This window comes from Gymnoscopelus microlampas (assembly GCF_963454915.1).
Source record: "Gymnoscopelus microlampas genome assembly, chromosome: 15".
NCBI lineage: Eukaryota > Metazoa > Chordata > Actinopteri > Myctophiformes > Myctophidae > Gymnoscopelus > Gymnoscopelus microlampas.
The window spans coordinates 35,492,652-35,554,913 of record NC_139952.1 but is presented as its reverse complement, the minus strand read 5'-3'; the positions used below and the strand labels follow the sequence as shown (position 1 = coordinate 35,554,913).

Below are 62,262 nucleotides of genomic sequence, written 5' to 3'. Positions count from 1 at the left end.
TACTGAGCCGTGCTGAGTAGGTACTGTGCGTCGACTTGATACCAGTTCCGGGTGTTACACTGTCAGTTAAATTAACCCCAACAGTATCCATATTGAGGGGGAACATTATAGCCAAAAATAGCAGTAGGCTATTTATGGCTATTTTTTGGCTGTAGACAGGAAAAAGCGGTCCAAGTACAGAGCCAACTCAGGGCCAGTTTACTAAAAGTCTAGAAGGTTTGGTGGTTAACACTCGGGATCTTCCTGTGTAGCGGCGTAGGAGGATGACATTAAAGTATGCAGGCGAAAGGAGGTGGGGATGGCAGCAGAGAGGGCAGAGGTGTGTGTGTGTGTGTGTGTGTGTGTGTGTGTGTGTGTGTGTGTGTGTGTGTGTGTGTGTGTGTGTGTGTGTGTGTGTGTGTGTGTGTGTGTGTGTGTGTGTGTGTGCGTGTGCGTGCTGTTGACACTGTTGTGCCACTCAGCCACGGGTGTGCAACAGTGTGACAGTGGCATGAAATACATCATCCTGCTGGCTGGCCTTCACTTCCCACACGCTGCCACTCAACAAAGATGAGGAGGCAACCGAAGATGGAGGAGAGAGCACGACAGAGAGAAACACAGACGGAGAGGAGAAAGAGAGACCAGGAGAGATCAGACAGAAAGACAGACAGAGAGAGAGAGAATAGAGAGACCAAAGTGCCCAATGTGGAAGGAATTTGTAGGTAAGTGGAAGGAAATAAAGAAAGCAAGGTGAGAGAGATAGAATGAAAGAAAAACAAAGATTGCTAACAATCAGCACTCACTTTCGTTTACAGGTTACTTCCCTTCCTACCCTTCAATTCACCTCTAACCCCTCTCCTCCGAATCAATCACTCCCTAACCCTCAACACACACTCACCCAAACACACACACACACACACACACACACACACACACACACACACACACACACACACAGTTCTTGGGGGAATGCAAGTTCTGAAGAGTGTAAATTATGTTCAAGTGTGTGTGTGTGTGTGTGTGTGTGTGTGTGTGTGTGTGTGTGTGTGTGTGTGTGTGTGTGTGTGTGTGTGTGTGTGTGTGTGTGTTTGTGGGGAGGGGGGGGGGGGTTAATATAATGCCAATAAACACTTGTTGGTTCGCAATGTCCTCTGGCTCTTGCTATAATTAATCCCTCTCACCCTCAGCCACCCCACCACAACCCCTGGCCTGCACTGTGATTTAAAAGCACCTGTTGATCGCCTTCGCACACAGTCTAGTCGTGAACATATAACGTGCTTGGTTGGATGGCTGGATGCCGGCGGCTCTCTTAGCTGTTATTGCAGTTGCACTAGTGCACATTTACCGGTAAACAGGATACCTCGGCAGCAACGAGTCTCCTCGGCAACGACGTGACGCGCCAACCGGAGCCGAGCGACAAAGTGGGCGTTCCGTTCCTCTCCTCTCCTCGGCCGGGCGAGTTGGCGTGGGCGGCCCCGTGTGGCAGAGAGGAGAGAGAGAAACACGACACCCCGACACAGAGCGAGAGGAAGAGGGGGGGCCAATGGGGGGGTTGGTACTTGGTTGAGAATACGAAGAGAGAGTGGAAAAAGAAAAGTCTGTGCCGGAGAGAGAAGTGGTGGGAGAGGAAAGAAGAGAATCAGTGTTTTCTCCATTTTGGGTTGATGATACTTTTCTTTTCTGCGGTGCGCTATTGTTGTGACTATCGGTGATGAAGGATGAGGTGGTGGAAGAGAAGAGTCGACCATCATGCAACATTGTTGTAACAAACGGCTTGAAATAGTAGATCTGTGTTCAGTTGCAGCGGCGGTGCATTCCCCCACTCTCTCTCTCTCTCTCTCTCTCCTCTGATAGTCGGCACGACTCTCTCTCTCAGTCTCTCCCACTCTTGAGTCTACCTCTCTCGCTCAAAGTTAGAGCTGCGCCATTCAACACATCCTGGCGAGTGGGTTTCTCCCCCCCTGAGGCCAGACAGCAGCGCAACAACTTTTTCCTTCAGCCTCGTCCGTAACAACACTAAAAGCAAAGATATATATATTATATTTTGTTTTGGTTTATTTTTAAGGGCAAAAGTTGTCGCGAGAAACGTCGCGAACGACGCGTATGTACGCAATTAGCGGAACTCTCTCCGTGAGAACGTAACCAGGAGGGGGCAGGGGTGGCTGAACTACTTTAGCATAAAGCTCGCGCTGCTGCTACAACGGCGAGGCTCCGTGTTTAAAGCCGCTCGGGACGCTCACAGCACCGGACTGTAAAGGAGTGGGTGTCAGTCACACTGCTGCTAACCAGCTAACCCAGGCTAGCGCAACAACAAGACCTGCGACCACACAATGAAAACCCCGGGAGATTCGGGTAAGAAACTTTTTTTACAGACAAGTTTTGTTATTTTTATGTACAAACAACTTGAAACAACAGTGTGTAGACTAGCTTCCTAAGCTAACACAGTTAGCCTCGCTAACTAACCCCCCCCTCCTCGTCTCTTGCTCCGCTGCTCCAGAGAAAGTGTGACAAATTATGGCGCTGGAATGGATTCATCTAAAAATCTCTTGTCATTGTTTCAGCAAAACGTGCAAAGTTAGCACCACTTACATCACTTTGTCTCCTTTCAACTGTTGTCTGAACAGCCATGGAGGGTTTTAACGGGCGCTGTACAAACTTTAGTAAAATGTAGAAGCAAGTTAGCAGGAGGAGATAGTTTAGCTCCGTAGATTAGAGAACGGGGACACATTCCACACGGTGGAAACGTTTCTGTGTTTACTATAAGTTCCGTGCGAGTTGTTAGACAATGTAACACTAAAGGCATAAACATGGTTTATATTGTTTCACAGTTAGACGTGACATTGTTACACGGTTGTCAGTCGACAACTTTAGAGATGTGGGTCAACTTTCTAAACTCTAGTTATCATCTTTTAACCTAGAAGCGCACGCAAAATAGGATTCAGTCTATTTACTGGAACGAAGCACTGTGCAGCTCCGTTTGTAGCATTCACATACATCATGTTTTGGTTGGACCTTTTTTATTATTTTTATTTTTTTTACCGCATTTGAAGTTAATCTGCAGACTGCAGCCCATGACTTGATGGCTAGTTTGTCGTGACTTTAGATGCTTAAAACCAGGGCAGGCACCATCTAGCAGTTTAAAAACATTTGAGTGGTCAGCTAGGGACGGCAATGTTCCAACAACCTTGGAACTCGACATTTGAGAGGGGAATACCACGCGACAGCACAACTTGTATACAATTGTATCACAGTTATACACACTATAACCATGCAATGCCTCAAGGTGACCCACTTGGTAGCGAGTCTAACGTTATTAAACTTTTAAGTTTGATTATTGTTTGGTCTATCAAAATCTTTGGTCTATCAAATTGATGTGTATCCTCACAAACTAATATACAGGTAATATGAGTATGTATTGTTTTGGAATATATGTTTACGGTTTTGAAGATTGTGGGGTATGTAACCCCTTGATATTAGGCCTAATACAGCCTGCTACAACAGGACCTGGGTCAACCTGTCTTTGGACCTTAAACCACACATTGTAGGCTATCAGACACAAGGGTGTACATTCAGACATTACATTTGGGGCTAAGTTACATTTTCCAGGTATCTGGTGTGAAAACATTGCTGTGTAGGGTAAAGTTTCTTAAGCTGTGTGTGTGTTCACAGTCAGACCATACAGACTTATAAGGGAGACTGCCAAAGAGTATCAGGATATGTATTTGTGATGTCTGTTTTGATATTTGGTATTGGTTCATTGCATTTGTGTAAACATAACATTTTCCATAATCACCCAGGTCAGCAAAGTGCACTTAATTTGGTTTTAAAAGTAGGCGTTGTTTTTTTTCTTCTTTGTTTCAAGAAACATTTGCTAGTCCCATTTGTTGGGTTTATTTACGATGTTTTGCTTTTGTTTATATACTCAATTGAGAGCTACCTACCCATGGCCCTTTGTTGGAGTTTCTTCTGTTATTATTAATGATTAACATTAAACATAAGGGAGACGTGTTTTTCTCTGCCCCCAACATGTATGCAACAGTGATAATAGCAGTCAGCCCCCCAGTATTTCACATACGTAGCAAAAGTGTAACCTGGGTTGCCAGCATTCTTTTAAGTTCTCTTTAAAATCCATGTGAAGTTGTGACCCCGCTATTAAAACATTAGCCATTATTGCATTATAAATGCCCACAGCATATGGTTATCTTATTGAGAAGAACAACAGACACTGTATTCCTCAGGTGGATAGAGAAACCAATCTTATTTTTAACTTGACACATGTCACAACTCATAGGCAAGCTGTGTGAATGTGGCCTTATTATAGTTATTTTAGTTTGACATTTTAAGGGACCACCTATCCCCATCATAATATCAAGAGAATCTACCTGGAATCCCAAGCCCTTATGACAAGCCACTGTATATGTTTGTTTTTTTTGGTAAATGTTGGCGTTAATTTAACTACGAGAGTGTAAAACCTGACTTGTAAGCACTAAGCATCCATTTGGGTCAATATTCTACATTCTCAACCTTGGCATATATCTAAGGACACACATGGGTTCCCAGTCCCTCGGTTGACATCTGATGGTATATATATCCTACTTGCATAGCTCTATTCAGTGTAGCACCACACAGGTCTTTTGTCCTTCTGTTTCCCGTGGTCATGGCGTCAGCCTATGGCCTGTTATATATGTGGGTCAGCCTCCACTCTCTTCCTACCAGGAAGTCAGCCGTCTGGCCCCACCAGCTCCAATTTTCCACTTGTGTTACTCCTTGTATCAACAACACGCCACATGTGAGACGTCACAGCTGTACATGGACCAGCCAGAGGGCTGAGCCATGCTACAAAGTGTATTTGTATGTATGTGTATATGGATTAAATGGAGCTGTACATGAGCAATTAGATGGTGTTCCGTCTGTAGGGCAGGCCAGGCCTGCCGTTTTGACCATATGTGCTTCGGAGTGTATGCGCGCCACACATGTGTTTCCTCATGTCTGTGTGCGCGTGCGCCCATATGTCCGCCACTGTGCGGCTATACCTGACATTGATGTGGTTGGCCTGTGTTCACAACAAAGTGACTGTTTGACTTTTACCAGCGTAACCAAATTGCCCTTGAGGAAATCCATTTGGTTGCGGGTTGTTGTGTCAGCCCATTGTAATTACAGGAAGAAAAACAAGACATCTTTCATGCAAATCTGCGTAGATGTAATAATAATGCAGGCAAGACTAAAAGGCTCTACCCATGGTAGGGAAAATAGAACTCATTTCAAGGAACAATAGGCATTGTTTGTCCTTGAGAAAAAAAACGGGTTCCCCTGAGACCGACCAATATTCCAGAATTGTAGCGTTGACACCAACAGCATAGGGAGGGAGCATGATTGCACTTCAAGTTGAGGCTGAGATGTTTGTTTCAAAAATTTGGAAGCCACTTAGGTGACGGATGCACAGGAATGTGTGTTTTTTTTGTTCTGACCTTTTCATCCTGATTTCTGGAACCACAGCTGCTGTTTGAGATTTTTGAGGTTGTGTGAAAATAAAAAGTCAAAATGACGTGGACCCTGGGATCCAAAATCGAAGTAACGAATAGCGTGTATCGAATTGGTAACTCGGACTTCATGTGGTCAGCCTGTGACATCAGGCGTCTGACGCATCTCTATGATGTAGAACTCCAAATTTGGGGAAGGTTTCAGACTTGTATGAGCCCCATGAACTTCCATTATAAAATGTAAGTTAAATATGTCAAAACATTTAAAAAGTGAAAAAATGCATGAAGTTGACATGGCAGTGTGTACAAGAAATATACACACTGGAGGGGATACTAGCATGTCAACTTAATTAATTTAATACATACATTGTCCATTTTAGATTTTTGTCACTCTACTCCAACTTAAGTGTGTGTGTGTGTGTGTGTGTGTGTGTGTGTGTGTGTGTGTGTGAGCAGGGGGACAAGACAGAAACTTTATTGTTGTACAGTATGGTTTTAATATTGGAGACCAGTAGGATTAATTGTAATGTACGAGTATACACAATAGGTATGAGCTCTATGCTTTTGTGTCTACAGTCTACACTACGTCTTCTGTACATTCTATACACTGTTCCTTTGGAAAGTCAGAATACACAAAGATGGGACAAAGTGATGCAAAGTTCATAATTAATAATAATATGAAAAAGATCATTTGACATTGCACTAAACAGATGAATAGGAAGAACTAAAGAACCAATCAGACAAATACATTGTCGGATAAAGATGGAACAGAGATTTAGAGTAGAGGAAAGATGAGCAGAGATATTTACCCCAGTACGTTTTGCTGAGTGGTATTCCATTTGATGTATTTATGTTTTAACCTGATTTATAGTTAACTAAAACTAACTAGTCTTTGCAAAGAAAAATAAGACCAACTAAAATCATAGAGAAAATGTCTGTGGTTTCAGTCTCAACATTTCATACATAAAACTAGTATTTTGATTTGACACGACGTCTTTTCCAATTCTTTTTAGCTGTGCCAGTTTTAACTGTGAATATATCTTTTAAAATGACTAGTTTTTATTTGTTATACAATACTTTTCTGAAGCTCATCCCTGACAAATACCTCCTTTATTATGGAAAAAATAAAATAAATGAACTAGTTTGTAGATTGGCACATAAATCAGGCCTAAGTGTGAATGAGGCCATTGCTAGAATAGGCCATTTGTTCTCAGTAACTTTCCTTGGACAAATAAAGTTTTTTAATGGAGAGGGGGTACAGAAAAGGTGGCAATGTTGACCATTTTCTGCTGTCTGCAGACAAAAAAAACTAAATTGAATAACAGGACAACATGACAGAAAAAATATATATAAAAAGTGGTATGCTATTCACAGGTGATTCCTTTCCCTTGCTCATACACTCCTATCCAGCTTATTTATATTGACCCAACCACATTCCTAATACCTGATGGTCCCAGGCTAGGAAAGCAAGGTGTGGAAAAAGTACCGTTGGTCGCTATTGCAGTGACGTCAACAGTTCTCTGGTGTGTCGTCTAGCTTTACGTCAACAGTTCTCTGGTGTGTCGGCTAGCTTTTCTTCTGTCATCAGGACGCTGACCCCACCACCTGAACCAAGACCCCAGCCTCTGTTTTTCATGCTGTCCCTCGATGCTACAGAAGGCCTCTTTTCCTGTGTGTGTGTGTGTGTGTGTGTGTGTGTGTGTGTGTGTGTGTGTGTGTGTGTGAGATGACTATGGTAATCCATGCAGAGCAGTGATAGAGTAGAGAAAACACAGTCAGAGCAGGGCCATGCTGGGCAAAACATAAACCATGGGTGTATTAGAAAGTTCTGTAGGAAATGGTTTATCTTTGCAAGTCCAGTTTAATTAGGTTTATCCAGTGCATAGAGTTTAAAAGTCGGCGAAAAATGGAAAACCCTTTTACGAGTTTGAGAAAGGAAAAACCTCCACGAGCTCATGATATGTTGGGATGTGACAGTTTTTACGGGGGCCCAACTTCCCTTTTACATCCAGTGTTTTCATCTCTCTCGCATTGCTTTTTGTGCTTCCAACCAGATCCCTAAGCTTAAATGTACATAACCCTGGTCTTGTTGCAGATATACAAATGACAGATATGTGTTGCTTGCCAAGAATAGAGACTCATAGTGTAGGGCTGTGTAACACATAAATCAGGGGCTCCCAATCTTTTTTTCTTTATCATATGACCCATGTTGACATTGGGAAATTACTGCAAATGCATAACTTTAAACACAGAGGATTAAGCTAGTCTTTGACATTGTACTGGTTAACTTTGACAGTGTCATTTTAAAAAAAAAAGCTTCCCTCTTTTGCAATTCTAATAAGATGCACTTTTTGGCTGACCACGAGATCCATTCAAGGATTTTGCTTTGGCTCATAGTGCAATGGCAAGGGCGAGGGGGTGTAGTTTATCTGGTACTGGGGGGAGAGGGAGGTGGACATGCCAAATATCTGAACAGCGATAATGATAGTTCAGTCCCAATGCACGCTCTCTTGTGAGGGTATGTGGCTTGTTACAGGTTGGTGTCACATGATGTAAACCCAACTATATAGTGCCATTGTGGTATATCTTTCTGACATACACACAGGATATACAGTTAGGGATTTGGAGAACGGTTCTCCAAATCCATTTGTACTGTATATCCTGTGTTGTGAACATATGTGCAGAGAGTAGACCATACATTAGGCAAGCAAACAATACTTATAGCTTAACATTGTGCAGCCGGTCATTTCGCATCACATGCCTGATATGGAAAAGGTCTGACCTGCAGCCCTGTGGGAGCCTGTGTAGAGTAAAGACTAGGTGTTCCACAGGGATCTGTGTAATTTTAGTTTGAGGAATTCAGTTTTATAGCTCCCAGGGAGAAGTATGGGCTAGGTTTAGACAAAATGCAGGCTTCTTCTTGAGACGTTATTTGTAGCTTTGGAGAACGTTGAAAGGATGTGCTTGTCATCCACAAAATGTCTTTGTTTCACGGCCTGCCTCTGTTGGCTTGAACCTGTGAGAGCTTATGATTGTGTGCATCCGGGATCAATAGAGTTGCAGGATCACTTCTTCTCTGACACACATGCACTCAAGAGTCAGAGCCAGGCTCTGTGGCAGCGGACCCCCAGCACAGCAGATGAACGGACAAGACAGGCCAAGTGGAACCAACGACTCGCCTCACTGAGCTGATAAGGAAGGCTTTTCAGGGGGTAACTGCTATCTTTGTAACACCTGACAGGATGCTGAGGTTCCGGCATAACCCAGCTGCTCCCTTTCGCTTCAACAACCAAGCTAGGTTGTCATTTTATAAAGAATACAGACTAACTTTGTACCGTTACGTTTGGTTTCCCACATAGTTAATGTTTTTTAATTGTGTATATGTCATGTTTAAGGGAGGAAGTGAAAGAAGAGCCATTCAGCTGTAGTCTCATCAAAGACTTGACCATGAGGAAACGTTTATAGTTCATTGGAAAGAGCCTGATTCAATCACCATAGGAGCTCCTCAGAAAGAGTCTGAGAGAGCATGATGCTTGTGCGATATATTGCCAGTTGTACAGTATATTGCCCTATACTTTAGCGTTTTGGTTGGAAAACCTGCATTTAAGTTGCTGTGCCTGTTTTTGGGCATTAACCTAAACTAGGAAGGGTGTGGAGAGAAGCAGAGCTTCCAAGTCAATGATTGACATAAGTGTGGGCCTAGCATTGAATTGCAGCTGCACAGCATAGGAAAGTCTGGCAGAGAGACCTCCTTGCTTTTTGATGTTGGGAGCACTAGTGCCAACTCCAAAAGCTTTAAGTGTTTTAAGTGTCTTTGCTTGTGCCCTTGTGGAGGGCGGAGATAGTGGAAGAGCCCAGGTTTCGGTTGTTTTGACTGGGTGTAGTGATCATCAGAAGGAGAGGGTGCTGACCTCAGCCAAGGCAGCATGTCTGAGTCTGTCTGCTATTTGTAGACACTCTAGAGGGGTTGACTGGGGAGGCAGGTAGGGTGTCAATTTTGGCTGTTATAAAGTCAACCAGTGAGTGGTGGTGAGATGTACAGTAAGTACACTTCCAGTTTTCTTTCTGGCTGTTAAAGAAGCTGAGGCGGTTAACTTCCCCACTGGGTTTTACACAGGAATTGCAGTTTTGGAGGCGTTGTAAAAGTCCCAATAACTTCTCAGGAACCAACACATTTGGAAATGACATTTCCAGTTATTAAGACATTGATGAAGTCACAATCCAGAATTGCATTATTGTTGATGATAATCCTGAATATTTTGTTTGAGTATTATTCATTATTAACCCATTAAGACCTGGAACGCATCTGTGTCACTTTAGATTTCTTTGGCTATTCAAAAATAGCAGATATACAAGCTCATAGCGCGGCACATTTTTTATTTTATTTTTCAAAAAACTGTTAGGATTTAGAAAACATTTTTAAGAATCGCCTCAGGTCTTAAAGGGTTCCTGGAGGTTTTGGGAAAAGCATTTTTCAAATCCGTTGCGATTTCCATCTGTATCGGAACTACATTCCAAGTGAACTTCATTTGAATTCCAAGTTAAATTAAAATGTATTTATTGCAGAAGCTAAAATTGCTTTTATCCAGTTGAAACAAGTTAATGGTTTGGCTCTGCAGTGCTACATTCGGTGCAATGTATCAGAAAAAAAATGTACCTCAAGTGCCCAGAAAACAAACCAACACAGAGTTAAAGGTAGAGGGAAAGGCCAACCTGCAGGTTGCTGTGGTCGTGCTGTCTGGGGCCAGCGTGGAAACTGAGAGACACAGCACAGCCTGGGTTTGTGGTTGTTTGGACTGGGTCTAACCAAGCCAGGGGTTTCCTGTATGTGTACTCTTGCATGGCCTACCTGTTTTTTCTTTTTTTTCTCCCCCTTTTGGTCAGACCACCAAATTGAAAATGTGAAATATCCAAGGCTAAGAAAGGCCTTACAGATGTTTTAAACCTACATGGTCTAGTAGCCTTTTGCTTTGCTTTTAAAGGTTGTGGAAGGATCATAACTCTGACAACCCTAATATCCCCATTAAGAACACATTCCGCTTGGAATATTACCAGCTAAACCCCCATTTAAAAACTAGGCTAACCCCAAGGCTGCATGACTGTGGCTAAAATATTAATCATGCTTAATTTAATCACTGTTATTGATAAAAGTGAAAATATAGGTGTGGAATTGTGAAAAGTGCCACATGCAACTTTATCTTGAGATGACTTCTTCCAACTAGCAGTTTATTAGCCACATATTCATCTGTCAGTCTACCACCACCTGCACATCATCTCATACAGCAGTGAGTTTAAGATATCTAGTGACATTTGTCTATTCTAAATAGTACATTTTATTCTTATCTTTAATGTCAATTCAACTTTAACAAGTTGCGTTTACCGGTTACGTTTTAATTTTTAAATGGCCATCAAAATTCTGGTGGTGTTAATGCATCTCGTGAATCAGTATGTAATCAGCATGTATGTATAAAGACGAAATCCGGGGCCCCTGGAACAAAATATTTTGAGGTGGGGGGTCTGCGGCCAAATACATATAATTTTGGTGGTCCTCGACATAAAAAAGCACCACTGATATAGCAACATACTGTTAGGATTTAGAAAACATTTTTAGATATGTATTTGGCCGCGGACCCCCATCTCAAAATATTTTGTTCCAGCTTGTATATCTGCTATTTTTGAATAGCCAAAGAAATCTAAAGTGAAACGTATGCGTTCCCTGATTGAGTGGGTTAAAAATTCACAGGCTTGATCCCTGTGGCTGCCAGCACACCCACTAGCAAGTAGCAACCCTTACAGCATAGCAATTGAACCGCTACCTGCTCATTCATCCTCTGTGTGTGTGTGAGTGTTGAAGAGTGTTCAATTGTTGAGCAATAGGCCAACAATGTTAAATGCGTAATGTTTTCTCTGTGAGAAGGGGGCACACCTACTCAATATGCCTGTAGCGATTGTCTTGTCTGGATCCCAGAGACGGAAGGAGGTAGACAAAGAATGAGAGACATGGAAGATGGGACAGAACGCAGAGGAGTGGAGACGCAAAGAGGGAGGGAAATGGAATAAGAAATGACATTCAGACGGACGGAGGGAGAGACATTGGAGTAGACACAGAGTGTGAAGGGTGTCTGGGTTTGGCTTGTTTGGTCTGTAGCGCTGTACCAGCCATGGATCCAGTGGGAACCCTGTGGTTAGCTTCCCCCAATCTCCTCTCTCCTCCAATGGTTTGTTACAACTCGCCCTAGGTCTCTGTGGCTGTCTGTATGTGTGTGGTGTGTCTGTGTGACGTGTGTGCGTGTACAGGGGGGAGTGTTTATCTGTCTGAGCGGGACCCGACCGCGTTGTAAGAGAAACCAACTAGTTTGTGTTCGAAAGAGAGGGCAAGTGTGTATGAGTAAATGAGTGGATTTTGTGATCAAGGTTGTGTTTGCTTTCTACTTAAAAATCTAATCATAATGATCCCAGGATCCACATGGCATGGCTCCAAGTGGATCTGGACTTCATGTGGCCTGCCTGTGACATCTATGACTCAAGTCATCTACGACTCAACTCAAATTTGGGCAAGGTTTCAGCCTGATCACAGCCCTATGGAAAACAACTTCTTAGTCTTCTACTATAACATTTTAATTTAATATTTCCAAAAGTATGAAACGTGAAAAAAATGTACTTCTGTGGCCTACTGGCAGTGTGCTTAGGACATTTTGGCACTCATCGGTCCAGAATTTTGCGAGATTGGCGCCAGACAGACAGACAGACAGATAGACCCTCTCATAGACAGCTATTCTCCTGCAGAGCCACACTGTAAAAATGAATGTTTGTGTTAGCAGTGTGTTGTTGGTGAGATTCTGATCCGACGTGTCTCCTTGATCAGGGCTGTTTGAAGGCAGACATGATGAGAACGCAGACAGTCTCTCTCACTCTTTCTATCTATCTCCCCCACACACACACACACACACAAACACACCGAGTCTCCTTTTCTCATAGACTCACCTGCATCTCTCTCTTCCACACAGACAGCAGTTCAGTAGACAGACTCCAAATGGATGCACTCTGTCACACACACACACACACACACACACACACACACACACACACACACACACACACACACACACACACACACACACACACACACACGTAGCGCCTGTCTCTCTTTCACACGGACAGACAGAATGTGCACCCTCTCTCACACGTTTACACGCACACCTCACACAACATTGACAGGTCACAGCAGATTTCTCACCTCTGGACAGATCAAAGCTAGACTGCGGGAAGTGAGCACAGAAGAGGAGTAGTTGGACAGGGGAGGTGGTTTGGGGCCATCAGATGGCACAGGGCATTGGACTGCTCATTTCAGCAGCATGTACATTTTTAGAGGATACCACCAGTGATTTTTGATTGTATGAATCATTCCATCCATTTAACTTCACACTATGACATTTTTCACAATGGTGAATATTTGGAGTGATACTGTTCTGAGTAAGTCAGTATGTCTACTTCAGGGTAGTGAAATGTTTGTCTTGTTTCGCTATTGAAAGTATTGTTTTGTATTTTATTTATTGACCTTCCCTAATTAAATAAATTATGAGCACACATTACTTGTTAATTGACATGTGTAATTGATACACTTATATAGAAACTGCTTACAAAGACTGAGGGGGCACCACATAAACCCTAGTGTTCTTATTCTGGAACATTTCAGTAGAAATGTGTTGTGTTGCGCCGCATTGTGAGTTTGTAGATCTGCAATTTTTCGCAAAGAGATTTGGTATGATGGATAAAAGGAGGGGGCCTATTCTAGACTCCTTGGGGGCTCTTGTCGCCAAAGTATATTGGGTCTAAGTGATTAACACTGTGCACTGCAGTGTAGGTGATATTGTTTTGTTCAAAACAGTTTCTGTTAAAAAGTTAACGCTGTATTCTGATAGTAATCATTGCTATAGTGTTTGTTCAGTAACACGGGTCTCCCCATCTCTCCAGCCCTTTAGTAAACAGAAAATACATATTTAGGTCAAGATACCAATTTTATCGCCCGGACAGAAAACTCAACAAATGTCATTGATCAGCTGATTTAATGGTGTTCCAATTCTGTCAGCATTTTTTTTTGTTTCATCACTTCCAATTCCACTTGTTTATTCCGTTTACAATAAGTCCAAGCCTGATTGGTTTGGACTTATGAAAGAGCTGGAGAGATGGGGAGACCCCCGTTAGTGAACAAACAAGCTAATCAACACTAATTTTAACAAAAAGCATTTTGTTAATTGGAGAGTTTCGCCTCTGTTGCAGGCAGCCTCGCTGTCACATAAGGTCACTGTCACTATATCCCATGCTCTCCTGACCCAGTACACTCACTCACGCCGTCTCTCATCCGATGCTCTCTTAACCCAACCTCAACGTAACACGCTTTCTCTCTCACCCCGATGCTATCTCCACCAGTATGCATACAAGAGCTTTTTTCCACCAGTGACTCTCTTACATCAACATTGTTTTTAGGAAGCGTTTTGTTCACATAACAACAGTTTGTTCACAGAACTAATGTGTCTTATGTAAGCACTGTCATGACGGTACCAGTAAACGCACGCTTTTTCATTCACACACACTAGGCGGGAGAACATTAAAGGTAATCTGACAAGGTAGGGAGAGCTGACATTGACAGTACAACACACCGGCATTCGAAATAGGCGCATACAGTATTCCTCCCACAGGATGCAAAAAAGACAAAAACCAGTGTATTACCCGCTCTACATGCAAGTGAGAAAGGGGTTTTATTCTCCCAAACCCATACCCTTTCTCTTCTATATTTAGTTCCTGTCTTTTTTCTTTTTTGGTTTCTTTTTCTTTTACCTCAACCTTGTTATGAGTGGGTTGATTTGTCAGGCCCTTGCCTGGTCTGATAAATTACTTCACAAGAGAGGCTATAAATTGTTTCACTGATAACAATGGCACCATTTGACCAGGTCAACACCGGAGATGGGCCATAAAGTTAGTCTGGCCTCTCTCACTCCTCTCTTTCTCGCCTCCTCTCCCTCGTGTTTCCAAACTACTCCCCTACTCGAGCTCCCGAGAGTCTCTGCAGTCTTTACAGCCCCAGACTACATCACAGCTGGGGGGATTTAGCGAACTGACCACACACCCACACACAAGCTCACATACCAGGCATGTGATTTTACAGTGATTTGAGGACACATAAGTAATCCATTTCTAATGGGAGATTGTATTCCTGTGTGCTGCATTTCTGATATAACACATAATGTTCGAGTTTGGTTTCTGTTTCTGTCGCTCACTCAATCACTCATCTCCTCCATTCCCCCCCCCCCCCCCCCCCCACACACACACAAACATTATGTGAGAGGCCCTGGAACCCACACGCTCATGTAAATGGCCGATGCCTGCGTTGCATTAACACACACACTCTTGTAATTCCCCCTCTAAAGCTATTGAGGAGCATGCTCATTTTGGGGTTGCCATCTCCCTGCGGTGACGCCAGCGTGCCCCTGTCTTTAATGTTTTTACACAGAGAGAGCGCGAGCCACTCAGTCTAGAGACTAGAGAATCTTACTTTAATGCAATAGACTGGAGGATTAAGAAGCATGGGGGGGCTGCCAATAAGGAAAGACTGACTAAGACGTGACACATGTAGAAAGTCCCCCATTTCACAAGTTTTCAGCATTAGTATGCACAGACGGTGGAGGAAGGCCTGGAACCGTTAATCACTTTGTCATGTTGAAGAAATTACACTTGTTGGCCATTCTTTGGATCCCAGTGGAAAAAGATGTGAAAGTATCCAATAAAATGTAAAAGAAATTAAAAATAAATGACTGTTGATCCTATTGGACAAGGTTCTGTCCCACTGCTTTTTATCAGAGAAGAAGGCACTGGTTCTTTTTTTTACTAACCCTCCAGTATCAGTTGAAATAGAGTCAACTAGGCAAGGCTGAAGAAACCAAATCAGGTTTCTTCAATGAATAGAGCTATCAAGAAGTTAAACGTGGACAGCTCAGCCAATCGCTGGGCAGCGTACTGACATTTGTTCACAGAGGAACGTGGTGAAACCAGATCCAACCAGCCCGCCAGTCAGTAGCTTTTGACATTTCTACAATAACCAACCCAATACAGCATGGTGGTAACACTGGTGGAACCAAATCTCTGCCCCCCCCCCCCACGGCAAAGGGGGAAAAAACCCCAGCAAATGACTCTTGAGAGTTAGCCTTAAGTCTTCCTCAGTGTGTCTTGGCTGAGCTGGTTTCTGTGTAAGGGAACCCAGCTCGGTGTCACACTCCAATTCTTGATCGTTAAGACGAGGTCTCCAAATCCCTGTCAGACACGAGCATCTCATCCACACTGTGGTTGCTAGGCTCTGATCGAGAGACCATCTCCAAGCTGTAAACGCAGCAGCTGTAGTGTTTTTAATGTTTTAAATAAAATATTTAGATTGTCCTCTCGATCTTCGGTTTAGAATTCATTCTCATTCCTACTCATTTTGTTAAAGAGAATCTTGGTTTTAGACATTTAAAAGATGTTCAAAGATTTGTCTAAAGATCAGCTCTTCAAAACATTTTAAGATGTCCGTAAAAAGATAAGCTCTTCTAAAGAATGAATATCCCTCCACATTCTCATTAATTTCAGCAGGTCTTTCTAATTTCCCCTTTCCCGCTATCTCATCTCCTATATCACTAATGGAAGCACAGCTATGCAATGTTTTTCTGGGCAGGACCAGTAGCTAGCTGCAACCAGCGCTAATAGGCATTGGAGACGGTTTGTCTGCGTGGAAAAGATGCTGAGAGGAGGAGAGCCGCCTTAGCGCAGGGCGGCGGAGACGAGGCCAGGGGACCAGATGAAAAGTGATTGGCAGGAATCACTAGACTGACTCACTCCTCTAGGGCCACGGATTTGGAGCAGTGGGCTCCTATTCTGGGCTGTGGTGACATTAGTGTGTGTGTGTGTAGAGAGAGAGCACATGGCTTAATCTAACAGTTGAAGTCACCCAAGTTATTGTCGACAGCCTGGACCCCGTGTGTGTGGTGTGACTGTGCACTTGTGTGCGCGTGTTATTGGAGGAAAATGAAAGTAGTCTGGCAGCCAGACCACAACACAGAAGCCAGATTTAAAAGAAGAAATTTATCATCTCTTTTTCTCTCTCCCTCTGAACTCCCCTCTCCTCCACCATTTCCACCACCACAACTTTGTTTCTCACCCCAGTTCCATAACAGCCTGTCTGTGCCTCTTTATGTCTGACTGGTTGACTCACTATTCAGTATAATCATGTTGTTCATGCATTCTTTATTAGCGTGCAGCCTGTTTCTGGTTAGCTCATTTACTATTCAATACAATTAACACGTTGTCTGTGCATTCTTCAGGCTGCACATCATTTCTGATTCTGAATGTTTCGATTGAACTTCTTTGTGTTTTAACCACTTAAGCCCTATACACGAAAATAGCCTATATACAAGCTCTGCTATAGATCAGCTATTTTTTTATTTATTTAAAATAAATATACGTTTATATATTTTGGAATATTTGGAAATTACATAATTCAAAAATGTCCGCCTCTAATCACATGCCAAAAATGGGAACGCCTTCGTTGAAAGTGGTTAAAGAGGGATTTGTAGACATTAGTGCCATGTCTGTGTGTGTGTGCATGTGCACTAATGCTGTTAATTTAATTTCACATTTTCTCTTGCCGCAATGCATCGCTAATGTTCCAGCTATGTGGGGGCAGGCCGTGGGCTCAGAGAACACAGAGGAAAATACTACTAAGGGTGATAAAGCTGTATTAGCAAAGATATGATCCCACATTCCATGGTGTTAATGAGAGCAGCCTGGCTTATGATTTCACTGCCTTTGCTGATATGGCTCAGCCAGTGGTTGGCTGACTGACTGGCTTCAGTCTGTTGGGCGTCAGCCTCAGTACCTTATTACCTGCAGCAGAATGAACAACAGACAACTTATTATGAAGACCGTGTTGCTGTGCAACAGATCAGCTAGGCTTGGCTAGCTGAATCAATACTGCTTCAACGCACTTCCGAAATGAAACATCCTGCTTGTGCTTTACCTCGACTCACTTTAATGCTCTTCTCTCTCTCCCTTTTTTCCTCTTGTTCCGTCTTTTTCTCGTTATCCCCTTTTTTCCGCATATGACCTCCCATGGCTTGTTCTGCCTTTGTCTTTCACTCTTTCTCACTCTCTCGCATGCACACATGATCCAAGCCAAAGTTCCATGCTGTCTATAGGAAGTAAGCCTGACTTGTTGAGTCAGTCAGTCAGGTAGCCGGCAGCTCATTATAGCTGGATGTTTTACAGGCTTGTCATTTTCTATGGTGGAAGGCATGTTCAGGCCAGTTTCAGAAACACCTCGGTCTGTGTGAGAGCATGTGTGCGCGTGTGCTTGCATAGTTTCTCTCTGGTAATATAGGTCACAATATGCCCTAAACTGACTGGGTTGCATTTTAGGCGTGCTGATGTTTTTGATAATTACTGGTGTCATTTAAGCCATTTTGGTGTTTCTACACAACATAGCCACCAATTTCGTTTGTCCTACCTATTTTCTTGGTTTGAACCTGTTGCATCCTGCCTGTTGCACAATGTCTTGTACTTGTGCTGAACACGTCACAAATCCTGGCAAGGTTTTTTTATATTCTTTATTATAAGGATGCGTTAAATTTGTCCTCCTGGGTTTAGAGGTTTTATATATTAATGGATGTCACTAAACATACTGTATAGGGTTAGAAATGCCATTGTTAAAGAAAAGAAATGGACCCATTCATGACACTGAGGTACTTTTCATAAAATTATCCACCAACAAGCACGCCAATTGAGGACTGACTTAATAACAGTGTTTGGTGCCTGCAGCAGGCAGTGAAGCTCTTCCAGGACCAGGACGAGACGGCTTTGAGTCTGGTCAGAGAGGCTGCTGTCGTGTCACTGATTACACTAGCTTAGCTGTCTCCACGCGTAGGAAACATCTCCCTACCTGTAATATACTGAATAGCGTCACCATTTAAAACCAAGGCTATTATAAGTAAAGGGTTACGAGGTGTGAGGTTCAGACCGTGCTGCCTTGTCCTCAAGACACGGAATCCCTACCTGCTCGCTCCCTTCTTACTTTTTGTATATCTATATCTAGACTAATAAGGTTGTATTTTTATTTGTCCAAAACTGCTCAGTGCAAGTCACAATAAAGACCTGACAACTCTTTTAACCATACAAACCCTATCGTCCCTGTTTTTGTCATAGTTTCCGAACATTGGTTGAAGAGATTTATAATCTCACGTTACATCGCAACACATTGTTTATTTCCTGCCAACAAATAAAGTATTTTTCTAAAATCTAAAACTTGTAGGAAGTGAAGGAGCTTTGAACCGTGTGGGTCTGTAAAGTATTTTGGGGCTTCGGTGCTTGTTGAGGCTTTTGTTTTTTTGCCCCTACCTTCATTACACTGAAACGCTGGCCGACATGGGCCTGTAAAAGGATCCATCATGTCCGCTGCCAGACTTCCACAATGAATGTAATTTGTCTTGATCAACAAACATACACTTTTGTTTTACCTCAGTGCTTCACCGAGGTTAGTCTAGTTCATCTGGGGGTTTAAACTTACAGGAGCTTCCAACAAGTCACACATCATCTCTTTCTCCCTTCTTTTTTTCCTCCCTCTCAATTTAAACGGTTCTTTTCCTCTCCCCCTTCCTCTCTCTGCTTCTGCTCGCCCTCCCTTCGCTCTCAACCTCTCTTCTTTCCCTCCCTCCTTTCTCCCACCATCAGTCTTATGTTGGAGATAGGGATCATGAGGCGGCTGAGGTCAGGCTTCACATGGTGCACCTGTAGCCATCTCTCTTCTGCTCCTTTGATCTCCACTGGAGTGTTTTTCTTGTTCTTCTTCTTCACTGCTTTATCCTTCGCTCTCCTCTCTTCTGCTGTGGTTCCCCTCTTCCCTGTGTGTGTGTGTGTGTGTGTGTGTGTGTGTGTGTGTGTGTGTGTGTGTGTGTGTTTGCGCGTGTGTGTCTGCTCCCTGGCTGTGAGCCATCGTGGCGTCGTCCTCTTTAAAACTGCTGTCTTTTAACCGTCATTATGAGATCAACGGAGAGGCATTTAAAACAATAGTTAACAACTCTGCTGTCTGGACTCCATGGGATGAAGTAACAATTGCGTTTGCCATCATTAAATTCACAATGGCTTAATTTGGCTTTATTTCACTTATTTGGAGACATTATCGTTTTTGTTTATTGGGCTTCCCCCAACACAATGGGAACCATTCTTCATTCAATTACGGGCACATTTATTATTATCAGACAAGTGTTGTGTCGATTTCTACTTTATTCTCTATATCTCCATTTCTGCTATTCCAAAAATGCAGTGTATGCACATGTCAGAAACAAGTGCCCCAGATGCTTGGCCCAGGGCAATATAGAGAAAATATACCTGCACCCTTAGAAGTATTTTTTTTGCCACATCTCCATTACCATGTAATGTAATGTGGAAACACCGCTATAAGGGAACAATTGCCTAGTGGACGGTTATATTTTCTATTTTTTGCTCTCACTGACTCTTCTGTCACCAATAGAAGTGTTTTGTTGTTTTTCTTTTTCTGTGTGGACACACCAATCCAGTTAATTCCCATCGGCGGTTCCCCCTTTTCCTGTACCAAGTCTCCATTATTTCCTGCCTTTTGTTTTCCCGATCTCTACTTGTGATAATAGCAGAGTACAGCCGTCACAAATATTACACATTTTATCCATTAAGTCAACACAATATCCAGAATTGCCCAGACTCTGCCTGCAAATTTGCTTGGCAGAGTTTCTTCACATGAATGCTGTGTTGCAGTGTTGATTTCGTCGATTAAAACTATGACGAAAAATGTCTGTCGACTACCTTTTTTCACTTACGAAAACGAAATAAAAACTAAGCTAAGATGACTAAAACCATGACTAAATATAATGACAATTTCGTCAAACTAGACTAAAATGTTTGGGAGGGACTAGTGGAGAAGAACTAAAGTAGAACTAAAACCAAGTCATCATGGATGCGTGGGGTGTCACAGACCCAAAATAGTTAATCTGCGATGTGTTGTGAGCATGTAGATCGGCTATTTTCATGAAAATCGTTTTGATGCCATCACGGCCCGCCCAAAAATGGATTTTAGAAGTAAAACATTTCAGGTGACTAAACTATGACTAAAACTAAGCACAATTTTATTCAAAATCAACACTGCTGTGTTGCATTGTTGCACTTGCATTTGGGCTCTTGTTCAGTGTGACTGAGGGAGCAAGGAGCAGTTGACAACTGCTTCAGTTTGTTGTCCAACTAAAATGTTAGACAGGAGGATGGATACATTGTGGGCACGGGCACTTGTAACTTTTTCCGACGGTGTCTCTGGTGTATCTACCCACCATGCAACCTCACCGCCTTTTAGCCTGGTGAGGTACATTTCGCACCCTCTCTCTCTCTCTCTCCCCTCCGCACCATTAGGCCCACAGACAGACACCGGTCGACCTTTTCCATCCACTAAATATAGACCAACAAAGAATTGGAGGAAGGGAGGGAAAAATAAAGGGGGAGGAAATAATGGAGAGAACATAGCGTGAAAAACTCAAATTGGGGAAGAGAGAAATGATTTTGGGGGGGAGGTTAAGTAGGGGCGACAGGTTTGTGTTTAGTCTAAGTGACCGTAGGCAGCAGAGACAATGGCCCCCTGTTACGATAGCTATCGGTTGTTTAACGACGGCGTTCTAAAGCAACGTGACGTCAGAACGGGGGGCCACTAATAAAAGCAAGCCTGTAGAAAGGAGTTGAAAATAGCCTCGGCCGTGTCCGGTCACCGCTTCTACTACAACCTGTGTTTCTTTTGGAAGGAGAATACAGGTGGCTCAGGGTTGCTCTGCAGGCTAATGGTAAATGAGTTTTCTGGCCTGTAATGGTCTGTGAATGGGACAGAGCAAGACAGGAAATGGTGTGTTTTCCCCCAGCTAACGTGTCAATCAGAGTGGACTATTCTTCCAGTCTGGTGTAGAAATGGGCAAATGGCTTCATCGTGGCCTCCGGGGGTCATTTGTCTTGCTGAGTTTTTCCTCTGACTCGTGTAAGTCCAAGATCAGGTCACTAGCAGCCGTCATTGACATGCTGCCATCTTGGTGATTGGTAGATGTAGAGTCAATGGGGTTGGAAAACAAGGCGGTGCATAGAAAAATGCAGATTTTTTTCATTTGTTTTTACAGCGTGGCCCCAAGGAGGCAAGCTGTCTAGAAGAGGGTGTGTTGGCTAATCTTGCAAACCACTGGACTGAGCAGTGCCACATTTCTTGTGCACGCTCCCAGTAGGCGAAGGAAGTAAATCTTGGATGGACCATTTGCTGCATATCACTACCCTACTCTCTTGGTAGGGTAGTGATATGCTCTACACAAAAGAACATTCTTGAATATTTTTCACATACTTTGTGTGTGTGTGTGTGTATATATTATTTTATTTATTTTTTAAATACTGGAAGTCAATGGATCTACTGCTTCCTTCAGTCACAGGAAACCATTACAGCTGCTACAAGTTGAACATCCATTTCGGCTTCCACCGCACTTTTCCCGTTCATCGTTTTCTACGCCTTCACTTTCTCAGTTCAAACTGAATGACCCTTGTCCCCCTGTTTGCCAGCGTAAATGAATGCGGTCACGATTATCAAGTTAGCCTGGTATTTTCCTCAAGCTGCTTTCATGTTCTTTTAGTCTGTCATAAGGGCACAGTGAAGGAGGGGTGGCGGTATGATCTTATGATGAAGCCACCATCCAGCCTTTCACACATGGACAGACACTAAGGCCTTGTGTTCTCCGACAAGCCTTTTTCTTTTTTAGCAGTCGGCACCAAACAGATGGCTGTGGGAAGCAACAGTCATAGCTCCCTCTTGTTGCTATGAGAACTAGCGATAACCTGTATGAAGCTCGACGATGCTCCTCTTTAGCCTAAAAGTAGATTTTTTTTTTCTCGGATAGATTTCCCCCCAACAGATTCAGGAAGACATAATGGAACATAAACGATACACAGATCCAGTGACGGGCAGGATCTAACACATTAAAGCCTGTTGGCTTTTCCAGATTTAGCATATAATACGACATAAACAATATACAGATACTGAGACAAGGCATGATATAACACATTAAAGCCCGCTGGCTGTATTTATTTAATGTGCATCCTAATTTATTATATATGTGTTAAAAACTAACATCATTAGATTAGGCTCAACAAGCCTATGTGGCCACTGCCTCTAACCCAACTATTTTATTTTTTAATTCAGTTTTTCAATTAACATTTCTTCAGTTTTGATATATTTTTCCAAACAAAATCAAAACGAGTTACATAGAATGTATAAATTGGGAGAGATAAAAAGTGTGTACATAAAAGGTATCTAACCCAACTATTATCCATTTCTCTGAGAGAAAGACTTAAGTGTTATTCTTTTGAGATTACTAAGATTACTAAGTCTACTTTACTTCCCAATAGACCCACTGTTGGACATGATGGGAGAATTGTATCCAATATTTTTGCAAATCATCTCATCTCACGTTGATGAAAAGTCGGCTATAGAAGTCATTCCTGTCAAAATGTGAATATATTTAACTTTGTTGCACATGGGCTGGCCCTGCTGATTGCAGAGGGATGCAGCAAGCTGTCACTGCTACAGGGAACATGCAACAGCACGTCCTCTTCACTGTAAACAAGAAGGACATGGATCCAGCTCTGTGGAGAGAGAGAGAGGTCTCTGGTGGGACACGAACAGCCTAATATGCCGCAAACATTCAGGGCCAGAAAATAAAAAAGAAACGCATTCTCCCAACTTTCTGTGACCGATCATATTTGTCGTGACTCAGACATTTATTCTTAGTGCTAAAAGCTTTCGTTGCTAGGAGACGCAGTGTGTCAAGAGAGAGAGAGAGAGAGCGGGAGCGAGAGAGGGACAGAAAGAAAGAAAGAAAGAAAAGGGAAGAAAGAGATGGTGGCATTGTGAAGGGGAGAAAGACGGAATCTGAAAGCTGAATGACAAACAAACGGGGTACGAGTCCGCAGGGACATGCAGTGCACACATTACGTGCACGTGCGCACACGTACACAGTGGGCATGGTTACTATTCCTGTGTTCTTTGTCTACAGTATGTGCTTTGTGCTACCCACGCATGAACCCACTTACCTCCTCACAAACCTATGTTGTGTTTTTGTACTTCACGTGCGCGTGCGTGCGCACATGTACATACATGTTAACTTGCCCACTCTAAAGTAGTACACCACTTTTGTGTATTTTCGCGGTTTTTCATCCGTAGTCATGAGTGTGTCTGTCTGTTCTCGTGTGTGGATTTGTAAATATCTCACGAATGCCTGTTTGTGTGCGCCTGGTTACATGTGGGTGTGTGTGTACTGTGTTGCACTGAGACCAGACTCTGGTCTCGAGGCCTAACCATCCCCTGCGATAACGGCCTTATTGTCTTCTGTATGAATCATATGCTAGAGCCTTATTAGTAATCTGCCTTCAAATAGCTATTATCAGCTACCCCACACAGCCCGCTGCTGTTTCTGCTCTGGCCCGTTCCCTCACACTCACAATACAAGTAGTTCAGATAGCAGCATGCGGTGTATTACTCACTGGCAGGACTCTATTGAGATATCCACTAATTGAAATACAGATACCAAAGGGGAGTGGATGGCCCTTAGAAGCATTAGTTATGCGTAACGTAAACATTCAACTATGATTTTTTTTTTCCTTTTTTTTTTTATCAAAGCAAAGCTCAGATATTGATTCACGTAATGTTATTGCAAATATGGTTTTGTTTCGTGAAAAGACATTGATTTGAAAGTGAAATAACAAGCTGCCTCCAGTTGTCACTGTAGGGGGGTAAAGTACCAAAATACTTACTAAAAAATAACAAATATAATATAAAGCAATATAAAAACATTTAATTGATGTATTAATAGGTCAAAATTCGTATTGTCAGACAGTTGGTGGTTAAACGGTACATTTTTAACTAGTCATCTCTAGCTCATCCCTATTATGGTGTAACCGTACTTTTGTTACCGGTTCATCGTTGCCGGGATTGGCAATCAGTCCTCACCTTGTTGTGTACCAAGTAGACCCAAAAAAGACGTGTTTAAATAACTAAACTATATGAGCTAGTGATGCGCAGGTTGACCCGTAACCCGCGGGTCAACCCACAGCGCGGGTGGGTCGAGTCAGAATTTCAGAGGCAATTATGCGGGCTGCGGGTGAGCGGGTTAGCCGCTCTCACACGCAAAAAAAATAAAATATCACATGCTCTTGTTTTGTCTTTATTCCTAATAAGAATAAGAATAATAACAATAAAACAGTTTGAATACACTTGGGGATTATTTCTAACCATGATTTTACAGAATTATAGGTACGACCCGCGGGGCTCAACCCGGGTCGCGGGGCGGGTTGAGCCATAGATTTATATCGCGGTCGCGGGGCGGGTTGAGACGGGCTGGGTTCCGGGGCGGGGCGGGTCATCACTAATATGAGCATTAGGTAACCTTTTTCCCTCAAAGTGGATATGTGTTTTGAAATGAAACCTTTTAATTTCATTCTCTGTAATCGCAGTTTGTAATCAAATCCCCAGAACAGCTGGGAAAGTCATGGCGCTGTCATCGCTAGGCCCTTGAGCAAGGCAATATGTGCTGCACAGTTGCTCAGTGGTCAGCCATGCCCGCATGTCTTTTACAACTGGAAGGAATCAGATACTCACCTGCCAGTTGTTTGGCCTTGTTTCAACAGCTGTTTAATTTTATAAACTAAAGCAATACATTTGCTTTATTATAATGTCGGTGCAACTTCTTCGAGTGCCCTACACAGCCCAGCCTTTTATGTACAAATGTGCTGAACTTGGACTTTTAACACAAAACAAGTTGGACTAGTTTACTGTTTTTACTTCAACACGGGACCATTGCTACATAGAAGCTTGATGGTCACACAGCAGAAACAGCCCCAATTACTTGCTTGCTTGTTGCTGGAATGCTGCCAGTTTGGACCCCCAGATAGCAAGAAAAAATCTGGCTGGGGAAATTAATAAGCAACACTTACCCCTCTCTCAATACAGACTGTTGCAGTGCCCTTGAGCAAGGCACTTAACTCCCAACGGCTCCAGTGCAGCTCATTGGCCAACATTATAAGACTGTGGTTGCACTGGGCAGCTCCCAGGGGTCAATGGTGGGTAGCAGGGCGTTGCTGAAAAATAATTTGTGCTGAGCAAACCTACCCTGAATAAGTTATGTTTCAAGAAATAACTGTCATTTGTATCCATAAACTGATACATGGCTGCGCTGAGCTTTGTTTTTTTTCTGTCAGGTTGGGTGTTTTTTTCCATGCTGGGATCTGGCCGGCATAAAATGTCAGCCATGTATTAATGTCACTGCAGGTTAGGTCACTGGTCGCACACACCGACAACGCCACACCACTTTGACAATATGAGTCCTTGACCATGTGAGATATGACCACAATACCACCCTGTAAAACGCCAGTGTTTTGCAGTGCCTTTTTTAAACCAAAGCTAGAGTTTTTGTACAGCTGCTGGAAATCCTTGCGGATGCCTAAATTAGAATTCAAGTCATCTGTGGAATACACTTGATGTAGGGCAAGCGATTATTCAAATCAATGTGACACAGATGATTCAAAAATAATTTTCTGAGATCATAGGCAATCTCTATAGGATAGCACTACAGCTTCTCAATTGGAGGGTACTTGACTGAAAAAGTGCAAGGTGCTGTAGAAATTCGGATGCACCTCGATATGCCTGAATGTGAATTTTTAGTATCTCTCCAAACCCTGCCAGGTCAATAGTCACAACTACTGCAGTCAGTGTTGTAGTATTAAAGCCTTCAACACATCGCCCTATCATTGTTAACAGTTCACTGTGGCTGTCATATAGATATGGCTGTTCTTTGTTTCACTGTGGGAAACTGATTGTAAGCGCTGGTATTTAGGCTAGTCTATATATTGTGCGTCTTTATTATAATGCACACATAAACACACACATAAACACACACACACACACTTTCTGTATTGTTGCAGCATGCCCATATGTTTCCCACCCTCAGCATTCTCAGCCTCACTGCCAAAGCACATCTGGTCCTAATGAGTGAGTGAGTGTGTGTGTGTGTGTGTGTGTGTGTGTGTGTGTGTACGTGCGCGCATTTTCAGCCTCGTGTTGAAATGGTGTTGAGTCTTTTACTGCAAGCCACAGCTTTACAACACACTTTTTACTGTGGGCTTGTGTGTGTGTTTGCGTGCGTGTGCATATTTGTGTATGGTTGATGCGTGTGTATGTGTGTTGGGTGCATAACCATTGTGTTTATACGTAGGTTGTGTGTATATTAGGGCTGAACGATTTTGGGAAAAAATCTAATTGCGATTTTTCTGACCGATATTGCGATTGCGATTTGATTGCGATTTTTTTTATAAAAAAAAAAAAAAAAAAACTTAAACATTTTTTTAAATTCAAGCTTCAGTTTAGTATTCACTGTGTACGTTTAAAAAGTAATTGGAAGTAATGGAACATTACCAAATGGCATACCATTTATTTACTGTTCTAGATTCTAATAAATAAGGATGAGAACTAAAAGATATGAATTGCTTCATTGCTTCCAACATGTATCTTCCAAGTACTTTTTTTCCCATGTATATATTCAAACATTTAGCTGGAATAGAAATAGCTTATTTTTGTAAACAACCCAACATTGAACTTGTGCTTCTCTTCTCAAGAAGAGAAGCTTTTTCTGAAATGAAGTTAAATAAATAAAAATAAAAATAAAATTAAACAAATAATTACCATTTTGTGTAAACAATTCACAGCAGTGAAATAAGTAGGTCTTTCACTTATGGCTCCAGAAGCATATTTACTGATATCCAGTATTTAGCTTATGTAGATTAACATTCAACTAAAATGTAACACTTTTTTGTCTCACAAGCCAAAGTCCTCTCCTACTGTACATTGTATTACTACCACTCCTTGGAAGTGAAAAACTCAGAATACATAACGCAGTGGTGGAAAGTAACTAAGTACATTTACTTAAGTACTGTACTTAAGTACAATTTTGAGGTATTTGTACTTCACTTGAGTATTTCTAATTTCCAATACTTTAACTCCTACTCCACTACATCTCAGAGGCAAATATTGTACTTTTACTCCACTACAATTATTTGAGAACTTTAGTGACTAGTTACTTTGCAGATATAAATTATAATATTATAAAACCTACATTAACCACTTTAGCCCTATTTTATACATAGGTAATTTGAAAATAGCCGATCTACAAGCTCACAACTCGCCGCGATGCGACGCGTTGTGAGCTTGTAGATCTGCTATTTTCAAACATAAGTACTTTTGGTACTTTAAGTACATTTTGATACCAATACTTTTGTAGGCCTACTTTTATTCAAGTCAATTTTGAATTTGGTATTTTTACTTGTAACAGAGTACTTCTACATTGCAGTATTGATACTTTTATTTAAGTACAACATTTGAGTACTTTTTCCACCACTGTACATAAGTGACAAAGATACAGTTCATAGTCGCTTCTTTTGTTTTGGGCTTGTTTTCATAGACAGGGTTGCTTATTTCTCTCACAAAACCTGGCAACACTGACCAGGAAGTGCTTCGCATAGTATTGTTTACATTGGATCACAGCATCCAACAGAAATAGTTTAACAATGATGGGAAAAATATAAGTTACACTTACAGAAACAAACATAGATAGGAGCAACACTACTACTACACTACTTGTGTCGCACCGAAAATAATGTTTTACCGCTACGCGCGGCACACTTTAAATACTCGCAGCCGATGGCGAGGGACCTAACTCTATGAGAGGGACAGAGCGAGAGAGAGAGAGAGAGAGGGGGGGCGCTGCCCTCTCGCTCCCTGTAGAGAGAGAGAGGCAGCCACTCTGGATAGAAGGAGACAAGTCCCGCGGGTGCTCTGGGATTAATATTAATATTAAAAGTATGTATTATGATAAAATAAAAAATAAAAAAATCGCGGCCTTTGCGATTAGCTAATCGCGTGGTTTCAAATCGCGATTTCGGTTTGAAAACGATTAATCGTTCAGCCTTAGTGTATATTGTGCAGAAACTCACCTAAATGCAGTCAGGTTCTCACACTAAACAAAGAACATAATTCCTATATAAACTTGTCGTGCGGGGGTATGTGTGTGTTGTGGCTGTACATAGGCTATGTTCCCTACTGTGTGAATGTTTATATCATTTCTGTGTGTCTTTTGTATGCGGAGTAAGTGTGTGGACTTGCAGCAGTCATAAAAGCTCAGCTTATATTTTGTCTTGAGGAGTTTCAAGGCCTGTTGAGCTATCTGCTTTATTTGCGTTGATTCTCCAGCTTTGATAACGATAGCCGAGCTTTGATTTGACTGCAGAGCTCTGAGAACACTTTTAGCCCTGTATGCTCACACTATCTTCTCCCCGATCCCCCACTCACAGCCTTACCCCTCTCCCACAACCTCTCCTCCAGTCTCTGCTTTCTCGCCCAACTCTAACCCCCCTCTCTCATCCCTCCACTGTGTTTGCCTCCAAATCACTGTTCCTCCTGTGGTAACATTAACGTCACCTGGACAATATTAATACATTTATAAAGGCATTCCAAAATGTCCTGATTGATCCACTTTGCACATCTTCTGTTCCCTATCCACCTATCCCACCTGACAACCACCACCGTTTGTCTCTCTCTTCCTTCTCCCCCCAGGGTTCGCCTTCCCAGATTGGGCCTATAAGCCAGAGTCGAGCCCCGGCTCGAGGCAGATCCAGCTGTGGCACTTCATCCTGGAGTTGTTGCGAAAGGAGGAGTACCACGATGTAATCGCCTGGCAGGGTGACTACGGCGAGTTCGTCATCAAGGACCCGGATGAGGTGGCCCGTCTGTGGGGCGCCAGGAAGTGCAAACCCCAGATGAACTACGACAAGCTCAGCCGCGCGCTAAGGTGAGCCTCGGTGATCTTCACTGTGTCTAGATTTCCCAAACAGTGGGTCGTGGACCAATTCTTATGGGTCGCACAACATTTTTTTAACAACATTTAAAAAATATATTATTTCAAAAGATTTCCAAAAAAATTGAATCTGTTATACATAAATTAATTGAAGAAGTCAAAGAAAATTCCTTAAATAAAAAAACTATAATTTAAGAAGTAGTGACAATATCGGATCTACAAGCTAGATCTTCTATTTTCAATAGTTTGGGTCTCGAGGAGACATCAAATTATCTTTTGGGTCTCGAGCTAAAAAGTTTGGGAACCACTGGTCTAGATCAGTGATTCTCAGCCTTTTAAATTTTAAACCTGGGACCACGGCCTACTGTACACTGTAAAATCCTTAGTGTTAATTAGGCTTGTGCCTGATTTGCATGGTTGGACTTTATACTGTCTTTAGTGACCATCATATTCTGCGACCACTTGGGGTCGTTCTTCTAAAATAAAAGCAATGACACTTGATACTTCTTTAATTCTGTTTTTTTAATTTTCTTTCATTATTCAATGTTTGCCACCTCTTTTGTCGTCTTCAAATCCATAATGCATGGCTGCTTTTGTAACCAAATAATAATGTTCATCATGTTGTCATATTGCCTATCACTAATGCAATTAAAAATGGATTTTGCGTTGGTGGTTAAATGGTGGTTAAATGACATCACTCGTTCTTCTAGGCGAGAATGAAGGAGAGCAGAGAGTTGGGAAGAAAGATGGAAAGATTATTTTTTTATTCCATTCTTGTAGCTCCACAATCCACTTGCCTGGGAGCGTCAACTGAAGTGCGATTGCCTCCATTACAGCTCACATTTCACTCCCCTCTTTTGATCCCTCCATACCTGTCGCCTGTTCGGCTGTCTTCAATCAGTTTGAGCCTGTGTCATCTTCCTTAGTCGACGGTCTCAACTCAAACCTGCATCTTTGGGGCATTTATTCGACGTGTAACAATTAGATGAGTCACAGTGAGCTCAGCTGTCTCCCAACGTGAGGGAGGAATGAGAGACCGGAGCGGTTCTTAGGAAATGACAATGACGGACTGACAACGAGTGATGAACAGGTGCTTTCAGGGTAGCATGACAACATGGAAAGGTTCTGTTCAAATACATGCCTGGAGACATGATGCGGGAGAGAATAAGTGGAGGTCAGACATGCAGTGTGGATGTGATTAATGTGGCTGGCAGTAAAATCCAGAAAGTCACCAGGAGAGAGAGTCGGCACATGTAAACCTCAATTCAAATATACAACATTGTCATCTGAGCATTTGAGTTGAAGAATTAGACGAGAAAAGGAAGTGTGTGTGAGTGTGATTGAGATTGAATGACTAGGATAAGCTCCGTTGTAGAACGTTGGATGTGTGGTTTGTTGTGAGGCATGGCATTAACCGCAAATCAGCGGGCCATTCAGGTAAAGGAGGGGGGGGGGGGGTGAGTTTGACAGGACACCAGGAAGTATAAACCACATATCAATTGTGATAAGGTTAGCAGAGCAAAAAAGATAACACAAGATGCGTGTGTGTGGGTGTGCGCTCGTGCATGTGTATTTGTGGTTTGGAGCAAAGGCAAGAACTTTAAACACAAAGGTAAAGGAGAGGAAACAAAAGTGCATGTGTGTGTATGTGCCGTTGACTCGGAGGAACCCGGAAGAGTTGAACTTTGAATGAACTATGATAAACTCTACAAATTGCCTAGATAAAGGATGAGGTGTGTGTGTGTGTGTGTGTGTGTGTGAGCACGAATATGTTATTTGTCGGGAAACTAGGAAGTTTGAACCTCGGATGAACTCAGAAGAGCTCTAAAGTAAAGGTTAAGTGTGTGTGTGTGTGTTTGATGGAGGTCCAACATTTTGTGCCTTAGATCAGCTGGTCTAATCTGAACGTATATTAAGTAGACAGGATAGAGTGATAGAGAGCCATGGATTGAGTTGAGATAAGAACTGTGTGTGTGTGTGTGTGTTTGTGTGTAAAAGGTATCAGACATATCCGTTGTTTGTTTTAACCTGTTTGGTTCCTGCACGGGTCCAGTACAGGGTATGGGCAGCTGTCAGAAACAGAAAAGAGGGACTGTGCTGTCACGCCACTTTGTCTTATGAATTGAAGTCTGTTTCATCACTTTTTCCACATTAGTCCTTTCTTTCTTTTTTTTCATTTCCAAAATGGGAAATTAGATTTACAGCAAAAGCAATACCACGGCGCACTTGCTCTTAATAGACTAAATACACAGAAAACACAGTAATCAATAAAACAGACGCACAACAACACAAGGCATCAAAGAACAGAGTGCAGGGGAATGAACTGAGTAAAGTGGTCATGTGGCGTCTGTCTCTTTTCCCTCTCGTGCCGTCACTCCACTGTACAGGATCTAATAAAACACAAATACCAATTTAACGAACGGAAGATGAAAGGAGGAAGAATAAAAAGAGATGAAGCCAGTTTTTTTTTTCATTCATGACTTGTGTGTCTCACAGATCTTCTGCTCGTGTGACAGCTAAAATAGACACGCAAACACAGGCACACCATGTCCCTCTGTGCAGCACATGAGATGTTTTATTTTCGCTCCCTGTCTGTTTTCTTATCATCTTTGTACAAAGAAACACTGACAGATACACACGCACGTGCACACACACATACGCGCGCGCACACACACACACACACAGTGACTCATCGGTGTAACATCCCCCCTGTGTCGGAGGTTGGTGTGGGTTATAGCTCACTATGGTGATGACTTGTTACACTGCCTATTCACCACACACACACACACACACACACACACACACACACACACACACACACACACACACACACACACACACACACACACACACACACACACACACACACACACACACACACACACACAGACACACACAGACAGAGAACTCGCTATATGTCAGCCCTCCTCCAGTCCATCTGTGTCTTGATTGTCTCCAACGTTCCACCTTCTACAAGATGCTTTGACCTGCCTTCCCTTTGGCCCCACGACAGTATGGTCTCTGTTTATACCTGTATTCATCATGTCACCCTCAGCCCTGGACACACCCAGGCCCCTTTTTTATTAAACACATGGGGGATTTCTTTTGTGTGCCATTTAGAGTCCTTCTGACTGACTGTATTACTGATAAACCTATGGATCGTGTCACAGAATCTTCTCCAACTAAACTGGGTAAAAACAGAGAAAAAACAGAGTCTTTGGCGAGAAAACGGAAAGAGAGAAACTGTCTGGAAGTGTTAGAACGAGCAGGTGAAGAAAATGGGCTTGACTTGATGCAAGAAGATATATGAACATAACCAACAAGCGCACTTTCAAATAAATTCCACATTGTATCTAAAAGTAGAAACGTTTTAAGCTGCAATTGATTTAATAGTAGGCTAAAGGAACATCTACCGGTTTGATTTTTAAAACGGGCCCCCAGCTGCAGTTAAACATAGCTTCAAACTCCCTCTGTGCTTTATGAAGCTCCTACACCAATGAAGCTCTTAATTAATTCTGAAATCACAGAGCGAAAGCCTTTCACCCCTTAATTGTTAAGTGCTTGATTCATATTGCACACTTTGAAGTGTGTGTGTGTGTGTGTGTGTGTGTGTGTGTGTGTGAGAGAGAGAAATGAGCTGTGGTATAATATATGCTGTACAGTAGAAGTCCTTTCTACTTTATTTGAAGTGAGTTCAAATGCTCTTCAAAGGCCCAGTGCAAGCTTGAGCCCGTATGTGAGTCTGGGTCTGTCATACTGATGTATGTGTGTGTGTGTGTGTGTGTGTGTGTGTGTGTGCGTGCATGTGTGCATGCATTTCTTGGCATCTTGCCCACTATACGTGTGATGTATGTGTGCAAATGTATGGAGTCTGCATATTGTATCGGTACCTGTATATTATCTTGCCTACGTTTATGTGGGCATGTGTTATACCTGCCTTGTTGTGCAGAGTGTGTACATGTGAGTGAGTAATCATCTCTAACAGCAGCAGGTAGGCTTTGAGGGTTGAGAGGTCCTTCACTTACTGAGTCACACACACACGGCTAAAAGAACTTCCTGTTCAGTCAGTCAAAACTACTTTACTCTGTTCTGTTCTGTTCTGCCGTATATCATAGACTAGCACTCTATTCACACCGAAGTAGTCATGTACGATGAATGGAGAGCACTGCTTTCATCTCCATCATGAGAGAGCCGGGTGCTTCAAGCCTCAATGCGGTCGTATGACGAACCTAATTAGGGCTTTATCCCATTAAGACCTGAGGTCGATTCTACAAGTGCCTTCTAAATCGGTAGTTGTCAAACTTTTTCAAACACTTTCACGATTTTTAAAAAAATGTTCAAAAATAAAAGATGTACAGGCGCGAAGTGACGCGCTGTGAGCTTGTACATCTGCTGTTTTTGAAAAGCCAACGCTAAAATCTAAAATGACACGGATGCTTTCCCCGGTTTTAATGGGCTATGCTATTAGTCAGAGATGTGCAATTTTGCTGATGGTGACCTACTCTTCCTGCCTCTGGACCACTTAGTATATTTTATCATTTGGGATGACTAAGTCTGATTTTATACTTTGTCGTATGACAGTGCCGCCTTGCCAAAAAAGAGCAAATTTAGAAGCTCACAACGTGCCGCCTCTGCGACACCTGTAAATCTGATATTTTTTGGCGCGTGACGCTGTCGTACGACGGAGCACAAATTAGGCATGCGTCGCTCTTCGTAATGGAGGCGGCTAGCTATTAACACTAATGATTAGAGAATTATAAAAGAGGTTATGTGACATTACCGCACCGGCGATGAACGTTTGAATTATGATTTTGTGTGTGCTTAATTCATACACACACACACCATACCGCAGTTTTACTGTCGTTCACTCATCCCCCTGCTTTCCTTTTTTCTTGCTTTCTTTCTCTTCTTGTTTTAACATTCTGTCTCGTCCCTTTCTCATTCTTTCCTCTTCCATTTCCATTCCAATTTCTGTTGCTCCTTTGTTTACACTTCAACTGTACCATTTTACTGCATCACTAAATCATCCGCTCTGTCTCTTCATGTCTCTCCTGTCACGCTTGCTCTGCGTATTATCTAATAAAAACAAACGCTAAACAAATAACATCCAAATGACTTAAAAGACAATTAAAGACACATGGGCCTCTGCTAAGTTTTCTATTTCATCTTGAAAATGTGTCAATCTCGCCATATGGCGTTCTGTACTTTCTGTCGCTTTATATGAACCCAGGGGACTTAAAATGGGTCTTATTGGGGCCTCCTAACCACAACATAATGTATTAATCTTGAAGATTAAAAGCTATTCATATTCCAAGATGCTGATGATGAGGATTAGCCTCGTTTACCATTCAATTTTCCCGGGACATGCGATGTACGGTAAAGCTTAGCCTCAAGGAATTCTGAATAAAGACTTTGAAAAGCCAAGTTAAAACCTATAAACAGCTGTTAACTATGCTGTAAGTTGACCACTGTCTACTGTATATGATATGTGGTTTATTTTTCTTTTAGATACTACTACAACAAGAGGATCCTGCACAAGACCAAAGGGAAGAGGTTTACATACAAGTTCAACTTCAACAAACTGGTCCTGGTCAACTACCCGTTCATTGACATGGGAACTGGTATGTAAAAACGCACACATGCACACAAGAAAGTTGACTAATTACTATGCTGTCATCTCTGCTTTATACTTGCCCGCCATCTACAACCTCACAAAGCGTCATTATAAATCAGGCCGTATACATGTGTCCTCTCCACACACACAGAGTCAGTCAATTCAATTTCAATTCAAAGGAGCTTTATTGGCATGAGAAAACATACGTTTACATTGCCGAAGCAAGTGTCAAAATATAATCAAAACAGTTGAAAATGGGGAAAGTATATACAGTTGGAGGCGGTACAGCATTGTGTTAAACAGAGCTATGTCACATTGCGTCGTTATGTACATTTTATATGTAAAGGGTATAAAACTTTTTGAGACAAATAACATCAATCTTTTGCAGTCACTTTAGGACAAATGGCAGCCTTTTTTCTCAAAACTATTTAAATGGTATACAAAAGAAGCCTCAGATTTACAATGTGTTTAAAGGTAGCAGCTCTGTTTATATGTGCAGTAGGTCTAGAGGTCTACTCGGTACAGATAGTGCAGGAAACTCAATGGTTAGTAGTCCTTAGGGTGGTTGTATTCCATTGGCTAATCTTCTTTTATCGCAACAGTTCACAAATCTTGCTGCTATGTTCGCACATTGTTGTATTCCTCCCAGTAGGTATGGGAGTTTTTTTGTCGTTGGTCATGTTTTCAAACTCACTCTGCAAGTATGTGTAAGTGACTGACCCATACACATAAACAGTGTTAACAGTCATATATACATAGATGCACGCACTGGGGCTGGGGTGTCAGTGGCTCGGGAGTGGCCCGCTGAACGGGCGCCCTGACCATAGCTGTAGTAGTCACTAGGGCAGCGACAGGGATTGCCTCCCAGCCCTACTTCCCACCCACAAATATGGCCTGTTGCGTCTGGCCAAGCTGGATGCACCGTGGAGGGATCGAGCCCCAGTCTCCACATAACTGTGGTGGGCAGGAACTTTACCCCTGTGCCACCCATACGCCTCCATGCTCTGTAGTGTTTGGATAAATGTATGACAACTGCAACGTCTAAAAATCAGAGCATATGCTATTTTAGGCAAAGAGATTTGGTGTCGAGGGAAAACCGAGGTGACCAAGTATAGACCCTGGGGAGACCCCGATTAACAAAGTATATCCGGTTTAAGTGATTTAAGGCTAAATGTATGTACGGCATATTGCCGAACCTGATGTGTTTAGACAGTTACAGGTGTGGTCCTTCAAAGGGGGGTAGAGGAATCGATTTGGTTAATTGTTTACTCTTCCTCATCTGTTGAGACATGCAATTAAAACAAAAGGTATTTTGGATAAAGCTATTGTATTTTTCATACGTTTCCTGACAATATATATCCATCATAATGGAGAGTTTGATATATTGGCCAGCACTAGTGCCACGTCGCTGTTTACCCTTAAGCCCCCCCCCCCCCCCGTATTTTCCCTCCTCTGAAGTATTATGGTCCCAGTCCCGGCCACCCAGTATAAACAGAGGCCATATGGAGCAATGGATACTGGGTGACATAAGTGCAGCATGAAGATTTTATTATAGGCACCCTGTGATGTGGCTCCCAGTCTGACATGTTGTGATATGATGGTTACACACACACTTGCACGTGCATGTGCACGTCACCCTGCGCTGAAACACACACATAGGCATCCACAGGTTTTTTTTCCCCTGGCGTGTGTATGTGCGTGCGTGCGTGCGCGCGCAATATCACAAAGTGTGCGGACACACATTTATACATGCACACACACAGCTTCGCACACGCCCAGACTCAAACACACACACACACACACACGTTCAGTGTTACTGGAAAATACGGGGCAACCCAACCCATGTTTGTGATGGCAGGCACAGTGACTTTCCAATATTTAATCCTGGCACGTGCTCGGACGCCAAGAATTTATCACAGTGCCACAGTCTCACTGGCAGGAGTGAGGAGAAGATGCAGACAGAGAGAGCATGAAGGAGCAAAGAAAAGAGAGAGGGAGAGATGAATATGGAAGCAGAAGAAAGGAAGAACGAGGGAAAGAAATGGAGAGAAACTGAGAAGGGAACACATGGCTTACGGTGCAGATACACATGACCTGAGCGTCACGCCTGCGCGACTCGATGCTTCACGCCTCTGATGCTCTTGGTGGGTGTGTCGATCTTGAGATTGGCAGAAATGGACTATAATCAAAATGCACTACTTTTTATACAGTACTTTTTATGTAGCAATTGTAGGTATGAAATTGAGCAACAACGTGGCTACTTGGTGACAAACATTTATAGACAATCAGGCTGTAATAGATGGACACAGAGCCTCTTTGTTTTGTTTATTCATATTGGGTGCACAATATTTGGATTCCGTTAAATGCAGCCCTATTAATATCGCCATAGGGGAGTTGTGATAAGTTTTGGGATCCGGAACCGCTGAAACTGGATCCAACATTGAGGAACCAGAATCGGTTCCATCATATTTGGACCGTTTCCGGAACCGGTTTTATCGCATCATCGTCGCCTGGCTAAGCATGCTTCTCATTTGCATGAAGTGACACCTCTTCAAGCTTCCCCCGCCAGCTCCGACCCCTTCCCAATCCCAAGATCCCAAATTTTCTTTTTGAAACACATTGAAAAACACGTTTAACTGTTACTTCAGTCTTGTTATAATAACTACGACAGACGCTAGAAAGTGATAATTTTTCATGGACAGATTTAGCTGCTGTGTCTGCAAATGTAACACGTGCATTTGATTTGCACTTCATTCCGTCTGATCATAGACGATTATATACTGTTGCTCACAGCACGTCTTCTACCGTTTGCTGTATGTGTTGTAGGGGCTCGCTAAAGCCCCCTACATTAGTCTCTGGTATTTATCTTCATATGTCGAGCTAAGATCTGGAGTTAATGCGGACGGATGTGTCTTTCCCTCCTTCGGGGGACAGACGACCCCTTTTATCTTGTCTCCCCTCCGCTCGCTGCAGGCCTAGAGAGCAGAGGTACAGCAAGCATTAATGAGGCTTTAGTGTGTCCCAGAGACGTTTTCTGTATGTCAGTGACCCTCAGGTTAATGTTGGTTATGTGACAGATTATCACATACGCACACAAACATACACTACTTTCTATATGTGCAATTATTCCTCTCAAAAACAGTGTCCCTAATCCTCCTCTTCCCCCCCCCATTTCTTTCTTTCTCTCTCCCAGGTCGTGGCGTCCCCCAGAGTGCCCCTCCCGTACCCAGCGGGGGCACCCACTTCCGCTTCCCACCCTCCACTCCGTCCGACGTGCTGTCCCCCAACGAGGACCTGCGCAGCCCGGGCATGTTCAGCAGCGTGGCCCGCCGCATGGCCCGCGGCTCCGTCAGCGACTGCAGCGACGGCACCTCCACCAACTCTGAGCTGGAGGAGGCCGTGGGGGCCGACGAGCGAGGCGTAGGGGGTGCAGAGAGGGCCTACAGGAGCCTGCTCCATCCCCGCCTCACTCATGACTCTCTGTTCAGAGTCTACGGGGGGGCACCCAACCTCCCGAGGCCAGCCCCCAGGGTCCACAGCGAGCCGCTGTCCCCGTTCCCCGTCTCCCCACTGCCGGGCCCCGGAGGCCACCTGGCGCCGAATCTGTCCCCGGCCCTCTCCATGACCCCCACCTCTCACCTGCCCTACACCCCGTCCCCGTCTCTCTCCTCCCCCATGCTGGGCTCCCACTTCTCCTTCAACCAGGAGGACATGAAGCGCTACCTGCAGGCGCACACCCAGTCCGTCTACAACTACCACCTCAGTCCTCGTGCCTTCTTCCACTACCCCAACATCGTCATCCCTCAGCCCCACCGCCCCGCCCCAGAGAAGCCGGCCGCCCATCACCTCCACGGCCCGCCCCTGCCGCTTCCCCATTCGCTGAGCCGGCCGCCGGGAGGAGGAGAAGGAGGGGAGGAGGGCCTGGGGCAGCAGCACCCGTCACCTTTCAAGTTCAAGCTGCAGCCGCCGCCGCTGGGCCGCAAGCAGAGGGATGGAGGGAGTGCTTCTTTAGGCTCCTCTTCCAGCCAATCCTCTGCCTACTCTGGTTCAGGCCTGCTCTCTAACTCTGCCGTGGGACCTCCTACGATCAAGGTAAGATCAGTGGAAGATGGAGAAGTCGTGTTTTCCTTAATCATTGAACACATTTGACATGTTTCAGCTTGGTGCCTAAATCAATTGCATGCAATCTTCTATGATTTTTTTTTTAAAATGAAACTAGTGCTAATTCTATTTTTCTTGTCCCCAGGTGGAGCCGATCTCCGACATCGAATCAGAGGAGGAGGTGGAGGTGACAGACATCAGCGAGGACGAGGACCTTAATCACCACGACAACGACGAGGACGATGAAGGCGACGTCTTCACCCTGGCCGCTCACCACCACCTCCACCCGCTCCGCCGCCCCCACCACCATCATCATCCTCACCCTCACCACCACCACCAGACCAACGGCACTGCGCCTCCTCCTCACCACCCCCACCCTGCCTTCCCACTGCGGCAACCTCACGTCAACTCAGAGGACCTGGAGGAGGACGAAGATGTGTTCAAGACACCCGCCACCCCGCCCCTAAGTGGCGTCCCGGCGTTCCCCCTCGCCAGCCTGAAGAGCGAGCCCAGTCCGGGTCCGGGGTCGTCTCCCATCAGCCCCGGCGGCACCCGCTGCATCCCCCTCAAGCTGCGCTTCAAGCGCCGCTGGAGCGAAGATCAAAAGATGGAGGCCGACGGCGAGAGGGACGAGGCAGAGGACAAGAAGGTCCGGGCCGAGAAACAGGAAGAAGAGGGTGTCGAGAGGATGAGAGAAGAGCCGGGCAGGAGAGGAGGAGAGGTGGAGAATGGAGGAAGAGCGGGAGCTGTCACCTTAGGGGTGGTGTTGCCACCTCCGCCCACCCAGCGCAGAGCGAGCTCCGAGCTGCAGAGAGCCACGGCACAACTGTCTCTGGAAAACACAGGGTGCTGAGACACACACACACACACACACACACACACACACACACTCAACACCAGGGTTCTCTCTCCTTGCATACAAACACACAGCTCTGGAATTGCTCTCGACACACTCACTACACATAGACACACACTTAACACACATACGCACACACAGATTTTAGAGGAAAACAAAGTGCCTGTGTAGCCTCACATGTTGAGAGATGAGACATATTGCCTTTTTGTTTTTTTAACCAAGACACCTTATTCGACGTGAACACAGCAGGCAGAATAGAATGGCTGCAGATTGAAACACTAAGAAATAACCATATCTAGCCTATTTACTGACTTGTATTTTTAATCCCTTCATGATATTAGTGAGAGCCTAATGGCCCTTAGACGTTGCCCACTGCCTTTCCAATGCCTCTTAGTCCTCTTAGTGCCAGCCATGCCAGTCATTCCACAAGAGGTAGTCTGTCAGGGATGCCCTTTGGGCTCAGTCACTATTATGAAATGTTCTCAGTGGATGTACTTTGGTTGCTAGCTTGGTAAAATGCGCACTGGTATTTCATAGCTAGCTAGTGTGGATTTGTCAACCATTCCACCCCAAAAGTGCAAGCCTTGCTCATCTCGTCTCTCTTTCACTCCAGACAGATGAATGATCAGTGTTGGAAGTAATTGAAAGGCTTTTAATGCATTTCTGACCCTTCAGATGACCCCCCCCCCTGCCACACACACACACACACACACAAACGGACCTTGATGTTACTTAAAATGAAACACTGAGAGGTTTTGTTGTCCCAACCACCACCAGTCGTTTACAAGTTGAATGATCAAAGTGGAGCCTTGGACAGGCTGATCTTTTGGACTGAGGAGTGAATCTAAAAACAAACTCTTCAGTTCTGGCCTGAAGACATAAGACTATTTTGGGGTTGAGGGGAGTGAGCTCTCTGTCAACTAGGCATTCTTGATAATCCTTTCCTCTACCCATAGCCCACAGTGTACAATTCTGACTGACCTGTACATGCTGTACAGTGCCTGCAGATGTAAACGAGATGTGGATGAACTGAACAGATTCAGGAGTCATGCCATGGTGCAGTACGAAGATGGCCATTGAATGATCACTATGCACTCTTGAACCAAACCCTTGAAAACCAAGTCTGTCAGGCCTTAATACATTTTCTGGAACAGTGGAGCCCGCCGGAATCTTTCGGACTTTATTGGTCTCCTCCACTGTGGCACAAAGTCATTAGGAAATCAGGAACTCGGATCAAGGTGAAGAGCCTGTAGTTAATGGACATGAATTTTAAACTGTGGACCCAAAGTTTGATGTGAAACATCGGGCCTTGAGAGGAACTTTTCAGAGTACACCACTCAGACGTGTGTGGGCTCTCTTGTTATAGGTGACTTGGCACAATCTTTGAAAAAGAGGGAGCAGGTTGAGGCGACTGGCAGTGTACAATACCTTTATTCTGCTTTCCTCTGTTGTACAGACTGTATTCCTTCCATCTAAGGACACTAGTGCCTCTTAAGGACATGGACAGTATTTTTGGATGCTGATTTTAAGGGCATTTGCCGTGATCTGAGGGTTTTTAATTATTTTCTTTATTTTATTTGTTGTTGTTGAGATAATAGCCTATCTAACATGTTTATATGATGTTATGAGGACAGGGACTCAACGATTCTGAGATGATTTGTCTGCGGAGAGCGGGAACCATGATATGAATGTGGAGCCTCAAGGCTAACTCAGGCGAACCTTCGAGTAAGATGTTTAAACCACAAGACCATTTTATCAGTGCGAGTAAGAAAAAATATTGTGCCCCTTTTAATGAACAAAGAATTCCATGTAAGATTGTGCCTTTTTTAAACCATCAAAAGATTTATTTTCAGTGACTACCTACTCCCACCCAGCTAAGGTTTTAGCAATGCGCGCACACACACACACACACACACACACACACACACACACACACACACACACACACACACACACACACACACACACTGACTGTACCACCTTGCCTTCTTTTTTTTATAAAAGAGACATACAAGTAAAAAATACACATATATTTTATTGAAATATATATTGAAAACAAATGTTATATTTCAGTACGGTCATTTGATACAAATCAGGAAAAGCCTACTATTTTTAATGGTTAAGAGATATATTATATATTGTTATCGGGCATATATTATCAGTATGATGCAGCCTCTGCCTTCTCCCGGCCATTAAGCTGCATTGAAAAGGCCACCGAATTCAGAAATGTATTTTTTGTTGTTGTATAATAATGCAGGTATTGTGTATTCAGGGGAAGGAGGACCGGGGGCGAGTTCAGGACAAATGATTGACAGCAAACGTGTAACCAAATGTGGGTTGAGTAGTATGTACAAATAACATTTTCTTGTTTTGTTTTTTTGACTACACTGCGGCGTACCATGTGGGTGGGGTCTAAACCACATCAGTACTATTCCCATAGTGTCAGGTAGGCAAGCCGGCCACGGAAAAGCATGCAGAATTTACATTTGCATACTTTACTGTGGTTTCCCTCCCAAACATTCTCACACTCATTGCGTCGTCCCTTTTCACTACCCTCCTCACCCACCTGGGCCTCCCAAGTAGTTTAACCCATTAAGACCTGAGGCCGATTCTAAAAAGGTTTTCTAAATCCAAAACGTTTTTTGAAAAAAAAATATAAAACATATTTTTTCACGATTTTTCAAAAATAGCAGATCTACAAGCTCATAGCGCGGCACTCGGTGCCACGCTATGAGCTTGTATATCTGCTATTTTTGAATAGCCAATTAAACCTAATGTGACACAGATGCGTTCCAGGTCTAAATGGGTTAAAACAAATGCTAAGAAATGTTTGCACAAGCTATTCCACTGGGCTCTGTATAAAAGATGGAGACTGAGGCTCTGAGCTCATAATGGGGACCTGGTAATGGACTTGTTGTTCCTGGAACAGCCCCAGGGTGTAGATGGACTGCACACAGACATAAAACAGGTGTCCATATGTGTCTCAACCTCTTCCCCTCAATGTGAGGGGGGGGGGGGGGGAGAAGGGTGAATCGGAGGCTCTTAGGACCACTTTTAAGGACATGGGTGGATTTTACTTTTAAGCTTGGACAGTTGCCTCAAGCAGCTTTGTGGACTTTTGTGTTTGTGGGGTGGTCTGAAGAGTACTACCCATATGTACAGACAAACTTAACACAGAAAACGCACTGACATGCTATGGTTAGAGAGTGAGGCTTCTCAGTGGCTGGAGTTAAGGAACATGACTTCACATACGACATCAGACACCCCCGCTTGTCTCTTGTGTAGACGGCGTAACCATAGAAACCACACGCACACACAGGAAATGACATCACACAACCTCAGAAAGGAGTGGAGAGAGAGGGATTTCCCGTGATGTGGGTAGTCGGCTGGTTGGTGTGTGTGTGTGGTGAAACCCCCTTCTTTAACAAACAGAATATGCACACACAAAGCCACTGAACACAGCTCAGAGAAGCCTGGTCAAATAACGTTTTGGCTAGAGTGGTTTAGTCCTAGTTTTTCTTGTCCAGACTGTCCAGTCAACTGTATCCTAAACAGACCTAGGTCAAATAGTATCGGCTGATAATCCAGAGCATTTGGAAAAAGCTTGAATTCCCATGTGTGCAGTCAGTTTCATGTGGTGACATCCAGTGGGCATTATGGTGCTCTTTAACATCTTTAACACAAAAATATATATATAATTTCTTCAGGCTCTCTGTCCTGAGGAGTGAACTGAAAACCGGTTGAGTTTTTTATTTATTTTTTATGCCCGATTGAGTAGAGCCTTTTAGCTTATCTCCTTGCCCTGCTCAAGAGTGCCAGAAGAATTAATTTCTATCTAATCCCCAGCATTTGTTTTTTAACCTTGCGTCCCAGGTGGGTTTGGTTTGCCACATACTCCAGTAGCGATGGAAAGTTTAGACAATCACAAACAAGTATTTGAGTGTCAATTCAGTAACAAAGTGTACTTTTCTGTGATCGACAGCTTAACTGAAACTGTTTAAAATATTCTTTGGCCGCAGCCCCCACCCATCTGTGACAAGAGAGGAGGTTAAAGCAAATTACTGGAAAATACAATTTGACTGAGTTCTGATCCCATAACCAACTGTCCCGCCTGCACTGCGTTAAGCATAATTCGTACAGTGGCTTGTCAAATATGACCGATTTTCGACAAGCGACGTTATTGAGCAGATAGCCTTTGCTAATGGCTCTATTGAAGAGATAGAAAACACTTAACCTTTTCCCAACATGTTAATATTTACTTCCCTCAGTCTCATCATTGCTGTTTTTTTATTTTATAATTTTCTTCTATATTTTCCAAGATGTATTACTGTTGCTATTGTAATTATTCTATTATTAACATAACAATTTTTTTGATGAATTTTGTACCCCCTCGCCCAGGGCCCACCTCTTCTCCATGATCCTCTGGTTATTATGAATTTGTTTTATTTCCCTCCTGTCATAAGTTGGCTTGCTAGATCACTTCAAGAAGCCTATTATCGTTTTTTTCAAGCTCACCGGTTAACCCGGTAACCTTGTTACCATGGAGAAAAGAAGAGGGGGAGGGGGTTCATATAACCCCATCACATTATATTGAAGAAAAAAAAAACATTGTTCTCATTTGTATTTTATTTTTCTTGGATCTTGTGTATATATATATTTTCCATTTTGGAGGGGTGGGATTTCTGTAAAGAAAAAAAAGAAAAAAAAAACATTGTATTGTTTAACCGTTGTATTATTTGAAAAATGTCCACCCTCTCCTTAGTTGTCTCTCTCGTCTCGGTCCCGGTCCTCCTCACTAGCAAGCGGCCACTGGTGAGAGAGCGGACGGAGAGGGAGAGAGACTGGCGCTCGTCACGTATAGGAGGAAGCATCTGTACTTCTGTTTCGCTCCTTATCTTTTCATCTTTATTTGTAATTAAAAGTGTAATCAGGGTTCATTAAAAAAACAAACAAAAAAACTGGTAAAAACGGATCCGGTTGTCCTCGCTTCATTTCGCTGTGTCGTCTCCTCGCTCTTTTAGTCATTCAGTTATACATGTATTCATTTATTAGGAGGCGAACTGAGTATGCTGTATTAGTCGTGACGGTAACTTTATTGACACTGGTTATTTTTCAGTTTTAACAAAGATATTAAATATGAAGCTGCTGTTGGTTAATGGTGAGTAATATTGGTTATTTCTTTATTATCTATGCTGCCTGACAAAGCCATACCAGCATCAAGTGTGTCAGAGTTTAACTCCTGACACTATATTGTTGGTACAGAAGAAGATGACATGAAAACCACTAGTAATCTTTCTCAGTTAAAACACTAGTTGGCCTCGTTTGGACAGTTTGGAAGAATGACTGATGGAAAATTCATTGTACTACACAATTTAGTGGGAAGTTATATGCTCATCAACAGTGGATGCTGCTGGGTTAAGTGCAAGGCCATGTTTTACGTAGAACCTGCCAGCCAAGCCCACGTTCAGATTTATTTTGTTAATGCAAACATTTGACATGGTTTTGATCTTTGTCAGGTCAACACAAAATAATCAAAATCATCCCAGGAGGCGGCATGGCCAGCTCCTGTGGTAAGTTGCATTACGTTCAAAAGGTTGATGTCCCCCATGAGACGGAAGGACACAACAGCTAAACTGTGTGAATCTTGGAAGTTTACATGGTGTCAGTGGTGTCATGTGTCTTGTGTTCATCTTCTCCCTCCTATTCACTTACAGCGCTGTTCTCAGAGCAGAGTCTGTTGGATGTAAGTATCAGATTCATCATGACTGTCCTCTTTGGCAACACACCTCTCTATTCGGTCACAAGTTCACAACTGTTCCTCCTGTCATGGCGGTGAGTGCTGCCTAGTATACAGACACATGGATATGAATCCATGTTTAGTGTCCTATTACTTGGGTCATATAAAGCATTTACATTTTATGTTTAGCTGATGACTCTAGCCAGAAGTAGAGTCCAATTGTTTTTACACCTGCAACCAACTGGTCTGAGCCAAAGTGGTCATTATCCCTGTGATCCTAGAATAATCGTATAAAAGAAGTGTGCTCAGGGGGAAAAAAATACATGAGGGAAGGTAGTAGGCTATGTATTGAAGCATGTAGAGATGGAAGATGTGAGAAATGGGTATGATTCATCAGGGGAGCGTGAGAGAGCTCCTTGACCCTTACTGAAACTTGAAAGGGGAGCTCAGTGGAGCACAAACCTCCACCAGGAGGTACACCCCTTCCTCCCAACATATGTGTCAGTGGTGATTTGTGATGACATTGATTTGGAATTGTGCACATGTATGAAAAGGCACAGGGGGATGGATGGATGGATGGATGGGGTTGGGAGGTTATGGTAAAGGATACTGATGCCTTGTGTCAATTTTGTTTGTACGGGGCCAGACTAACACAAATCAGGGCGGGGAATGATAGCAGGGCCCATGTACTACAGTAAAGTATGTACATAGATTGTAAAGGAATTCTGGCCTAAATAAGAGATCATATCGGACCAAATCATGTAATAAAAATGTTCTTAGATTGAGTTAAAACATATGATCAAATGGGGGTCCATGGCCTTATGCATGTCAAATTGGGCAACCTTGAAATTAGAAAGGTTGAGGCACTGCACCCATGACTGCATCACACACAGCTCCAAATTGGTGATAGGCCTGGTCACTGACGACAGGAGAGACATTTTTTACTGTGCAAAATACATGACGAACACGACCTTGTGTATGTCTTTGTGATGTATTTTGCTCAGTAAAACATTTCAGAGCTAAAAGCTGTTGTTTACGCTGTTTACTTTTTCTTTATGCTATTACTTACCTTGTCCTGCACCAGTGACAAATGGGTGTGCATAATATTTTTTCTGGAAGGTAAATGCCCTCTCTCTCAACATTGACAAGACCTCCGGAGCTGATCGGAGACTACAGAAAGGAGAGACGCTGCATGGGCCCCATCTACATCAATGGGTCTGCTGTTCAGAGTCAGTATAGCTTCAAGTTCCTCAGCATCCATATCACCGAGGATCGGTGATGATGCCGCAAGAGTGGCCTCAATTTGCCTCAATCCTGAGATTTATGTTGGGTGAGTGGGTATAGCCTACTGGGGACAGTGGAACGTATGTATTATTATATTTATCATTTAATAAATAAATTAAGTTCAACACTTAGAGCCCTAAGAGCAAAGGGGCCTGGTTTGAGCAACTCACTAATCAGACCTGAATATGAATATACTAACATTGGTGCAAATACTATGTAAATTCACACATATCCATATATCTCATTATCACATAATTAAATGGTAGAGTAGCTGATGTCTATGTACAACTTCCTTTAGTAAACAAACAATCAAAGAATGCCACATGATTAAGACATTTAGCCTATTCCAGTCAAGATATTTAGAGTAAGTGAAGCATCACCCAGATTTTACCCAGAAGTATAGTATAGAATTATAATATAATATAGAATTATATAAAAAATTATAGTTAATTGAAATAGAGCGATAGGGTGACCGTCTATGAAGGGGGGCCGGCGTCCCCCTTTATAATGATTTATCACCATGAGTAAATAATGATCCTTCATAATGTTTTTCACCCCAGAAATCCTAGTATAAAATTTGTGAACTTTCAGAATGTATCAATATTCTGTGCACAGCTGTTATACAAGACATCTGTGAAGGGTAGTTACCTCTTGATAACCCTATTAATATAACTGTAATCACCTTTAACATCGGTGGACTAACAAAAGAAGATATTATTATTAACCAAAGTTATATAACTGTACCATGAACACGACTGAAGTCTCCTGAGAGTTCCTGGGTTTTAACTGAGACTCTAGCCCCATCTGCTGACAATTTACAGTATAGCAATCTTGAGAATGGAGTCTAGTAGGCTCTGTAGGCTGGTTCTGTGAGCTAACGTTGACAGACATGAGCTAACATGTCTGTCCCATAATGCATTTTTAATTATATGTTTGCTTAAAGATTATTTAGATACCTGTGTAAACATAGAATTATGTCTAGACATCCTAGTAGACTGACTGCCTAGCAACATATAAGATGAACACACAACTTATGTAGGTTAGGTTAAATACATTGACCCGTATGCGCTGCATGACTGTTGCCTGCAGCTTTTGGCAAACGAAGCCCTGTTGACAAGGTACAAGTATGTAACAGTCATATCCTCTCTGTGGGTGGAAACCTCATATGTCCAAAACTTTTCTTTACAGGATTCAAATTCGAAAGTAGCAAAAGTAGCAGATCTACAAGCTTTTTAAAAAAAAACATGCTTGGCGTGCCAACTTTTGAGCTTGTAAATCCACTACTTTTAATACTTTTGTGTGACACTGTAGTAGGTATGGCTATTAATTTACGAAAAAACACAAAAAGTTAAAACATGGAGATGGGAGGTTTCTGCCCGACAGAGACAATATATATATTATATATTATATGTATATTATATATTAACACAAAAATGTGTGTTTGGTATATTATTTACTGTAAGACCACTCTTAGAGAGTGGTCTTACAGTGGGATCCTATGGGGAGACACAGAGCTCAGGAGGTGCTATAGAACGGGTGGGCAACATGTTTTGCCATACTGACGTGACTTTGAGGGGCCAAAACATTGAAACACATAGTGAAGTATTATATTAAAACTGCGTGAAGTTGGTAGACACAAAATGGTGACTTTTATTTTATTTTACAGCTGTATATGAGATTACTTAGCCTACAGTTTTAAATACAATCCACCTCAATGTATTATCAACTTTTAAATTAGCCTGCTAATTTCTATCTTGCCAATTGCATCATATGCACCACTTTGTGGTGTGCCAATATTTGGAATCGAAAATAATTATTTGCCTGAAAATCTTCAGCTTTTATCATTGTCTCCGCCAGGCCGAAAGGCATGTCCGAGACTGTTTTGCACCCTGTCTGTCTGTCTGTCCGTCCGTGTGTGTGTGTGTGTGGTTCCGTCTGTGGACAGCTAATCTCCGGCACCATTGGCTGCCGCTTGATCACAGCGACTCCCTGGATGCCACATTTTTCAAATGTCATAGCGCCACCGGGAGGCTGATTTGTGCAAAACACATCTTTTGACAGTACTCCTACAGATTTTGTCCAAACATCACGCAAATCGGTACACAGTAACGAAACGGGTCTTTCAGATTTTTTTATATATCATCCTGATTGGCTTAGATTGACATCTAAAGTTCGCAGGAGTGGCCCGTTTTGAACAAAATGCCGCAAATCATGAAAGCAGCGTCCGATTGCGGTGAAACTTTGCCCGCACATTCGCACTACGTTAAGGAACAAATGCCACCCTTTTAACATTGCCCTATGATCGCGCCACCAGGACACCAATTTTTGCAAAACATTTTTTCTTTATATTACTCCTACAAATTTTGTCCAAACGTCACGCAAATCGGTACACATTATCTCTATAGTCAAGTGATCAAGACAGCTCTGTCCTATTTTTCATATTCCATCCTGATTGGTGAATTCCAAACATTGCTGGCCTACACCTGACCTGGTGGAGACCATGACCTCCGAGGAGCACTTTTTCTAGTTTCCTTTGAGGCCGCCATGGGCCGGATTAAGATGGTTAGGGACCGGGTCTGGCCCCCGGGCCGTGTTGTCCTATAGACTCACCTCTCTGTGGGAAAACCCTCCATAAAAACAGAGGTACTCAGGCCAGCAGGTGTATGGGAAGAAGAAGGCCTGTCCGTCTATGTTAGAGTGGTATCCTATGGGCAGACACGGAGCCCCCCGTGGCGTGTACCTCATGTACCGGGTACCATCGGTAGAGCAGAATAAACTGTTTGGCATTGGCAGAGATTTGTCATGGATGCAACCAGCTGTGCTGCTCATCCCACACATGCATGTTCCCTACAAATGGGACACCATTTAAAAGGGAAATAAAAACAGGCTTCCCCACCCACACACACACACACACACACACACACACACACACACACACACACACACACACACACACACACACTGTACACACACAGTGCAAAGTGAGCTACTTAGGAATGTAAGTTTCATTACAAGCGGGATTACATCACTAATTACAACTGAATGGGATTTGTCTCTTTTGAAACGCATTCTGAAAGTATCCTGTTCATTTGTGCGTGAAAGTGCGCATGCGTGTGTTTGTGGTATTTCTGGAGGGAGATTGGCTGAGTATAGGACAGTGAGTTGGCACTTGTGTGTGTGTGTGTGTGTGTGTGTGTGTGTGTGTGTGTGTGTGTGTGTGGGTGTTCATGCCAGATGACCTCACTAATAGGGATTGATTAAGTATGTGTGTCACGTGAAGGGAAAGTTGCTAGTGTCTCTACAGAGGCCTGTCGTTGCTGCCTTGTCATCATGACATACACAGTAAAATCCTCAGTGAGCATTTAACTCTCAGGGGTGTAAGAGCACTCACAGTTTAAATTCACACTGAGGATTTGACCTTGTATGCTTATCCAGCAGTCCTCAGCATTGGGGTCAGGACCACCCACAGGGGCATTAGAGGATCTTAAAAGGGTCACATTGTGACTTACGGCAGTGGCGTGCATCACATACCATAGAGATACTAATTAGCTTTCCCCTCTCTGGTTGAACATGATTAAAATCAGCTGATGTGGTTTTTGGTTGGAATGCTCATCCCTCCTTTGCACCTGATTAGATAGATATAGTTTTTCTTTCTTCTTCTAAAGCAATCTGACGATGTTGATAAGTCATGTCATTTGTTTGATATCATTATTCAGCATTTTATGTGTAAACTATGTACGGTTATGTTTGTTTGTGTTTCAAGCAAGAACTTTGCCTGTTTGTTTATAATAATTAAGTACACTGAGTCCCAGAAAATGATTACTCATTCAGTCCTGACAGTCAATGGAATTGAATAAGAATGTACGGATGCATTTCTTGCAGTTGAAATACACACTTGAGTTGGTAAGGTATTTGGTCAGTCACAGTGCTGCCTATAGGCCCCCAGGGCTGTACTGGAGTCAAGTGGCTGTAATGCATAAGTGGCAGGGATTTGAGCTTAGCCACAGCTCCCTGCTTCATTCTTAGAAAGTGCTCTGAGGTGCTAATGCTGGCGGGATTTATGTGGTTCAGTCACAACAACAGTTCAACTTCTATTGACTTTCAAAATACCAAATCCTCTTGCTGTCACCCTCTATCTGTACTGTGTGTGTGTGTGTGTGTGTGTGTGTGTGTGTGTGTGTGTGTGTGTGTGTGTGTGTGTGTGTGTGTGTGTGTGTGTGTGTGTGTGTGTGTGTGTGTGTGTGTGTGTGTGTGTGTGTGTGTGTGTGTGTGTGTGTGTGTGTGTGTTTGAGTGTGTGTGAGTGTGGACGCATCTGTGTGTTTCTAAGGTTTATTGCTATTCCACTTTCATCTTCTCCTAATTACTTGTACACAATTGACTGTAGCTCTCTGGTGTGTCGCTATCACTCTCTCTCTCTCTCTCTCTCTTTATGTCTCTCCGAGTCTTCCTTTTACTCTCGTGGCATCTCTTTCTCTCTTGCTCTGTTTCTGTCTTTCTGGATGTCTGTTTATGTGTCTCTCCTTCTCTCTCCCACAGTTCTTATTCATCTAAGAGTCTCTCGCTTGATCTTTCATCTCAAATCTCCCTCTCTTAATACCCTGAAGTTCTGCAGCAGCTTTTCTGAAGCTCGAGTCTTGAGGCTTTATCTCCCTCCCTCTTAATTTCCACGTCTCTGTTTGTCTGTCTGTCCACCCATCTGTCCTCTCTCAACCTCTGTGTCACTCTGAAGGACTTAACGAAAACAACTGTCCCACAATGTTGCGTGTTCTCTGTACTTGCCCTACATTTCTGAATAGATGCTGTATGGTGAATGAGCAGACAATCACCCTGCCATCAGGCAGGGTGACTCTGCAGGGTCTCTGCGGGCATGGAACCGTTTCGCGTTCTTTGTATTGTGTACGCCTGTTCATGTACACGCATGCACGGCATGTATTTGAGTCTACTTTTGTGTGTGTGTCTACTCTGTCTGTGATGAGTTTGTTCAGACTCTTTTGAAGCACTGTGTGTAGTCTAGAAATTGCATGTAACAGGATTTTAAATGGCAGAAATTGCTGTAATGATGGTGTGGCATTGTCGTGGGTTTGTGGTACTGTGGTTACTATGCACACTATTTATGTTTGTACGCATGTTTATAGGTCACGCTTGAATGAGCGTGCACACAAAGGCTATTTATGTGTGTCGACTGCACATAAAACACTGAGTGTGTGTGTGTGTGTGTGTGTGTGTGTGTGTGTGTGTGTGTGTGTGTGTGTGTGTGTGTGTTGGGGGCTATACGCCCGTGACATGGATGCTTATACAATAACTATTTGTGGTCATTACGATACTGTACATACAACTGTGTGTCTTTTGCGTGCGTGCGTGCGTGCGTGCGTGCGTGCGTGCGTGCGTGCGTGCGTGCGTGCGTGCGTGCGTGCGTGCGTGCGTGCGTGCGTGCGTGCGAGCGTGAGTGTGAGTGTGTGCGCACATCAAGGGATGAGCAGGGTGTCTGCTAGTGCACACGTACAGCTTATGTAACGCCCAAACGTGTTGGAACGCTGCGGTATAGATGCTCGCTCTTGTGCTCTCGCCCGATTCCAGAATATTTGTTTATGTGCATTTACTGTACCTACCGCCTCACTGTGAGTGCATGCATTAGTACCCATTGACCTGTGTGTGTGTGTATGTGTGTGTGTGTGTGTGTGTGTCGGTGGGTGGGTGTGTGTGTGTGTGTGTGTGTGTGTGTGTGTGTGTGTGTGTGTGTGTGTGTGTGTGTGTGTGTGTCGGTCGGTCGGTCGGTCGGTCGGTGGGTGGGTGGGTGGATGGATGTGGTCTGTGTATTTATGTGTGTGAGCTGTGTGTGTGTACGTGTATGCACATTGGCATGCGTGTGTGTGCGTGCGTATGTGACAGTGGCAGTCTGCAGTGCTGCATCCAGCCAGCTCTGTATCAACACTGACCACACTGAACCATCTGTGGCTGTCAGCTGTAGGGCCAGCCTGTCGCACTGCTACAACAACAATACCGCTGGACGTCTGCATTCACGTGCATACATGCGTGTGTGTGTGTGTGTGTGTGTGTGTGTGTGTGTGTGTGTGTGTGTGTGTGTGTGTGTGTGTATGTGTGTGTGTGTGTGTGTGTGTGTGTGTGTAGAAGTGATGGGTCACACTGGTACAAATACAACACAGACATGGAAGTGTGTGTGCGTGCGTGTGTGTGTGTGTGTGTGTGTGTGTGTGTGTGTGTGTGTGTGTGTGTGTGTCACACGTGTGCGTGTGAGTGAGTAAGTGTGTGGGCTCCTGTGATGGTATGCATTAGTACTTGTGTGCCTTTCTCTTCAGAAGCATCTCTTCTGAAAAAAAAGTGCTGTTTGTGCATAGCACATGTTTGCATGCTTCCCCGACATGCACATGTGTCTTGTGTATCCCGTTGTGTGTGTATTTTAATGTGTGTTTGCGTGGGGCACTGGAATGTATATATGGGTCATTCTCTTTGGAAGCGTAATCCCAGGTTTAGACCAATTTACTCTCTGGGTTTCCTTCCCACTCTTCCTGTTTGAGCAACATGATGGCAACAAGCGCAATGACCTCACCACAGCACACAGTCATTGGCCTACAGACCTGCCATCTGTCGGCCAATCACAGACAGCTTTGGTGACGTACAGCCTCTGAAGTCTGAAGTGATTGGACATGGAGGCGGGATGTAGAGATCCTCTGACATCTGAAGGATTCTAATTGGCTGCTCAGCTAGAGAGAGCGTAAAACAGAGGAGTCGTGAGAATTTGGGAGTTGGTGTTCTTATGGCCACTCTTTAAAACTACACCTCATCTACCTGTAGCTTAGTTACACTCTGTGGATTGTGGACACATTGCACTTTCAAGTGAGAAAGCAAGATATAGAATATGTACTGGATGTTGAAACACAACAGCAATGCTTTGGAGTTTGTCCAAGTCTGGGACCTGATTAAACAAACAAAATGAATTAAATTAAAAACAAACAAAAACATCTCCTTTCAAAAGTAGGCCCAGACAGTCCTCAGTGACTGTTTCTGTACTTTTATGTCAGTTGGCTGCATGCCTGTCTGTCCCTGTTTGTTGTTTGTAAGAGAGAGAGAGAGAGAGAGAGAGAGAGAGAGAGAGAGAGAGAGAGAGAGAGAGAGAGAGAGAGAGAGAGAGAGAGAGAGAGAGAGAGAGAGAGAGAGAGAGAGAGAGAGAGAGAGAGAGAGAGAAAAGACAGGGAAGGAGGGAGAGAGAGAAAGAGTTTCTGTGACGCTGCGCCATCATTGGCCGTCGCAGCCTCGGTCCCTAACAGCTGTTCTGTGTTTTCCCACACCGCGATTGGCCCAGGAGGCGCGTCCGTCAATTTCACTTCGCCACGCGGCTCCGCCCTTCGCGCCGCTCCCGAGGCTCCCATTGGCTACTGTATGCGTTTGCGCTCCGCTCATTGGCCGAGCGGCCTGGTTGTCAAGGCTTCGGGGCTTCATTCACCATTTTGCGACTGTAGTGTAAGAAGGTACAGGGCAGTCAGTGGAGTTTTTTTCCTCCTTTTAAGTTGCTTTGCTGGAAGAAACACGTAGCGGGCCGTTACATATCCTCACATTGGACATTAAAGCGTGTTATTCTGCCCTGTTTCCCCGCTGACCGGACAGAGCACCAGGCTGCAGGAGGACTGTCAGATCGGCTCGGGGTGAGTAAGAATAAAAAAAAAAAAGCCCACAAATCTTTCTCCTCCTGCAGCACTGCTGCAGTAACAGCTTGTTGTGGCTTTAGGTGCTACGTTGGTACATGTTTACCGTCCATAAACAGACTACAGTATGGTGGATGTATGGGGTCGATCGTTGTGTCTGCTGTCATTTTACAACAAGGGCTGCGGATGAGGAATAATATAGAGGGCGGATAGGATTGGGTGTCTGGGGTGAGAAAAAGGGAGCGGTTGTTGTAGTGAAGCTAGAAACTTTTCCACTAGAAATACATTCAACGCCATTATGGCGTTGAATGTATTTCTAGTGGGAAAAGTTTCTAAGTTATAACTGCCATTGGGCTTCCCTACAACTGTTCTCTCCCCCTTTATAACAAAGCAACGGAAAGCTTCACAAAACTACGCACGTATATTATGAGCTCTCCTTTCTCACGCCATGGATATAAATAATAGGCTTTAGTTTCTTCCTCTTTTTTAATGAATCAATGTGGCTATTTGGTCGTAGCTTTTACGTTTTTAAGGGCGTGCGGTGCCGGGGCCTTGATCTCTGTTTTTTTCGGCTACTTTTTTTTGTTTGTTACAACGTTACGACTTATGTGGGTCTTCTTAATACAACGTTGTTACGATAGTACACACACCCAGAGGATCGATATACAAAGTTGCACCGAGGCTTAGGCGATGTTTCACAATGACTGTCACTTTCGGATTGGCAACAATAATTACTTTACCTGCTGTTTCGCCGGAATCGCCGCCGTATGTTATGTAGGCTTTAAGTGGCCGGATTGACAAAGTACGGTGTTTTCCACCGGTGACACTTTGATAACTGTCGTGCACACGGACGCACATAACACTATCGGATGAGATCACGGCTTAATATAGGTGTTAAAAGGCGTTATTTGGCCGTTATTTCCAAGAGGCCTGGTGTTGTAGTGTAGAGTGAGGCCTGCTGCCCTGCACACACCGTCCACGGCCTGGTGTGTGTAGTAAGCAGATAGTAATCGCAGCACTACGAGGGCTTGACACATATACGGTACTATTGAGCTAAAGCAGAGGTGACGACATTCCTCCGGTTTACTTTGCATTTTGCAGTTAGTGTGCCTTCGCTTGAGGCATAGATCAAGTTCTTTAACTGTGGGAGTCAGTGTACACTTACACACAATGTAACCAGATGGATCCTCACGGGGTCAATTTGGTTGCATTTGTTATTTGTCGGAGTTTAAAATGAATTAAAAAAAAACATTGAGGATTTTACTGTATACTTTTATTGCGCGCGCGCGCGCGCGTGTGTGTGCGTGTGTGTGTGTGTGTGTGTGTGTGTGTGTGTGTGTGTGTGTGTGTGTGTGTGTGTGTGTGTGTGTGTGTGTGTGTGTGCGTGTGCGTGGCGTGGCGTGTGTGTCAGTGAGAGAGAGAGACGTGTGTGTGTGTGTGTGTGTGTGTGTGTGTGTGTGTGTGTGTGTGTGAGTGAGAGAGAGACTTGTATATGCGTGTGTGTGTGTGTGTGTGTGTGTGTGTGTGTGTGTGTGTGTGTGTGTGTGTGTGTGTGTGTGTGTGTGTGTGTGTGTGTGTGTGTGTGTGTGTGTGTGTGTGTGTGTCTGTGCGCATTTATTTCAGCCCAAGTTTGGGCTCCATGTAATGATTGCGCCATTAACTTAATCGACGCTATTATATGAACTGCTTATGGTCACGTTGCTCCAACTATGTTGTCCTAATGTTGTGCTGTAGTACTATTCCATCAGGAAACGGTAATAGCTAGGCAATAACATAACATGGTCATTACTATTAGAGTATACGACTTGTGGGTGCCATAGATACTAGCTACTATACTTCCCATATAGGCATCTATCTATCTATGCTCCATATATTTCACTAAGGCAATATGTGTTGCGTCAGTATATCTTGTAAAGCTGTTATCATGACTCTGACACCAGCTGTTGTACACAGTACACTAACCCTACTGAGTAAACACATGGAGCATACCTCTATCGTGACCAAGTAAGGCAGCCTGCCAAATTATTTTATGGCGGCTGTTCTCTACGAGTCCCCTGTCCTAAATAGGAATTTACATATAGCACACATCATGCAGGCAGTGATGATGACTGCTTGCTCTGTAGACTATAGTGTAGGCCTATATAAACTACCGCCTATCATCGGATAGGTGTTTGCTATCTCTCTCTCTCTCTCTCTCTCTCCCTCCCTGTGTGCGTGATGTGGCCTTGAAGCCGAGGGGTAGCTAGCTACTCATCCTCTCTGGAGATGGATGTTTCTCTCCAGCCGACATGATGCATCCCATATTGAAAGGCAGGGGTCATCGCTACGCTGGCTTGTGGTGGACATTTTTGTCAACATCTTTTTTTTCCCATGGACACACAAATGAGTGTACAATAATTTTAGCAAAATCACATAAAGAGCTATAGCCTTAAATAACCTTTACGTCTGTAACTCTCAGAGTTAGGGGGTCCTTGAAAATAAAAAGTTAGAGAATCACTGTCCTAGTGGACTCCTAATGTGTCATAGTGTCATAGTAAATCAGTAACATATTCTACATATTCTGAGGAAAACCTGGAGACAGTAATTGGGTCTTATGATCAATATAAGAACGTTATAATGTTATGTAAAAATCTTAAAATCTAAAATTTGCCACTGACAAGGCCAAGTCTTGCCACGGACACATTTGTCCGTGTACGGACACATCGATGACCCCTGTTAAAAGGACATGAGCTTGAACTAACAGAAGATTTTCTAAAGAGGCGCAAAGTCAGACAGGCAGTCAAGGAGACACATAGGCAGCATGCAGAAAGACAGACAGCATGGTGGGAGTAAACAGAGATTAGCCGTATAGACACTTAAAACCTATATATACTTTGTTGACCGGAGTCCCCTAGAGGTTTATACTAGGCACCCTCCTTTTTCGCCATTACATCAAATCTCTTCGCTGAAAATGTCGGATCTACAAGCTCACAGCGTGTCACATTGTGACGCATTGTGAGCCTGTAGAGCTGATATTTTCTCCAAATTTTCGCCCGCAGATTAGGGATGCAAGGGTTCATACAGTATGTGGTTACGGTAGACATACACATACAGGTAGACAGGCTAAAGGACAGACGTGCATAGACAGAGACTTAGGAAGGAAGGCAGTCAGTCAGTCAGGTGGTAGATAAGAGAGTCGATAAGACAATAGAGGTAGGCGGACAATGAGACTGGTGGGAGGACAGAGAGACTGGTAGAGAGAGAGAGAGAGAGAGAGAGAGAGAGAGAGAGAGAGAGAGAGAGAGAGAGAGAGAGAGAGAGAGAGAGAGAGAGAGAGAGAGAGAGAGAGAGAGAGAGAGAGAGAGAGAGAGAGAGAGAGAGAGAGAGAGAGAGAGAGAGAGAGAGAGAGAGAGAGAGAGAGAGAGAGAGAGAGACTAGCAGACACCTGACCTAGGCAGGGCAGGCAAAAGTGTATAAGCAAGCAGGTGGACATGCAGGAGAATAGACAGACAGGCAAGATAAATGGAGATAGAGAAAGACAGACAGGCAGTGCAAAAAGACATTTTAAAATGTCGACAGCCTGGATTGAAGGTACACAATAAAATCCTCAGTGTTAATTTAACCCATTAAAACCGGAAGTGTCATTTTAGATTTTAGCGTTGGCTGTTAAAAAATATCAGATATACAAGCTTTGTGCCGCGCTGAGAGCTTGTACATCTGCTATTTTTGAGCATTTTTGAAAAATATCCAAAGTGTTGAACAATTTTGAATATTAAAGTTTGAGAACTACTACTTTATAAGGCATTTGTAGAATTGGCCTCAGGTCTTAAAGTGTCAATTCTGAAAATTGACCCGTGAGGGCAAGCGTGTGTGTATAGACAGACAAAACTAATAGATATTCAGACAGAGACGGAGTGGTGTGTAAACAGACAGGTGATCGATGTGACAATGACAGGCAAAGGACAGAGGTAGCATCATTAAAAGGCTGTTATGTTGGAGATAAGGGGCTGTTTTGATTCTCACTGTTGTACGGTAGTTGTTGTTGACGTCTCGCTGTAGCTCGGAGCTCGATGGAAACTCCTGTGTTGGAACAAATGAGGCAGAACACACACACAGTGACCCGGGCATGCCCTGCACATACAGTATCAGAGACACACACACACACACACACACACACACACACACACACACACACACACACACACACACACACACACACACACACGCACACACACAGTGCTGGATGGAAGAAGAAAGAGCAAACACAACCTACTCCTTTTCGAATTACAGGCATTTCTCACGCAACCCTGCGTCAGCAAAAAAAAAAAATATATATATCTTTTAACATTTTGTCAATGGGAGCGTGTCTGTAAATGACCTCTGGTATAGTATTAGAGTGATTCCGCATGGAATAAGAATATATATATATATATATATATATATATATATATATATATATATATATATATATATATGGATTAAGAATGTGTGTATGTGTGTATACGTATATAGGTACTAGGGTAGTAGTAGTATACTAGTAGCCAGAGAGAGAGAGGGGTGGGGGTGAAGTAGGGGGAAGTTAGGTAATGGTCTTTGACAGGAAGTGAAGATTGTAGGGGTGGATTTACTTGAGTATGAAATATACAGATAAAGGTCATCACTGAGAGAGAGAGAGGGGGAGAGAGAGAGAGGAGGGGGTGGTACACAGATATGCAGAAATGCAGAGAGGTATACAGATCACACTATGGAACAACAGCGAGAGGCATAGCAGACAGAGAGAGAGGAGGGGTACAGACAGAGAGAGAGAGAGAGAGAGGCATACATCTCACTATAGGGACAGATAGAGACAGATGGCAATATAGAGTCGGAGAGAGAGAGAGAGATGTGCACACAGAAATACAGAGAAAGAGAGAGGCGGATACAGACAGAATTGTAGAGACGGCACGCAAGGGGAGAGATAGTGAGAAAGCTTGCAGAAGAGACAGTGGGAAAGAGACACACAGACTGACTACGTGAGAGAAAGAGAGAGAGGAGGGAGGGAGGGAGGGAGGGAGGGAGGGAGAGTTTCAGAATGCGAGTGAACAAGGAATTCCCCCGCCTCTACTGCCCTGGCCAAGAAACCGTAGTGTGTGTGTGTGTGTGTGTGTGTGTGTGTGTGTGTGTGTGTGTGTGTGTGTGTGTGTGTGTGTGTGTGTGTGTGTGTGTGTGTGTGTGTGTGTGTGTGTGTGTGTGTGTGTGTGTGTGTGTGTGTGTGTGTGTAGCGAGCAAGTGTGCACATAAAAAGGCTTGTCTGGGCAAGCACTTGTAAAGTGCTCCTCACTATTTCCATACTGTGTTGTAAGCCCCATACTGTGTTTACCCTAAAATATGGCCTTTTGCTTTTAATATGTATCTTGCATGAATGCAGGCCTTGCGTAACGTGAGTAGAACCTATTATGTAATGATTTAATGTGTAATGAATTTGTAAATAAGTACAAGATGACTGTAGTACTATGGCATGTCATTTTGTAGTGAGTGACTAAACAGGTGGCTGAATATGTCATTATTTTTAATGTACACACGTGTGTCCGCTTTTACTTTGAAATTAATTTACTTTGAAGTTAACATTTACTCTGAATTACTTTAAAGGTAGGGTAAGTGATTTTCTTTGGTTAAAATAAGTGTTATATAGCTCTATATTCTGATAGTACTCGTTGCTATAGAGTGTTTGTTCAGTAAAAGGAGTCTCCTTGTCTCTCCAGCTCTTTATAAAACAGAAAATGCATTTTCGTTTCAGTTTCAGTTTCATTTCCAATTTTATCCAATCAGGATAGAGAACTCAATCAGGATATAGATTAAACAAGTGAAATTGGAAGTGATGACACTAAGACATGAGCATGCAAAATTGGAACTGGAACACTATAAAAATGAAGCTTAAAAATGGGTACTTTCTCCTGATGGGCTGAGATTTTGACACCTACCGGAAAATGTATTTTCTGTTTATTAAAGAGCTGGAGAGACGGGGAGACTCCTGTTACTGAACAAACACTCTATAGCAATGATTACTATCAGAATATAGTGCTTTAACCTTTTAACAAAATACTTTTTGTTTTAACCAAAAAAATATCACTTACCCTACCTTTAACATTGCTTTTTAAATAAAAAGAATGTATTTTGGTGCCTGTAGACAGGTGTAATTGTTAAGATGCTGAATTGTACAATGTTGTATAACCCTGCTTGCCGGTTTTGCTTGTGTAGCTACCTGTTTATTCCCTGCACTCTTTGTTGAGATTCTATTCTCATCATGATAAGGAAAAAAGGGAAAGGATATGGATTGACCACATTCCCTTCATGAAAGCAATAATTAGCTATGGTTTTAAGTCGCATTGTGTTTTTTGTTAAGCACAAATCTCAAAAGTACTACAAGAAAAAGACATTTAAGTAAACATTTTGGTTTGGTTTTAATGAGCCACTTTGCTTTCAACAGCATACGGTTAGTCAGTGATGTAAAGTAACTAAGTACATGTACTCAAGTACTGTACTTAAGTTTTTTTTTTAAATTGTATTTTTTTACTTTACTGGAGTATTTCCAATTTTAAATACTTTTACTCCACTACTTTAAAAAAATATATATATTATTACAAATCATACATTACCCCCTTCAGCCCTATATACATTTTTGCCATTTTAAAATAGCCGATCTACAAGCTCACAATGCAATCTTCTATTTTCTTTTTTAAAGATGTATTTTTGGGGCTTTTTATGCCTTTATCATGGCAGGACAGTAGGCTGACAGGAAAGGGGAAGAGAGAGATGAGGAGTGACACGCAGCAAAGGCTGGGAGTCGAACTCAAAACGTGCTGTCAGGCTACATCAGCCTAGGTGCCTGGACCGCTACGCCAGCGGTCCGGGCCAGATATACTATTTTCAAAAGATTTGTATACATTGAAAACTTATGCAATGGGACATTCTGCATGATGAGTACTTTCTACTTTTGGTACTTTAAGTACATTTTGATACCAATTCTTTTGTACTTTTACTCAAGTAGATTTTGAATTCCAGACTTTTACTTGTAACAGAGTATTTCTACATTGCAGTATTGATACTTTTACTTTAGTAAAACATGCGAGTACTTTTTCTACCACCGCAGTTCGCTGTACGGTACCTTATACAGTGAATAGGCTTTGTGCATGTCACAATACGTTTACCACATGAGTAATCCTCTCTGTGTTTCCCTTCCCTCTCCGTCTCTTTCTCTCTTTCAGAGTCTCTCGAAAAAGGTGGAAAGTCACAAAACGAGGAGGAAAGTAAGGCATGAGAGAGAGAGACCCCAGAAGAGGAGGGAAATAGAGACGGCGTGGCGAGAAGACGAGAAATAATAAAAACGAGGAGTGGAGCGAGTGTGAGTGCCGAGAGAGAGAGAGAGAGAGAGAGAGAGAGACAGATAAAGGGGCAGAATCTCTGGGTTAAATAAATAAACAAATCAAAAGGACTTGTCTGGTGGGAAAGCGGGAGGGAAGGAAAACAGAGAGACATCTAGATGAAAAGATGAAGCCGTTAAAGAAGCAGGGCCGGCGCTCCCCTCCCTCCACCCGGACCAAAGGAGGGAAGCGTCGCGGAGCGGG

General features: G+C 43.3%; 2 protein-coding genes across 6 annotated transcripts in view; both read left to right on the top strand.

The window, feature by feature from the left end:
- The first annotated feature begins 1,557 nt into the window (after positions 1-1,557).
- Positions 1,558-43,669, top strand: erf (Ets2 repressor factor). The gene is made up of 5 exons (XM_084079969.1): positions 1,558-2,331; positions 29,185-29,419; positions 34,934-35,046; positions 38,233-39,131; positions 39,286-43,669. Exons 1-5 carry the CDS (start codon positions 2,310-2,312, stop codon positions 39,991-39,993), a joined length of 1,977 nt encoding a protein of 658 aa, XP_083936095.1. The 5' UTR covers positions 1,558-2,309; the 3' UTR covers positions 39,994-43,669.
- A 10,834-nt stretch (positions 43,670-54,503) lies between these two features.
- The window catches only part of cica (capicua transcriptional repressor a), a 55,391-nt gene continuing 47,632 nt past the window's right edge, over positions 54,504-62,262 (top strand). For all 5 annotated transcript variants that reach the window (XM_084081040.1, XM_084081041.1, XM_084081038.1 and 2 more), the window contains exons 1-2: positions 54,504-54,679; positions 61,903-62,262. The exon at positions 61,903-62,262 is cut by the window's right edge and continues 3,607 nt beyond it. In XM_084081040.1, coding sequence (XP_083937166.1) covers positions 62,186-62,262 — 77 coding nt within the window. In that variant the 5' untranslated portion in view covers positions 54,504-54,679; positions 61,903-62,185. The remainder of the gene's footprint in view (positions 54,680-61,902) is intronic.

Excerpts from the sequence above, each read along its gene's own strand:
- erf (XM_084079969.1), top strand. The coding sequence starts at position 2,310 with ATGAAAACCCCGGGAGATTCGG. Across the intron at positions 2,332-29,184 it reads GAAAACCCCGGGAGATTCGG|GGTTCGCCTTCCCAGATTGG; the intron begins GTAAGAAACTTT and ends TTCTCCCCCCAG. Across the intron at positions 35,047-38,232 it reads GTTCATTGACATGGGAACTG|GTCGTGGCGTCCCCCAGAGT; the intron begins GTATGTAAAAAC and ends TCTCTCTCCCAG.